The 70,400-nt window shown below is 41.2% G+C and overlaps 5 protein-coding genes across 17 annotated transcripts; 3 read left to right on the top strand and 2 right to left on the bottom strand.

The window, feature by feature from the left end:
* Positions 1–14,490: 14,490 nt before the first annotated feature.
* On the bottom strand, positions 14,491–16,537 carry LOC122014592 (probable polygalacturonase). Its single transcript, XM_042570879.1, has 5 exons — positions 16,208–16,537; positions 15,868–15,988; positions 15,594–15,768; positions 15,408–15,478; positions 14,491–15,238 (listed from the first exon to the last, which is right to left on the bottom strand). Exons 1-5 carry the CDS (start codon positions 16,535–16,537, stop codon positions 14,601–14,603), a joined length of 1,335 nt encoding a protein of 444 aa, XP_042426813.1. The 3' UTR covers positions 14,491–14,600.
* Positions 16,538–16,740: 203 nt separating this feature from the next.
* On the top strand, positions 16,741–34,372 carry LOC122014594. 7 transcript variants are annotated; one of them, XM_042570895.1, is made up of 11 exons: positions 16,741–16,877; positions 18,085–18,163; positions 18,276–18,457; positions 19,809–19,944; positions 20,382–20,519; positions 20,669–20,774; positions 20,925–21,107; positions 21,910–22,075; positions 33,049–33,350; positions 33,921–34,010; positions 34,125–34,372. In XM_042570895.1, the coding sequence occupies exons 4-11, from the start codon at positions 19,930–19,932 to the stop codon at positions 34,190–34,192; spliced, it is 1,068 nt and encodes a 355-aa protein (XP_042426829.1). In that variant the 5' UTR covers positions 16,741–16,877; positions 18,085–18,163; positions 18,276–18,457; positions 19,809–19,929; the 3' UTR covers positions 34,193–34,372. The 7 variants fall into 7 exon arrangements, with proteins under 7 accessions (XP_042426829.1, XP_042426828.1, XP_042426823.1 ...); XM_042570894.1 differs by having other exon boundaries at positions 20,382–20,543; positions 33,052–33,350; XM_042570889.1 differs by having other exon boundaries at positions 20,382–20,543.
* Positions 34,373–35,235: 863 nt separating this feature from the next.
* Positions 35,236–37,804, top strand: LOC122014593 (glucan endo-1,3-beta-glucosidase 11-like). 7 transcript variants are annotated; one of them, XM_042570886.1, is made up of 5 exons: positions 35,237–35,885; positions 35,966–37,002; positions 37,283–37,305; positions 37,425–37,500; positions 37,645–37,804. In XM_042570886.1, exons 1-4 carry the CDS (start codon positions 35,705–35,707, stop codon positions 37,444–37,446), a joined length of 1,263 nt encoding a protein of 420 aa, XP_042426820.1. In that variant the 5' UTR covers positions 35,237–35,704; the 3' UTR covers positions 37,447–37,500; positions 37,645–37,804. The 7 variants fall into 7 exon arrangements, with proteins under 7 accessions (XP_042426815.1, XP_042426820.1, XP_042426819.1 ...); XM_042570885.1 differs by having other exon boundaries at positions 37,283–37,311; XM_042570884.1 differs by having other exon boundaries at positions 37,274–37,305.
* A 115-nt stretch (positions 37,805–37,919) lies between these two features.
* LOC122014591 (inactive TPR repeat-containing thioredoxin TTL3-like) lies at positions 37,920–42,395 on the bottom strand. The gene is made up of 8 exons (XM_042570878.1): positions 42,243–42,395; positions 40,984–42,042; positions 39,830–40,025; positions 39,547–39,731; positions 39,130–39,463; positions 38,827–39,031; positions 38,380–38,486; positions 37,920–38,297 (listed from the first exon to the last, which is right to left on the bottom strand). Exons 2-8 carry the CDS (start codon positions 41,922–41,924, stop codon positions 38,145–38,147), a joined length of 2,121 nt encoding a protein of 706 aa, XP_042426812.1. The 5' UTR covers positions 41,925–42,042; positions 42,243–42,395; the 3' UTR covers positions 37,920–38,144.
* Positions 42,396–43,813: 1,418 nt separating this feature from the next.
* Positions 43,814–45,551, top strand: LOC122013910 (protein trichome birefringence-like 38). Its single transcript, XM_042570124.1, has 5 exons — positions 43,814–44,049; positions 44,168–44,342; positions 44,741–44,916; positions 45,017–45,175; positions 45,260–45,551. Exons 1-5 carry the CDS (start codon positions 43,814–43,816, stop codon positions 45,549–45,551), a joined length of 1,038 nt encoding a protein of 345 aa, XP_042426058.1.
* The last annotated feature ends 24,849 nt before the right edge of the window (positions 45,552–70,400 follow it).

The raw sequence follows: 70,400 nt of genomic DNA, 5'->3' as shown, positions 1-70,400 counted from the left end.
CCTCAAGTGAAAAGATGGGGGTATCGACCTCGGATCGTATCCTCGAGCTCCCAGGTAGCCTCTTCATCCGAATGATGTTGTCATCCGACTTTAACCAGTCAGATAGTCTTGTTCCGCAACTGACGCTCTTTCTGGTCCAGAATCTGTATCGAAACCTCCTCGTAGGTAGCGTCAGGCTGAAGGGGAACTGGGATATCGGACAACACATGTGCTGGGTCAGCTACATATCTCCTCAGCATAGATACATGAAATACGTCGTGCACGCCTGCCAAAGCCGGTGGTAGCGATAAGCTATTGCTTCAATCCTCTCTAAGATCTGAAAAGGGCCAATATATCGTGGAGCTTGCTTACCTCGGAGGCCAAATCTCTTCACCCCCTTCGTGGGTGAAACTCGCAAACACCAGTAGAGAACTTCAGGGGTCTCCGTCTCCGATCAGCATAACTCTTTTGACAGTCCTGCGCCTCTGACATCCTCCGTCTGATAGTAAGATCAACTCTGCCTCCTGCTGAGCATTATGAGGTCCCAACAACTGGGCCTCCCCAACCTCATCCAAGAGGGTGGATGTCCGACAAGGCCTACCATACAACGCCTCAAACGATGCCATCTGGATAGCCGAATGAAAGCTATTGTTGTAGGCGAACTCTACCAATGGCAAATGGTCCTATCAGCTGTCTCCGAAATCCAAAACACAAGACATCAGCAAGTCCTCTAGAGTTTGAATGGTCCGCTCTGACTGTCCATCTGTCTGCGGATAGAAAGCTGCACTGAAATGGAGCTGAGTGCCCAAGGCCTGCTGTAGACTCTGCCAAAACCGGGACGTGAACCGTGGATCTCTATTCGAAATAATACTCAATGGGACACCATGCGATCTGATAATCTCCCGACAATACAGATCTGCCAATCGATACAGGGAATCAGTCTTCCAGATCACTAAGAAGTGCGCGGATTTGGTTAATCGATCAACGATTACCCAAATCGCATCATGACCTCGTCGTGTCCTAGGCAAACCCACCACAAAGTCCATGATAATGTGTTCACATTTCCACTCAGGAATAGGAATCCGCTGAAGTAATCCAGCAGGTCTCTAGTGCTCAGTCTTCACCTGCTGACAGACAAAACATCTAGCTATGAATTCCGCAATATCTTTCTTCATGTCGTTCCACCAGTAGGAACGTCTCAAATCTTGATACATGTAGGTTCCGCCTTGGTGGATAGCAAATCAGGAGTGATGAGCCTCCTGAAGTAACTCCTCCCTGACCGAGTGAGATGGAGGTACGCATAACCTGCCTTGGAAATATATAATACCCTCCTCATCTCGTGTGAACTCGGTCTCCTACCCAGAAGCTATCTGACTGCCAATGAGTTGTAAGTGTTGATCACCGGCCTGGGCCTATCGGATCCTCGTCCTGATCGACGACTGAGCAACCATGGTAATCAACATACCCTGCTCTGTCTGTCCCTGCTCCTCAAGGCCTAACTCTGAGAACCTCTGAATCAAGTCCGTGACCGACGCCCGGTGGCAAGCCAAAGTCCCTTTGGACTTCCTGCTGAGTGCATTAGCAACCACATTAGCTTTCCTCGGATGGTAGCTAATGATACAATTGTAATCCTTCAGGAACTTCATCCATCTCCTTTGTCAGAGATTAAGTTCCTTCTAGATAAAAATATATTTGAGACTCTTATGATTAGTGAGAATCTCAAAGGTAATATCGTACAGATGATGCCGCTAAATCTTCAAAGCAAAGATGATGACAGCTAGCTCCAGATCATGTACTGGGTAGTTCTTCTCATGGTCCTTCAGCTGCCGAGAAGCATAGGAGACTACTCTGCCGTGCTGCATCAGAACAACACCCAAACCCTGAAGAGATGCGTCGATGTAGAGCACAAATCCATCCTCTCCGGAGGCTAAAACCAAAATCGGAGCCGACACTAATCTCCGCTTCAGTTCCTAGAAGCTGGTCTTGCAGGCCTCGGACCACGTTAACTTCACGCCTTTCCTAGTCAGACATGTCACCGACATAGCGATACACGAGAAACCCTCGACGAACCGTCTGTAATATCCAGCCAATCCCAGAAAACTACGGATCTCCTGAACTGATTTCAGCTACTCCCAGCTCGTAACAGCCTCGATCTTCTGAGGGTCTACGGAAATACCTCGTCTAGAGACCACGTGTCCCAGAAAATCGACTGAAGATAGCCAGAATGCACACTTGCTAAACTTCGCGTATAGACGATGTCGTCGAAGAGTCTCCAAGACTATGCGAAGATGTTGTGCATGCTCCTCCTCGGAACACGAGTAGATCAAAATGTCATCGATAAAGACGACAACGAACTAATCTAGATACTCCAAAAAGATGCGATTCATCAAATCCAAAAACACTGCTGGAGCATTGGTAAGCTCAAATGACATTACCAAGAATTCATAGTGTCCGTATCTGGTACGGAATGTTGTCTTCTGAATATCAGATTCTTTAACTCTCAGCTGATGATATCCAGACCGCAGATCAATCTTAGAATATACTGATGTATCTTTGAGCTGATCAAATAAATCCTCGAACCGTGGTAAGGGATACTTATTTCTGACGGTCACTGCATTCAGCTGTCTATAATCTATGCACAACCTCAGAATACCATCCTTTTTCTTGACAAATAATATCGGAGAACCCCACGGAGAAACACTAGGGCGAATAAATCTCCTGTCCAATAACTCCTGGAGTTGGACCTTTAGCTCGTCCAACTCTTTCAACGTCATACGATATGGAGCTTTCGATGCTGGCGCGGTCCCCGGAATTAGCTCAATAGCAAACTCCACTTGCCTTCTGGGAGGCAAGCTTGGTAGCTCCTCTGGAAATACATCCGGATACTCTCGGACTACCGGAAAGTCGGAGAGTTGAGAACTACTGCCGTCTTCAGTATGAATCAAAGATAATAGAAAACCCTAACAGCCATGTGACAACAGCTTCTGAGCCTGAATCGTCGAAATGGTCGATATGTCGTCGTCTCTGATGCCAGTGAAATCCCACAAGGGTTGGTTCGGAGGTCGGAATGTGACCACCCTTATCTGACAATCAACAGTGGCATGATATGCTGATAAACAATTCATGCCAATAATAATATTAAAGTCGACCATTTCCAATACTAAAAGATCTACCATAAGTATCTGGTTGCCAAAGTCTAACGGGCAACCTTTGACCTCCTGGGTGACGTCCAAAGCATCACTGAACGGTAGAAAGACGGTCAGTCGCTGCGGTCTAAGAGTCAGTAGTCTACCTATGCCCCTCATAAAGGCACAGGAAATAAAAGAATGCGAGCTACTAGTATCTATCAGCATATCAACGGATGCATAAAGTAAAACCATACCACGGAAAACAGATCCGTCGGCCCGCTGTGCATCCTCTCTGGTAACCGCGTGAATACGCCCGATCTCTAGCGGTGGTGGAGGTGGTAGTGCTGCCAAAGGCTGCGACGCCTGAGTCTGAGCCTGCCACTGTGACAGTACCGGGTACTGAGCCAGAGACGAATATGTAGGCTGCGACTGATATTGGACCAACGGCTGGGGTTGTGACTGGTATTGGACCAGTGGCTGGGGCTGCAGATACTGGATTAGGGGCTGAGGTTGCGGCTGATACTGAGGTCCCACAACTGAACTTTGTGGTACTATGAGGGCATTGGAGTGCTCCTGTCCATGCATGCCATATGCAGCTGCTGCAGGGGGAGATGTCCTCTGCTGGCTATGAGAAGATTGGGCTCTCTGCCCTCCTCGCCGAGTCCCTGACTGATTGTGTTGTCCCTCATGAACAACAACTCCGGAAGCCATACGCTGAGCCTTCAGCAAACAATCTCGGCTCAGTGCCCAGACTGTTTGTAGTAATAGCAAACTAACTGTCTCAGGCCGCAGGCTGAGGTGACGTGGTCTCTAGACCCACATCTGGTGCAGTGAGTGTCGCTGCCAGACTGTTTCCGGTTCTGCTGAGAAGATTGGGAACGCCCTGATGAAGATCGCCCTGACTTCTGAGACTGCCCAGAAGCCCCAGAAGTACCCTAAACTGGCCGACTGCGACCACTCTGCTGTTGTCCGGTCGCCTGTGACAACTGGATCTATCCTGATATCTAACCCGGCTGCTTCCTTTTCCTGTCCGGAAACGCTCTCTGCTGAGCTGACTCAATCATGAGGGCTCTGTCTAACGTCTCTAAATAGGATGAACTCCTAAAACCGACAAGTTTTGCTTGCAGATATCCATCCAGTCCCTGGATAAACTGAAACATGCGGGATCTGTCCTCAGCAACTAATTCTGGACAAAACCTGACCAACCGATTAAACTCAGCATTGTACTCTGTCACAGTGCGATTGTTCTGCCGAAGGTTCAGAAAATCCTGTCGACGAGTCGTTTGATATACCTGTAAAAGGTACCGGCTCTCAAAAGCCTCTCTGAATCTCGCCCAAGTAATGTTATGCTCGCCTAGGATGGAGCGCTGCATATCCCACCAGATATCAGCCTCATCTAGTAAATAGAAAACAGTCAGCTCTGCTTTCTCCCACTCAAAGCAAGTCATGTAGAAGAAGGTTCGCTCCATAGTCTCTATCCAGGACTGGGCCACACTCGGATCGGTCTCCCCACGGAATAGGGTGAATCGACTCTTCATCGACTCTGCCAAAGCTGGGATCCGAGCTCGTGCTGCAACTATATCAGTGTGATGAGTAGGGACGGCTGCAGGAACTGGCGGAACCACTGGAGCTGGTCCTATGGGTGGTACTGCTGGTACGGGTGTCGAGTATGTAGTAGTCGGCATAGGTATTTGTGGTAACGAGTACGCAGTAGCAGACACGGCTAGAGGGGGTGTCGGGTATGTCGCAGATACTGCTGATGGGGGTGTCGGATATGCCGACGATGGTACCACTGGTGGTACTGTTAAGGTAGGTACCTCTGAAGTCAGAACCGTCGGGGTCTGATAACCTGACATGCTCACAATATCCTGAGGAGTTTGTCCCTGACGGACAGGCTCGACCCCACCAGATCTCTCTGGAGACTCTGTCTCCGGAGAATCTATCGCCCTCTTACGTGGTCGGTCACGTCTCGATACTGGAATACATGTATGTGTCATATCTGTTAAACAATGTTACCCAGATATCACTACAAGTATGAGAACTATAAAATTATCTAATTTACCTATTTGTCGTCTCGAGATGTCTTGTCGCTGCTTAGTGCCCCAAATAAAATCTTATCAAAATATACCTCGGAATTTCAAATCGAAAAATCGACAGAAATCCGTACAATCCGAAAATACTCAGATACGCTCACAAACTCCAGAACATAAAAATCCGAAATTGGAGTCTGGCTCTGATAAGAGTCGTGTGGAACTTTGTGGAGAGGGGCATGATAGTGTCTCAGGGCACGGCCTGCCCATGTGCATTGTTGTGGGAGACACTCGACCATGCCTCTAGGGCACGGCCAGATTGCTAATTTTCTCTATATTTGCTTCAATGAGCATCTTTGATCCATTTTCACTCCAATGCGTTATGTCTATAATAAGCAAAGAGCAAACCTCTGATCAAAAGGAGTAAAAATATGACACTATAATAAAATAAGGTACAATAAACATAGATTATACTGATGAAATATAAATAGATATGCATCAAATAATACCTAAAAATATATATAATCTATGCATATCAAGGAACATGGGTACCTCGGAGGGAATGGGAGATCAGAAACCTGAGCTTTGCTTTGTCATCATGAACTTCAATCCTCAGTATGAGCATCTACGTACAGATCGGTTTGTCTTTATCAAGCCTCTACTTTTTTTTGTTTTCTTTTTTGCTCCCTATATTTTATTGACTTATTTAACTTGAGATCAAAGGAACGCATGCGGAAGTTTGATACTTACCTGAGCAATAAACATGACCAGTTGCTAGCGGAGCTCCTCCAACCTGACACCTTCAAGAAGAAATCTTCTCTGGCCATTGTGGATGGATTCTCAGTGTTGATGACTGAGCAGCAGGTACTCAGGGGGTGTTTGGTTCTTTCCTAGGAATAGGAATCGGAATGGGAATCATTGTATTGTGGAATGGGAATAGGTATGAGCATGAATATCACTCTTAAAAGCAATGTTTGGTTAGTTGTATATCTTCTATCGGAATAAATCAAAGTTTCCTTTTTTACCCTTAAAGGAAAATAAGAGAAAAAAATAGATGTGAGAGAAAGATGAATGTGAGAGAAAAATATGATGAAAGAGAATGATGAGAGAGAAGGTATTATGAGAGAGAATGTGTGATAAGAAAGAATGAAGAGAGAGAAAGTGTGATGAGAGAAAATGAAAAAAGAGAGTGTAATTGGAGAGAGCATGATGAGAGAAAATATGATGTGAAAGAAAGTATGATAAGAGAGGATGAAGAGAGAGAAAATATAGTGAGAAAAAAATGAGGAGAGAGTGTGTCATGAGAGAGATTGAGGAGAGAGAAAGTATGGTGAGAGAAAAAGAGAATAGTGAATATGATGGGAGAGATTGAGGAGAGAGAAAGTATGATGAGAGAGAAAGTGTGTTGAGGAAAAAAGGAGTAAGTGTGATAAGAGAGATTGAGGAGAGAGAAAGTATGATGAGAGAGAAAGTATAATGAGAGAGAAAGTGTGTTGAGGAAAAAAGGAGTAAGTGTGATAAGGGAGATTGAGGAAAGAGAAAGTATGATGAGAGAGACAGTGTGTTGAGGAAAAAAGGAGGAAGTGTGATAAGAGAGATTGAGGAGAGAGAAAGTATGATGAGAGAGAAAGTGTGATGAGAAAAAAGAGTGTGTGATGGGAGAGATTGAGGAGAGAGAAAGCATGATGAGAGAGAAAGTGTGATGAGGGAAAAAAGAAGGAAGAGAATGCGATGGAAGAGATTGAGGAGAGAGAAAGTATGATGAGAGAAAGTGTAATGAGAAAAAAGAGGAAAGAGAGTGTGATAGGAGAGATTAAGGAGAGAGAAAGTGTGTGATAAAATGATGAGAGAGAAACTATGATGAGAGAGAAAATATAATGAGAGAGAATAAGGAGAGATAAGTGATATGAAAGAAAAAATAAATAAATATATTTTGATATTTGATATTAATAGAGAAAATTTTAGTTTTAAGTCAAGGATATTTTTGGAATAAGGGAATATTTTGATTGATGAAAATAGGGTAATGGCTCATTGAAGGGGGGTACATGGGAATGAGTTATTACCCAATTTCAAGGATTCATTCCCTTATTTGTATTCCTATTCCTATAATCCAAATATTAACAATGGGAATCAATGATTCCCATTCTCATTCTCCACTCCTATTACCCTAAACCAAACGCCCTCTCAGTTTCTTATAGTAAATGTTTCATTTCACCCTCTGATACAAAATGTGTTCTCAAGCAGTCACCCATAGATCAGCTGAAGCAGTGACTGTGGCCGAGAAGAACCAAGAGCTTGATTTCTGTAGTGAAAGAGAAAGACCACAAAATTGATTAATCTGGTAAGCTAATGTATGCAATGGGATGGGTGCTAAATCTTGGTGAACTCTGTGCCTTAGTTTGAATAGAAGAATTTTCTTAATTTGTGAGTCTCCAAAAAGTCTAGCATGATTTAGTATCAACAAAGTTTTATAATAAGAAGACTGCAAGCAATCATCATATCACCTTTCTTTTGATACAGAGCAATCATTATATCACCTTTCTTTTGATACAGATTTGAGGAACAATGGACCATATGAACTTGTAGTTGTGCGAAAATGTGATTTGTGAGTTTGAAATGGAGCAGGAGACGTGCAAAAAACACTAGAAGATGAATGACTACAGTCATGGTGCCCTCACTATGGTGGGTTGCATATGGTGTGCAAGCAGTTTTAGGGTCTCATAGTGGGTATCATAAAGCAATTCAGCGTTGCAAGTTGAAAAGAAGAAAATAGATGGGTCCATAGTCTTACTCATAGCAGGCTTCCATAATTTGGACTAAAGCTAGAGATTGCATGCAAACATTCAATTTTCCAATAGATAGTAGCAAATTACTGTCAAATTTCATCATTGAGTTACTATAAGATTATGGAAGCTAAGGCTACATAAGGGTAACGAGGTTATGGAATAAAATGAAAGCGGACGACTCGGAAGATCCGAAATACTGCCCTTATCATCGTGTTGTTAGCCACTTCCAAAAAACTGTTATCCCTTCAAGGACTGGGTGGAAAAATAATATAAATAAAAGAGGAATGATCTTTCGAAGCAAGTATTGATTGATCCGTCGTCATCAATCATCAGCCCACTCTTACAGCCACTCTCCTTAAAAACTGAAGCTCACCAAAGCAAATGAAAGAAACAATATCAGTGAGCAGATGGTGTGTAGAGTGTGATTCCGACTAAAAGATGAAAACTATTGAGTATATTTAAGAAATTTGCATACCGGGTCGGAAGCAGGGATGGATGCCGGCGTCGGAACCACGCGATTTGGGCAGGAAACTGAGCACGAGATGACCCACAGGAAGATATCGCAATAAGATAAAGTACATTGCCGACCATGCTGGCTCCGGGTGGCGTCCGATCTCCGATCCGGCTGAGGAAGGGTAGGGATCGATAGGGCCGGCGGAGGAGTTACTGCAACTTCTGCTTTCGACACTGGACTTATGATATGTTTGGGAGGAGGTGAGGGAAGGGGAAGGAAGGGGAAGGAAAATTTTGAACTCGTTTGGGAAGGAGTGAGAAAAGGAAAGAAAAGAAAAGGTAAGGAAGGGTAAACTTTAACTTTCGTTACCCATAAAAAGAGAGATTTTCTTACACCCCGAATTGAGGTGTAAGGAAGGAGAAGGGAAAACAAAATATTTTTTATTCCAATTCTATCCCTGTTCTTAATAATTTAAGAAATATTTTAATTTCTAATTTTACTATGTTGCCGGAGTTAAATTTCCTCGTCTCTTCACAGCTTGCTTCTACCAGATTATTAGAGGAGGGGATCCGACACGTCTTCTAATTAAATTGAAGAGAAAAATTATTTTTATCATCAAAATTTAAATGGATATCTATTATTTTTTAATTTTTTCCATCAAAATTTAATAAGTGGTTAAAGAATAGGAATTCTCGCCTTATCTTTCAAATTTTTTTATTTAAGATTCCTAAAATTATTATTTTTATTATTTCTTATTTAATTACTTGATTATCGATAATTCATTGTTTTGTTAGGAATAGTATAAAAAATTAATTTTTATTAAATAAATAGTTAATTTAAATGATAATATAAAAAATTAATTTTATTATTAAAAATATCTAATTTATATTTATAAAATAAATATTAATATTATAAAAATTTTCTAATTTAAAAAATAAAAGTATTTTTATAATTTTATTTATTTAATCTTCATTCTCTTTCCTTTCCTCCTAAACAAAATAACACATGTTATATTAATGAAACTTTCATCCCTCCCAAACCAGAAGTTAAATATTTTATTTTCTCTCACTTCCCCTTCCTTCCCCTTCTGTTAATGAACCTTCTCTCACTCCATCCAAACAGAGGGCTAGGCTGGAAACAGGGGAAGAGCGAGTGAATTATGGGTAAAATACATATGGGCTTGCTACTTACACAGGGAAGTTAGAAGCCTATTGGGCCGTTAGGCTTTTTTCGATTTTTACGGGGTAAATACTTAATTGGGTCCTTTAATTAACAAAAACTTCATACGCAAGTTGGTGTTCATCTAAATAAATCAGTAAATTAAACAATTATATTTACCTTATATGTAATTCATTAATATTCGTTGAATAAAACTTATGAACTATATTTATCAATAATTTTTTTTTCAAGTGTATATATAAATCATAGACAAAGAAATTAGTTTTTAAAATAAACAAACACCCTATAAATTTGAATATTTTTCTAGAATAAATTTGGGAATGTATACTCCTTTATTATTTATTTATTTATTTATTTTTAATTAACATTAATTATCTAGTTTAGCTCAATTAATTTTGAAGAGGATCGACCGGCCCCATATAAATGTCTCACCCTCCACAATTTAAAAAGTACAAGGTTGTTGTTGGGTACTAAGAAAATAGCGACGGTATTCATTACCACGAAATTTATTATTTTTAACAAACTGAAAATAATAATTGCTTTCCATTTGCATTTTCTTTACTTTACTTTAAAATCGATGACCCGACTGGTTCAACCCACATGACTACGGATAGGCTCGACCTGCACGAGGCATGTTCTGGAGCAGGCGTGGAGTACGGGTGCTAAAGTAAACGCCTAATCAATAACAATATTATTTTCCTTTTTAATTATTTTATTTTAGTGTTTTCTCTTATTGTTTTCTAACAATTTGTTGCTATATTAATATTGAAAATTAATTAGTAGAGCAATTCCTTTTTTTTTCAAAAAAAAAAATAATACGTTGGTGCCTTGGCTTTCGCTCTTCTCTTAGCTGGCTATTATATTTGCTCCTCTGCATATTTGTAATCCATCACCAATTCGCCACCATGGCCATCGTCAAGATTGCCGTCATCTCTCTCCTGTTTCTCTTTTCCGACGCCGCCCGATTCCCTAACACTGTAGACGATAACATGGTCGTCTCCAGGGACGCACTGGATACGTCAGCTGTCGCCCTCCTCCAGCCGCCAGAGAAGCAGGAGGCCGGGACGGAGCCCAACGAGACCGCAGCGCTGGTCCTCCGGCCAGTGGGTAACAAGGAGAACGAGACAGAGTCTTCTCTCCCGTCGGGCAAGAAGGAAAAGGAGAAGGAGACGTCAGTTTCCCTGCCGGAACACAGTTTCGAAGACCTCCGTCTCTTCCGCCCCTGTCACCCGCGCCGCCACCGCCACCGCTTTCGAGGCGTGGACGTCGTGCCATTAACCTTCGGAGATGACGTGACCTCTTCCCGTAATCTCGGCGAGGAGGTGGGAGATTCGACAGAGGAGGCAGTGAAGCACACGGTGACAGTGACCTCGACGAGAGAGGTGGCGGTGCACGAGGAGATGGTGAATCGAGATGCTGTGGAAGGGGATCAGGATGCTACGAAGGAAAGCAGAGCACAGAAAGTCAAAGAGGTCAAAACCACTCCGACAAAAATCATACTGCCGGAATCGAATAAGGACAGAGAAGACGGTGGAAGAAAGAAGAAGGAGCCGAAGAAAAAGAAGGATCAGCAGGATTCGGATTCGGATTCAGATTCCGACGACGAGATGGAGATGGAGATGGAGAAGGAGATGAAGAAGAGAAAGAGGAAGAAGGAGAAGAAGGGTGGGTGGTGGAAGTGGTTCTGGGGCTTGTGGGACTAAATCTCCACTCAATCCATTTTGTTCGTCTCTGTTTAATTATGGACTACGATCACTTGTCTGTGTTTGCATTATGTGTGCCATTGACACTGTGTGTTTGTTCTCAGCATGTTTATGTCGATCTCAAGTTCTTACAGATGTTCTACCTTCATGTGTTAGTACTGTGCAATTGCATCTTCGAAGTTATCTTCTCTGTTTACTTAAATATAAATGCTATGGTAAAAGGTGATTATGTTGGCACTTTCCCGATTTACATAGATGGTCAACGAAAAATTTTTATGAAGCTGGCCAGTCATTCCAGATTTAAAGTTACCTAATCAGTTAATTTTTTTTTTTATCTATGCCTAATTAATTAGAGGTTGTAGGACAAAGATTAATTAGGAAAAGAAACCTTCTATTCAGTACTGGATTAATAAACTGTAAGATTAATCAGGCCCGGTTCTCTTCTATACGTGTGCCAGATTAACCGTGATTAATGGGCCTAATCCGTTTACAATTACAAGTGACTGGAGCTTGGATTATCTCAATGTTTTAGCAAATAAATGATAAAAGGGAAATCATAATTTTTTTTTGTTCTCAGAAAAAAATTACTAAATATGTTACGTGCACTGCTGTAATCAATGATGTCATCACCCACGAATTATGCATCCATAAAAAATCATTAAAATAATTAGTAGCTCACGAAATAAAATAAAATAAAGATAAACAAATTACGCACGAAATCAAATCAACTGATCCGAGTCATCCGACCTTGTGACTTTGGAGAGTCATCCTCCACAAATCCGAGAATAAGATGAATATTATTGGAAAGAAAGATAGTTTAATTAGCATGGAGTGTTTTATTTATAGAATTACTTAATGCTTAGGCAACCAAACCTTGGTCAAATCCCTCTGCCACAATTTACCAAAAAAATCCCACTACGTCGTTTAGTATCCTTTAATACCGATCCTACGAATAAGAAGGAAGTCTCTTATAATCAATTAAACTATCTTGACCATTACATTAAAAATATCATGTATTCATTATCTACGCCACAATTTAACCAAAACCACTATGTTAAGTTGTTAAATAGCTGTATTTTCAGTAGTTTTATAATTCATATTAGTGTGATTGTGCACACGCATTACGTGTATAATATAATAATATATAAATTATTTGGGTCTTTGAAAATCTGGGTCTTTGAAAATCTGAATTATTTGGATTTTTTAGTATCATCTTTATAAACTAAGAATTAATTATTTGGGTAAGATTCGTCAGACCATACAATAGTGACGCTAGAGAATCCCAGTAACGGGCTCCCCTATGTAAAAAATTATTTTAATTTAATATTATATTTGTCTTAGTAAAAAAAAATTAAAAAAAATATATTTTTTAACATCGTCGGCCTAAAATATTTATAGAAGCTTTTTTGATCATAGTGTTATCAATTTTAAGATATGGGACTAAAGAAAACTATATTTTTTTTATATAAAACAACCAGAGAAAATTAATGATGTGAAAAATTTATAATAATACGCTATAGCTGAGGCTCGAACTCTAGATCACTGATTGTTTCGCTTGTGGAATTACTAATAAATCTTAGAATTATTTTTAATATAAATAGAAAAAAAGACATTAACGTAAATGCATTTTAGACTTTACCAAAATTAATTAATAAAAGGGAAAATTTTTTAATAAAATAATAAGATAGTAAGATGAACAACCTTCTCATGTAAAGGATATTAGGGCAAATGACTTTTGTAATTTTATCTTTCTAGAGGAGGTGACATCTCATCGCTAAGGTGACGATTAATGTTGCTGAAAAAACCCTTGATAATTAGAAATCACCTAATCATGTTATATTAATGACGGTAAATTATTTTTTCAAACCGTCTTGCTCAAACGATGAAGGGTGTTTTGGCAAAATGCTCGAAGGAGGTTTTGTGCAAAATTGCAAGCAACTGCTTTCACTTCGCTGCCTTCTCCGTCTACGTATAGTCGTTTGACCCCAACGCTTCCAGAATAGGTATCAGATCGCCATCATGGCCTCCGCCAATCTCGCCGTCATCCTCTCCGTCATCTCCCTCCTCCTGTTCTCCGCTGCTGCTCGCCTCCCCAACAACGCCGACGACGAGAGCACCGCCGTTGCCCTACCCCTCGGCGCCCCGAAGGATGCCGAAACGACGGAACTTCTCATCCCCGTGGTGGATAAGACGAAGGTAGACCCACCAGCCCTGGTCGATGGTTTCGCCCACGTTGAGCTCTCCCTTGTCCGCCCCTTGCACCGCCACCGCCCTCACTGCCACCACGGCCACCGATTACGGGGCGGAGACGACATGATCTCTGCGCCTAAACACGGCGAATGGAGTTCCTTCTCCAACGCCGCGACGGATGTGGTAGTCCCCGAGGAGGTCAAGAGGGACATGGTGAATAAGGACGAGGAGGACGGCGGCTGGCGTATCAGGAAGAAGGAGCACAGGAAGAAGAAGAGGACGGAGGACGAGGATTCGGATTCCGATTCCGATTCCGATTCCGATTCCGATTCTGACGACGAGGGGTTTGAGATGCGGAAGAAGGAACTCAGGAAGAGGAAGAAGGCAAAGGGTGGATGGTTGAAGTGGTTCTGGGGCTTGTGGATCTAAATTTCCAACCAATTTGACGTATTCCGGCAACATATATATTTATGTATGCTCTTCTGCACTATGTGTATCAGGTAACTCTGCTGTTGTATGTATTGGTATCATGTGTATCCTCGATGTTGCATACTTCTCACAATAAATAATTTCTACTAGAATATAATCAGCATATTTCTGTCAATTTTATGCCCTTGATGTTCTAAAATATGATATTAAATGTTATTTTTTGGTCCATTTGCTGAGGTTTATGAGCAGTATACGCCTTGGATCATTTTTGTTCTCTATATGATGTGGTTGTAGTTGTAGAAATCTTTTCTTATGCTGTCTGATTAAGTGTTTTCATCTTATTTGACTTGTTGCTGCTGCTGCTTCAAGTAGAATTGTTCTTACCTTTTCTCTCTCAAAGCTTTGGTAGATTAATTCAGCTGAAGGTATAATCCATGTGTTCAGGTAAATCAGACTGATTTTACACTGTTTATCAGAATACAACAGTCTTGAATTTGAGAAAATAGCTACGTATAGAATATATTTTAGCATATTGTTTTCTTATTGAATTCTTGTGATATAAGTAGGTAGGATATGATGTGTGTATGAACTAAGAGAAAAAAAAAGAGGGAATCAAACTAAATCATCCATGGGTCATGGGTACTATTTTGAGCTAGTTCATACATCCGAACTCAGGAGAAACCATCAAAATGTCGTACGAGAAAAACTAAAGAATAACACATTCAGAAAGCACTTGAGCAAAACCCTGCAGTAACTGTGTCAGTGAGCTCCGAGCATGGCCATGGCTGAACACCAAGTGCTGCTCCACTTACGTCGGTGCACCTCCATGACTCAGTGTGTGGCCGCACACCCCAAAGTTTGACATTGCAGAGGCATACCCGAGTGAAGGGTGAGCTCCTAATGCCTTCTATCGATCCAGGCTGCTGTATATCCACTCCCAACACATTCTTGATGGTCACTCCGTCGACCGTCGGGACTGCATGCCGGTTGAAGTACTCATCAGGGTGGTCACCGACATCTCCGGCAATTCTGATGGCCTGGCGGACCTTGTTCATGCTTACATTTATCACAGTCACATTCCTTATGTATCCTCCCCTTCCAACATTAGTCTTTATATGGATCCCAAATCCAGTGTTATAGAGGTTTATGTTCTCCACCAAGATATTATGCACCCCACCCGAGGTCTCACTCCCTATTGCAATCCCAGAGAAAGGAGAAGATCCGGTGAGCCTTCGGATTGTGATGCCTGAGCTCGGACGACCATAAGCAATTCCATATTCGTCCCAGCCACTCTTTATGGCCACCAAATCATCTCCTGTTGCGATGTGGGCATCCTCAATGCAGACATTTGAGCTGGAATCTAAGTTTTTTTGAAAATTGAAGTCTTACTAGTGAGGCCTCGAACTGTCATAGATCTGATAAGAAACTAAAGGAAATTCCTACGAGTGCTATAGGTATAGAAATTCTAATATAATGAAGAGCAAAAGAGCAAAATAAATACCATGAAGTATCATCAGGAAGAAGGTTACCTGGATCTATGCCATCGGTATTAGGGGAGTCATATGGAGCCAACACTGTCACGTACTTTATCACCACATTGCTGCACAAATAATACAGAGTTAGAAACATGGAGAAAAAGGTTATGTGTGTGAATCCTCTTTTTCTCAATGCAAAAATTGAAAGGTTAAACAGAGAAGGGAAAGATTTGGAGTCACCTGCAATAAACAGGATGGATACTCCAAAATGGAGAATTTTGAAAGACTGTGTTAGAAATTAAAATATCTCTAGAATTCTTGAACTCTAGGAGGTTTGGCCTTGTGTGGTGCAGAGTTCCCTTTCTCCACATATTCCACCAAACTTCACCTTGGCCATCAATGGTTCCATTCTCGCCTGTTTAAAGAAAAGCAAATATGAGGATCATTAGGCAGATCCCACAAACTATTAAAGCATATCAAATAACATAGCTAGGAGAACTTGGTTGCAGTTTACCTGTTATGATCACATCACTAATGCCATCTCCTTGAATAAAGCTCATGTATCTCTTGCCAGGGAGCTCCCTCCCTCTTCCGTATGATGGCAGAGGATCTACCAAAGGCCAATTCCTTGTAACCTGCACATGTAAAGAGTTCTTTAACCTTTCTTTCTGGCATAATGATTGTTGTGGTAGTTTGTTTAAGGTGTTACACTCTCAACACTAGTTCAAGCTGTACTTGTGCATTTTCCTGCTTTTTTTTTTCAACTTGCATGTAAGCAAGTTGACATCTCTGGAAAACTTTGATTGAATTGCTTAATTGGGGACATTAGCTTAAAATGTTACGAGGAGCATCACCTGTGTGGACTTGATGACCGCACCTCGGGCTAAGTAAAGAGTCATATGACTGGTTAAGCTGAAGCTTCCTGTGAGCCAAACACCAGGAGGGATGTAGAGCAGCGTCCCACCCCTCTTCCTCATGTGCTGAATCCTGTAAATAGCCTTCTTGAAGGGCCAAGTATTAAGCGTCTTCCCATCCCCCACCGCCCCAAAGTCGGTGATCGATATCACCTCCCGCCGCAACTTCAGAGGCACCACATCGGCGCACGACACCTCTGTCACCGCCAAGCTGCATTGAAGCAGGAGAGGGAGCAGCGCCACTCCAATCCACACTTGAAAAGGAACCATCTTTATATATATATATATATATATAGATATACTCCAAGAATAGTTTCCGAGAGGTGGTCGAATAAAAAAGAAGTGTAGTTTTGAGCTTGAAGATTTACAAAGGAGCTAGAGTCAAGAGCTTTGAGGCCAAAACACTACAAAGCAATGATGACTGGAAACAGAGGCGTCCAAGAAGGGGGCTCCAAGGTGAGCTTTTTACGTGCCAATATTTGAGGCTCCAAGAGAAAGAATCCGAGCAGAAGAGAGACGTTATTGATTCCGAGCAGAAAGCTCCGAAGCAAGCAACGCAATGTCTCTGGCGGTGCTATATTATATGTGGCCTCCAACAGCAGCAGAAAAGGTATTTACCGCCACTTAAAAGAATGATTTAGATATTAATCTATTGTCCCTCAGACTTCGTAGGAATCTCCTTTTTCTTTCCACTGTTACTTTATTCATCTTTTGAATTCTATGGTACCACCTAGTTAAGAAATAACAATCGAGCAATTATGAAACCTTGTGTTGTTTAGTGGCACTGGCAGAGCAGAGAAAAGGTTCATCATGAAGATGAATCATTCTGCATGGCTGAGATGAGCTAGTGTCTACTATGTTCTCTGCTATTCTCAAGTTGATTGGAGATGAACTCTGCGTTAACTGCACTGAGAATTATTGGTTGCCCTGGCATCCATAAATAGACATACGACCAACGTCGGCGAATGGTGATAACTCAGCAAACTGGAGGTTCATGTCTAATGCTGAAAGCTGAAACATGGCCGTCAGACTACAAAGTTTATAGCCGGCGGCCAAAATAGCTGTCACAAGAAAACACTAACGCATGCCATGACAAAGAGCTCGTGAACTAATAATGCCACCTCCAAAGCAGTGCTCCACTGAAACCAACCCTTCACATGCTGAGCAAACGGTGCTTCCAAACGCAGGCTCTAAAAAGCACCATCTACTTGTGACCTTCCTTTTGGGGTCACTTGGACCGCTAAGCGGGTCTGGGTCATTATACAGTCGCATGCTCAACACAAAACTCGAGTTAGAACTCGAACTCAAAGTTTATATGCTCGATCAGGTCTATAAAGGAAAAAAGATTCATGTTGGATCTGTAGGATTCTGAACTCATTACTTTTGGCATGGTATAGTAATGGCGTCACCAATTATGCAAGTGTTGGATTCTTCTTCTTTAGCTTTTGATTCCCACTTTGTCCCCATATCTTTAAACTCTGTCAAGTAACATGGGCACGACTCCCACTCTACTTCATTTCACATTCTCTGATTTATGGAATAAAGATGATTAGCTGAGTTTTTTTTTTCTCCCATTAAAACTCGGAATCTTGTGTGGGGACAAAGTAGTATGGTTGTTATGCGCTTTTATAGATTCACAGACATCAGAATTGCCGAAGTGAAAGTGAATAATTTTATTGAATTTCTAATGTAAATTAAACTATCCTCCTGCTTAATTTCCCCATATCAGGTTTTGGCCTTTCGATCCCCTTTCCCATCTACGGTTTAGCAGATTGGCGCAATCAACTTAATCTTTGTTCACTTCTTGATGTTGGCAGGTTTCGCAGAATAAAACAGGCTTTGCAGTTGGAACTATTGCTCGTCTAACCCTGACAAGTCACGTCAGTGCTGGCGCAGGTTCTTTCTTTACCATTATTTATCTATTTATTGTCGATTTGTTTCCATTTTCATGTGGTCCAATCGAAATCCGGACTACAATCTACCGTGTTAATGAGGGTTGTTTCACCAGGTCCATGTGTTCGCCTTCAGTAGTGTCATCCATCAGAGAGTTGTCTGTCACAAGAAACTTAATAGTTCATTCATGTTCCTTTGAGCTCTGGATCGGACAGCCACATGTTGGCCACCAAAGAACTCGTCCATTTCATCAGCTCAAGAGGGAGATAGATTAAGGAGGATCTCTACTTTAACAACGTTGGTGATGTTTCGCTTCCCAAGTTTGAATTTTTCGTTAGCGGTATAAAGGAGTCAGAAGAACAGTAGTGTTGCAAGTTTTCAGTTATTAAGATAAGACGCAATATTGAACCTTTCTTACACAGATTCTATAAATTTCTCAATTCAGAACCGAAGACCATGCGCCAATTAACTTTAAAATGGTTTCTTATAGGATATTCAAATATCTGATAGTTCTCCTCGACTTCCTTTGTTTAATGTTCAGTTTCCTCCATTTCTCATCTTCTTTACTCAACCGTTTTGTTTAATGGTTAGTTTCCTCCATTGCTGTGTTTCCAATATGCGTTCTTGAGCTGCAAATCGGAAATTATTATTTTATGCTTTTTTTTTCCCATCGCATATAGCTGAAAACCATTCGATGAAACGTCGCGTTTCCTACATATTTCGGATGGTGTAGTGTGTTCGAATCCCTTATTTTCTTCTCACCTCTCGCTTCGTACTGTCAACTTTAGTACCATGTTTTAGCTGGATGGGAGCTCAAGGCGCTCCTTTTATGATTTTCGATTAGGAACTGTTAGAAGGCAGCAAAAAAAATCTTATATGTAGTTGAAGATTCATCTTTTTGTTGGTTGTATAGTTAAGCTGTTCATTGATGCCTGAGATGTAAATTATTTGTTTTAAATTTATTTCTTGCAATTTGCATGCGCTTTGGAGCTCAGTTACCAGGTATCGTGTGCACAATGCAGAACTGAAAAAAAAAGAAGTAATCGTTGCTTGACAGTGTATTCTGGAGCTGAAATTGTCCTTCATTGTGCTTGTCGACCTATTGTTTTTAACACGCAATTGTTATTGGGAATAGTTGTATGGTCGTATATTGCTCTAATAATTCTTCTCAAGAGGAAGACTTTTAGGAGATAATGGAGACATGGATAGCCAAATGTTTGTAAACCACATGCTTTTCAGGGATAATAATACCTGATTAAGTAGCTGATTTAAAGGTGTTATCTTTGTAATTTCCTGTTACTGCATCATCATCCTTCTGGATTTGTAATTTCCTACAGTAATCTTGGTACAAACTTTAGTTTGTCGTCATGTGATAATGTCATAATTCATAAAATAATTTCAAGACTTGTCTGTAGCAAAAATTTCTTGTGTTAAGCTGGTTTTCTTGACTTTTTTTTTGGGAGTTCACTATGACAAGAGTCTTTGCAACTGATTTTGGATGTGAACGGTTTGACATTTATGTTTAACATCTTTTTGTAAATTTGATTTGCTTTTTATTTTGGCAGCAGATAGGATCCATGTCCTTTTACCTTCTTGCGTCATCTATTTTGAGCAGCCTTACTGAGATCTTATTCATTTTGCTTCACAGGAAGTAGCTACAGAGCATGGTAAGTACTGAATCTCCAGGGCAGTAACAAATCTCAGTCTATCCTACAGTCCTTGTAAGTCACATGAGTTAAGCTTCATTATCATGCTCAGGCTGAGCTGAAATGCAGACTTCGCAGGTGAAAACTTTGTCATTTCTAATCTTTACAAAATCTCACTAACAATAGCAACACCTCTGCCCAACAAAACAATAATCATTTCTGTAGAAATAAATTAAGTTCATCGCATGAACATGTTAAAAGTGGAATGCTCCGGATTACAATATGGCAGGTGAAAGAAAAGGATAAGACCATAATGGAACCATGGCCGTATTCAAAATTGTTGATATATAAAGCAGCGAGTCTAGTTAGTATTAAGAAATGATCTTACATGTGTGTTTTCTTCAACAAGTCGGTTCTCAACACTATTGCTTAGCCACCTTTGTACCTTGTTCCAGACACTCTGTTTGAGACTAGTTATATAAGATTAAGATCTCTTTCAGATTGTATCCCTGAGGATACCTTGTCATTTTAGCTTATTTTTATCTTTAGAAATTTCTCAAGGGAATTTTCTGCAGGATCGCCATCACGGAGAAGGGCAGCCATCGCCTGAAGCAGCGCATGATTTACTAGGTGACTATCAACATGCTCCACTTGTTGAAGCTCCTATAGAAGATTCTGCTTCAGTTTCCAATGCAAGCAGTAACACTAGCAAGGTTCGTCGTGATGACATTGAACTGGTGAGGCTGCTCGTTGCTGGTTCTATTATTTAGTTTTATCAATTAAGAACATTCTGCAAAGATAGCATGAACACAGTCATTGGCTGTTCATGGCTTATTTCCTATCTCATTCACTTATTTTTCAGGTGCAAAACTTGATTGAACGATGTCTACAACTGTATATGAACAGAGGGGAGGTAGTTCGCATATTGTCTAATCGTGCTAGGATAGAACCTAGTTTCACAACTCTAGGTATGCATTTTAAACCTAAAATCTTAAAATTTGTCATAAATTGATATAACCAATTTGTAATTCTTGGGTTGTGAATAATAATACTCATAACCATATGCCTTGATCGTAGACTACTAATGATATCTTATTATTTACTTTATGTTTTCTCAGTGTGGAAGAAATTGGAAGAAGAAAACTCGGAATTTTTCAGAGCCTATTATATAAGACTAAAATTGAAGAAGCAAATCATTCTGTTCAATCATTTGCTCAAGCACCAGTACCATCTGATGAAGTATCCTGTCCAGTCTAAGATTCCATTGGCTCCTATTCAAAATGCGATTCACCCTATGCCAGGTAATTTATTTGATTGATTCCTTTGAACTCACATTGCGATAATGCTCCAATTGATAGAAGAATGGAGAAACATTATGAGCCAAAGATATAAGTTAAGCATAACTAAAATGTAGTTTGGATAATAAGGAAAAATTGCTATGAGAAATGTTAAAATAAATAAATTCCGAAAAATTTACAAGAGTTTTAGATATCTATTATCAAAAACAAGTCTTTTATTGATGTTAGAAGTCAGATCTAGTATGTCTTTTTCACTCCACACAGATCAAGATCATATGGATGCTTATTCTTTTCTCTTTCCAGGAAGGATATATGCATGGTCTGTAAATGACTAATGGTCGACTAAGATTTATTATTCAACAATAAAGAAATATTAAAGATATAGATAGAGAGATAAAAGGAAAATTTTATAAGGTTGTGTTATAATCTGATGGACTTTACGGATGGGTAGTAGCAGTAATGAAACATATCTAAAATAAAATAAAAAACACTACTATCTAGGAACAGTAGGGTTGCTCCACAATATGATAAAATAAAAGGAAATAAGTTATAATGGTGTAAACAATATGTTTGAAGATGATGGATAGAATTTATAGTTAGACAAGCTGAATGAATAAGAGGTTAAGAGGAAGATCAAATAGAACACTCGTTGGTATGTTCGTATAGCTTTGGATAGAATTCAATAGAAGGATATGATTTTTGTTGCTTTCCCCAAATAATAAGGCTAAGATGAGTTGCTCTTTCTTTCCGTCTGCCATATTGCTTTTGTAGAACACAAAGCTTAATTAACACATTTGCAGCGCAGTCAATTTGCCCATGGGATATCCTATTCTTCCTCAGTACCCAATGCCAATGCCAGTTACAGGTCAGCCCCATGACGCAATGGCTTGTGGAATCTCCAGCTGCCATACAGTCAATGCTATTCCTGCACCTGGAACTTTTCATCCCAGTTACATCAATTCTGGGACCAAGTAAGAAATTATTTTTCCCTATGAATATTTTAAAATAGTGAGATATTGTTTTCCTTTTCGCATAGGAAGATCTGGATCGCCCCCCATTTCTTTTTCTGGTTTATCTATGATGCTGTGATAAAAGGAATCTATCTAGTATGGATCAATTGCCACATAATAGGTTAAAGTTAAGGTGATCTACACCAGAGCTTAAGACTCGGTCGTGTTCGAGCGGGAAGCGGTTCATCGGCCTATCGGAAGGATCATTGTCCGGTCGGCCATCTGAGTGAACCAGTGACTGGTCAACCAAGGCGGCAAGAGAGCAAGTTGAGTGAGCCAGAAGCTCGAGCCGGATGGGCCGATCGGAAGGATCATTGTCCGGTCGACCATCTGAGTGAACTAGTGACTGGTCAACCAGGGCGGCAAAAGAGCAAGTTGAGCGGGCCAAAAGCCCGAACCAGACGGGTCGATCGGAGGATCATTGTCCGGTCGGCCATCTGAGTGAACCAGTGACTAGTCAACCAAGGCGACAAAAGAGCAAGTTAAGCGGGCCAGAAGCCCGAACCTAGCGGGCCACTCGTCCGACTCGAGATAATTAATAGGGGTAGGATAAGACAAAAGAGAACACTCCATCTATCATTAAATAAGAAGCAACCAAGATAAAGATGTCTTCTATCGGCAATTAAATCATTAAATCAGGGAAGATGGTGGATCACCGAGAAAGGTATAAAAGAGTTTGCCAGGTACAAAGAAAGGCAAGATAGATCTCTGTCCCTAATACTTTCACTCTCTTCTTTTCCTATTTCTGACTTGAGCATCGAAGGGCCAACGCCAGGACCCCTTCCTTGGTTTTGGTTTTTGTTTTGCAGAAAGGAGCGAGGTCTTCATCCCGTCAGCGGAACTGCACCTCCCCGACTTTCCAGCTTCGCACTTTCAGATATGATCATTTTGGCGTTGTCTGTGGGAACGTAGCCATCATCCGAACGAGAAGATGGAAGATGTTGGACGATTCATGACGGTAACGCTGATGCAAGAGGAGCTCAACACGCTGATACAAGTCCAGGCGACAAAGATAGTAGAGCAACAACAACAAGAGCTAGCCGATCGTCAAGTGCAAGAACCTGCAGCCTCAATAGTGGGGCGGCCGGCTGCACAACACTCCGCTCGGGAACTGAACAAGATGTCGATCGCCACCTATAGGGAAGCCCTTAATGCACAGGCCCTGTTATGGGCTCCAACAGAGAGGGGTCACGCCGATAAAGATCGGGGATCATCTTTTGATGAGGCACCCGTTCGAAACACAAGAAAAAGAAAACCCAGGGAAGACGACTCGCCCGAATGGGTCAATCAACAATTTTCAGAGGGGATTCTAAATAACCCTCTATCAAAGCACTACACCTTATTGACGATTGGGGAATATAACGGGACGATCGACCTTGACCACCACCTGGCCAAGTTTGACAACGCGGCCACGCTGCACCAATACACAAACGGGGTAAAATGCCGAGTCTTTCTTACCACGTTATCTAGATCGACACAATGTTGGTTCAAACGTTTGCCGAGAAGCTTGATGCATAGTTTCAAAGACTTCTGAGCGGTCTTCCTCCATTACTTTGCTAGCAGTCCCCGCCACCAGAAGACAAGCGTAAATCTATTCTCACTGAAGCAAGGGCCTCGAGAGGCCTTAAGGGCATATATCCAATGCTTCAATCAGGTGGCGATGGGCATCCCGGCAGTCTCCTCGGGCGTTTTGGTAAACGCTTTTACTCAGGGGCTCACTGAAAGAGAATTCTTCCGGTCACTCATCTGGAAGCCGCCAAAGGACTTTGGCCATCTACAGAAAAGGGCCAATGAATACGTCAATGTAGAAGAAACCCAAGCGGTCAGGAAAAAAGAGGCACCCGTCGAACCAGCGGTGGCGTCCAAGCGGCGTCAACCGAGCAACCATCAGCCTCCTAAAGGACCCCGATTAGGAGGAACTCAATTACAACACGATCCTAGGAAGCATATCGTGCAGCACGTTGGGGTTAGACACCCAAAAGCCTCTAGGAGCAAAATATGGACGTCGATGTTTTGCTCTTTCCATCAGTTGATGACTCATAATACCCGGGACTGCTACCTAACTAACAGACCTGCCCCAAGAAGGCAATATCGTCTGTCACCGTCACTCGATCGAAGATTTAGGCGTCGATCATCTAGGCAAAGGGAAGGTGAAAGGATAGAGGTCGAACCACCCCACAATCAATCTCAACAATGGAACAATCCAAGTCCTGTTCGGGAGCAGGCCGAATGGAGACGACCCTCAGCTCGAGAGGAAGAAAATAGGAGCAACACCTCTTGAGGTGAAATAGGAATGATTGTCGGGGGGCTGACCAGAGGTGATTCCAATCGAGCAAGAAAGTTGCACGCTCGACGGCTTGAAATTCACGCGGTCGCCTGCAACAAGGAGAATGCCGAAGGACCTGAGATCAGTTTCGGCTCGAAGGATTTGGAGAGGGTAGAGATCCCCCATGACGACGCCTTGATTATACGAGCGGTAATAGCTAATTATGTTATTCACCGTACCTTTGTTGACACAAGAAGTTTGGTGAACATTATATTCAAGAAGGCGTTCGATTAACTGCAAATTGGCCGAGGCAATTTACTGACCATGACGACTCCACTCTACGAGTTCACTGGCAACGAAGAGTTGCCGATCGGCCAACTCTTTTTGGCTGTCTCGCTCGGGGATAAGCCGCTGAAGAGGACACGGACGACAAATTTCATCGTGGTGGATGCGCCGTCAGCCTACAACGTCATTTTAGGTCGCCCGACATTGAATGAGTTCTGAGCGATGGTATCCACTTTCTGCCAGAAGACCAAGTTCCCGGTAGGGGACGAGGTGGGCGAGGTCAAAGGCGATCAATTGGTCGCTCGGCGTTGCTACGTCGAGATGGTTAGAACGGAAGCACAAACCGTCTGGAAGACACCGCGCTTAGAGGTGAGAGCTAGCATGGAGAAGCCTCCTTCTCTAGTCTACGATGAGAAGGAGGAGGTCCAGATCCATCCAAACCAATCGGAGGTGACAACTTTTATCGTCGCCAATCTAAAGAGCGAGAAAAAAGCAGAGTTGGTTGCTTGCCTCAGACGAAACTATGATGTGTTCACCTGGTCGACGCATGAATTGTCTTGCATTTCTCCAAGCATGGCTCAACACGAGCTACATGTCCGACCGGACTCCTGATCGATTAAACATAAGATAAGAGACTTCAGCCCGGAGCAGAATTTGATCATACAGGCGGAGATAGAAAAATTACTGGAGGCCGACCATATATGGGAAGTCCAATTCCCGAGTTGGCTCGCTAACGTGGTACTAGTCTCCAAGCCAGACAATAAATGACGGGTCTGCATCGACTTCCGTGACTTTAATAAGGCATGCCTGAAGGACTTCTATCCGTTGCCTCAGATAGATCAAATGGTGGATTCCACAGCAGCTGCGAATTAATATGTATGCTCGATGCATACCAAGGCTACCACCAAGTGTCGCTCGCCCGAGAAGATCAATAAAAGGTCAATTTTATTACAGTTGACGTAACCTATTGCTACAACGTTATGTCGTTCGGACTGAAGAACGCCGGAACAACCTACCAAAGGCTAATGAATAAAGTGTTCCATAGGCAGATCGGCCAAAACATGAAGGTCTATGTCGATGACATACTAATAAAATCCCTCCGAGTGGCCGACCTCTGTGCAGACGTCAAGGAGACGTGCCAAACTTTGAGAACCTATAGAATAAAGTTGAATCCCAGCAAGTGCTTGTTCGGTGCGAGGATCGGTCATTTTCTCGGGTATATCGTGATCGAGCGAAGAATCGAGGCAAATCTGAGTAAGGTAAAAGCCCTGCAAGACACACCATCACCCTGCAATTTGAAGGAGGCCCAACAGCTGACCGAACGAATAACCAAGCTTTCAAAGTTCATCTCTAAAACGTCCAAAGAACTCAAGGAGTATCTTAATTCATTATCTGTGCTAGCTAAGCCAAACACCGGAGAGCCTCTTTGGATCTATTTTTCATCCACCGAGCATGCGGTCAAATCGGCATTGGTCAAGTAGAACGACTATGAACAACCTGTATATTTTTTAAGCCATATATTAAAAGATGTTGAATCTCGCTACACTGGTCTGGAAAAGTTAGCTTATGCTCTGGTGCTTGCTACTCAGAGACTCCGTCCATACTTTCTTGCCCACTCGATCATTGTCATGACCAACAGTACCCTGGGAAAAGTCCTCCTCAATCCAGAAACGCCCGAGCGGCTAATCAAATAGACAACTGAACTAAGCGAGTTTGATATCCAATATCAACCCCGAATGACTATCAAAGCTCAGACCTTGACTGATTTTGTTACAGAGGTCCATAACGCCGAGCTGACAACAACTTGGAGAATATATGTCGATGGTTCATGCACTCGACAAGGCAGTGGGGTCAGCATTCTGCTCATTTCACCACAAGAAGACCGGATGCAACTTTTCGTTTGGCTAGATTATCGACCTACCAACAACGAACCTGAGTATGAAGCCTTGATAGCTGACTTACAGGTAGCGCGGCATGTCGGGGCCACAAAAGTCCTCATTCACTCAGATTCTCAGTTGGTCACCCAACAGCTATTAGGAACATTCGAGATTAGTAGCTCCCGACTCAAGTTATATGCATAAATCTTTGAGAAGCTAAAGGTAAATTTTCAAGAAGTCACTATACAGAAGATCCCCTGATCGGACAATCAAGCAGCAGATGAGTTGGCTAAGTTAGCTAGTTCATTATCACCTGTCGTGATCAGCCAGCCAATCGAATAGGTCTCACTGGTTGCGCACATCGACCGGATGGAGGGAGTGGTCTGCTCGAGCGACTGGAGAATGCCACTGATCGAATTCCTCCAATCAGGTATCATGTCGGTCGACCGAGAGGTAGCACGACTATTAAAAAAGAGGGTCGGACAGTTCACCTTGGTCAGAAATCAACTGTATAAAAGAGTCTTTTCCAGACCTTTACTTAAGTGTGTGAGACCAAAGGATGTAGAGTATATATCCTACAAGAAGTGCACCAAGACTCATGCGAAAGTCATCCTAGCGACCATTCGCTAGCTCGAAAGATCCTCCTAGCCAGATATTTTTGTCCAACTCTCCAAAAGGACGCCTCTCGGACAATAGCCACCTGTCTGTCCTGCCAAAGGTATCATAACATCCCACATCGACCAACCGAGGAGATGAAAGCATCCACAGTGTCTTGCCCATTCAACCAATAGGGCATGGACATTGTGGGACCGTTTCCTATGCCAATCGGTCAGCAGAGGTTCCTGCTCGTCATTGTGGACTACTTCTCAAAATGGGTAGAGGTCGGCAAAGATAAGTGAGCAGATTATCATCAAGTTCATTTGGCAAAATATCTTATGTCGGTTCGGCATCCCCCGATGGCTTTTCTCAGACAACGGGAGGCAATTTGTCGATCGGAGGCTCAAGGAATGGTGCGAAGGCTATGGTATCCAGCAGACATTCATCTCGGTGGCTTACCCCCAAAGCAACAGCCAAGCGCACCAATCGGGAGATTCTCAGAGGATTACGAGCTTGGCTCGACCACGTAGGAGGCAGCTGGGTCGATGAACTCCCTAGCGTCCTATGGGCTCTGCGAACGACCTCAAAGGAGGCGACCGGAGTGATGCCATTCCATCTGGTGTACGGTGGTGAAGTATTAGTCCCGATGGAAGTCGGAGTGGAGTCCGATCAGGTGCAACACTATGACGAGGAAAACAGTGAGCGGAGACTGATGGAGCTAAACTTGGTCGACGAAGTATGGGACAAGGCTACCGTTCGGCTGATGGTATACTGGTAGCGGATGAAACAAAACAACAACCGGAGGGTTATCCCGCGGTCCTTCCAGGTCGGCGATCTAGTGTGGAAGAAGATAAAGCCGGTCGGCGACATCACCAAACTCGAAGATCCATGGGTGGGACCCTATAAGGCCATGCAGAAACTCCGCTCAGAAGCATATTATTTGGAAGACGAAGACGGAAGACGGCTCGAGTGGCCATGGAGTGAGAACCACCTCCAACCCTATATGGCCAGGTAATAGGTGTGAATGATTATATTTACTTGTATGTGCGTGCATATCTTCTTAATGCAGGATAAATATGAATAAAATCACAACCATTCCAGACTCATAAGTCGAGCGACGACTATAAACTCATGTCTTCACCAACGGTCGAGTGACGACTTTAAACTCATGTCTTCATTAATGGTCAAGCGGCGACCTTAAACCCATGTCTTCACCAACATTCGAGCGACGACCTTAAACCCATGTCTTCACCAACGGTCGAGCGACGACTTTAAACCCATGTCTTCACCAATGCTCGAGCGGCAACCTTAAACCCATGTCTTCATCAACGGTTGAGCGACGACCTTAAACCCATGTCTTCATCAATGGTCGAGCTGCGACCTTAAACCCATGTCTTCATCAATGGTCCAACGGTGACCTTAAACCCATGTCTTCACCGACGGTCGAGCGACGACCTTAAACTCACGTCTATGCCATGAAAACGGTCAAGTGTCGACCTTAAAATCGGAAAATGTCGATCGGTTAAGAAAACAGATTGGAAGAATACAAGGCCACACTTCGATTTGCGTGACATCTGATCTAAATACAAGTCGAAAATGCTGAATGACCAAAAAGGGGCAAAGAAAAATATTGGTTCGTCAGACGGACTATCATTCATTGATACTTAAAAAAATACAGAAGTAAAACATACACGAGTAGGTTCACTCAAGATAATCTAAAACATCATCGGGCAGCGACTCAGTTAACTTGTCTCGGCTAATGATCTTGCTTGTCAAAGGGGTGGGGAGGTAGCTGCCTTCCTTCAGTTGATCGAGAGTCCCGTTGATAGCAAGGTCTAATAGACGGAGTGCCTGATCAGCAACCTTATCGTTAAAAGCGTCCGAACGGATGTAAGCCTGCTTCATGAGGTCAAACTTGCTTAACTTGGCTCCCTGTAAGTCTCTAAGGCCGCTCGGGAAGCTTTCAGCTCTTCCTCCAACTTGGGCAACTCTTGATCTTTTTTGGCGAGCAGGGTCTTCGCTGCGGTCTGGTCGGCTGATCGTCCATCCCGCTCGGCCTTCAATGAAGCCTCCACCTCCTTTAGATTTTGGGTCAACACCTGGGACTCCTTATTTTTGATCTCCAAGCCTTCGATGGCCCGGAGCTTTCTGGTGTTGGCCAAATTAAGCTTGGACTCGAAGGAGCTAACCTGTTTAACAAGTCGAGCCAATTGATCAGCCTGCTCGGCGCCTTTGCTCTTCTCCGCCTCCAGCTGCTCGGAGCTCTTATTCAGATAGGCTCTTAGTTGAGCCATTTCAGCACTCATCTGCTCTAGTTGCGCTTGGGAAGTAGATGATTGGTCACTCGGGGCTCGTAACTGCTTAACTTCCTGCTCAAAAAATGTTAGCCTTTGGCACATGACCAAGCTCACTACCCAATACTGTGAGGAAATGATAAATTTTTTAGGGCCGAGTGGCGACAAAAAGTAACTCGTAAAATACTTACCCTAGTGGATATTTGGATATGACTATCGGTAAGCGCCCCTGGTGGCATAACCGCTGCACGGACTCGGGCGTCAGCCCATATCTGTGCTACCAGTCCCTGGATGATTATTTGGTGCTCTGGGGCTCGAGATTCAGCGCTGTCAGAATCGTGCCACTCGTCCATGGCAGATGAATGACCGTCGTTATGTGGCGCTGGCCACTCGGGGCAGACGGGACTAAGGTTGCTCTGGCAACCGACCTAGAGGTTGATGCCGGTCGGATGCTGGACTTTCGAGTCTTCGACGGTGGAGGTAGTATGAAAGCGATCGGCGGCGCACAGATTGTCCCTTGCGGTAGTCCGGACAAAGACGACGTCCGATCGGATGAAAGCGAAGTATGTGGGACGACCGTCGCTTGCTCGGGCGCAGGGGTGGAGGTCTCACCCCGCTTGGATGAAAGACGTGGACTAGTCCTGGTTGGAGTTTGTGTCGCGGAGGTAGTAGATCGGGCGGCAATCTTCGCGCGCCGCCTCTTTCGACTTATTGACAGCTCCCCTGAAGAAGCCGATTCCGAGGCCTCAGCGACTAGAATTACTGAAAGATGCTCGGGTAGGGGATGCACTGCGACATTCGCTTCATCACCAACTGTATGGTTGGCCACTCCGTCGATCCCTTGGGCTGGGGCTCCTATGCTCTCTCTGAGCGGATCCTCATGAGAGCCAACTGGCTGCAAACCGCGGCTCTCCAACTCGGCCATGGCTCCAGCATTGATCTCTGCGTCCCCGAGTTTGGATTTTCCAGCCAGGCGTGGGTGCAACATGACTTGAGATGCAAAAGAAAAAGAGAAATCAATTAGATTCAAAAGATATACTAAGAAGGAGTATACCTAGGCTGAACGGAAGCCTTGTGCGGATCGGACTCAAGCCAAATACATAGAGGACACCCTCTAATAGTAGCTTGTGGATATCATATTTCTGACTAGCCAAGCTGGAAGCCGCCTGAAGGTAGTCTAATCGGCCCTTGTACCTGCCGAGCGACGGTGGATTCACAACCTCTAGCTTTCAGCCGGTAGGAAAATCGGGCCGATCGGGGAATTTGACAAAAAAATAGTATTCCTTCTAATGTTTATTGGAGGGCAACATCTTATCGAAAAAGACCAAGCCCACTCGAGCTTGGAATATGAAAGTCCCCGACTTGGACAGTTTTGAATAATAGAAGTAGTGGAAGAGCTAGGCGGACAAAGGAATGTCGTGCAGACAAAAAAGGACTACAACGTCACACATCAATCGAAAAGAGTTGGGCACTAGCTGATCGAGAGAAATACGAAAGTATTTGCAAACTATAGAGAAGAAGGGGTGGATAGGGAACCGCAAACCGGCGATAAATTGGTCCCTAAAGAAACATACAAAGCCCGGAGGTGGCTCATGGGGCCGATCGGACGAAGAAGGAAGGACAATTTCATTGTCCACAGGAATTTCATATGCAGAGTTTAGGCTCTCGTGTCACCCCCTTCGAATCTAGATTTGACGGAGGTGTACCAGAGGCCAGGAACAGGGACAGGAAGTTGAGAGGAACTCGCCATTAGACACAAAAGATCGACAAGGACAGAACAAGTTCGATTGAAAAAGAGAAAGAGGGCGCTAAGAAACAACCAAATGAGCCGAATGAGAAGGAAGACTTACGAGAAAGAGGAAACATCGCCGAAGAAGAGAGCGCAGCGGCAAATTCATTGGAGAAGAGCCTGCAGCAACAAAATCTGAAGACAAAAGAGCGAAGTAGACAACGACGGCACACGCGAGGCTTATAAAGCTTGCGGCCGATCGACGGCAACCGTCTGATCCAGGGTACACAAACCTAGAAACAAATTCAGTCACTGAATTTGAAAATATGACACGTCACGTCAGGCGGATGTCCGCCCATCACATCAGACATGCGGCGGTAGTATAGGACACGTGTCCTTTAGTCAAAAGGTTGCATTTAAAGCCCTTAATTAAAAGGTATGGCCGCGTGCTCAGTTATAATCTTCGAGGATTTACGCAAATTTCGAGAAATTAGAATGATGTCAGCCAAAATCACACTCGCCTGAAGGGATACCATGAGGGTTAAAAATTTCAAGAAGGATTGCTGACCATCTTCCCGATCGGTACACAATCTTCCCGATCGGCCAAGGCAAAGTAAAGTCAAGTGGCGTTAGTTCAGGGGTCTCTCAGCGCATAGTCTGATCGGGTATTAAGGCACCAACTATCCAGTTAGTCGGATTTGCAGCCTCTTTCGATTAGACTTGAAGGGGAGGCTTGTGATGCGACGATAAGGGAGAGCCTACCTAGCATAGATCAATTGCCACGTGATAGGTTAAAGTTAAGGCGGTCCACACCAGGGTCGCTTGAGTAGGAAGCGATTCATCGACTGATCGGAAGGATCATTGTCCGGTCGGCTATTTGAGTGAACCAGTGATTAGTCAACCAGAGCGGCTAGAGAGCAAGTTGAGCAAGCCAGAAGCTCAACCCGGACGAGCCAATTGGAAGGATCATTGTCCGATTAACCATCTAAGTGAACTAGTGACTGGTCAACCAGGGCAGCAAAAGAGCAAGTTGAGCGGGCCAGAAGCCCGAACCGGACGGGCCGATCGGAAGGATCATTGTTCGGTTGGCCATCTGAGTGAACCAGTGACTGGTCAACCAGGGCGGCAAAAGAGCAAGTTGAGCGGGCCAGAAGCCCGAACCGGACGGGACGATCGGAAGGATCATTGTTCGGTTGGCCATCTGAGTGAACCAGTGACTGGTCAACTAGGGTGGCAAAAGAGCAAGTTGAGCGGGCCAGAAGCCTGAACCGAGCGGGCCACCCGTCCGGCTTGAGATAATTAATAGGGGAAGGAGAAGACAAAATAAAACACTGCATCTATCATTAAATAAGAAGCAGCCAAGATAAAGATGTCTTTCGTTGACAATTAATATCATTAAATCAGGGAAGATAGAGGGTCACCGAGAAAGGTATAAAAGAGTATGTTAGGTACAAAGAAAGGCAAGATAGATCTTTGTCCCTAATACTTTCACTCTCTTCTTTTTCTATTTCTAACTTGAGCGTCGGAGGACCAACGCCAAGGACTCCTTCCCTAGTTTTGTTTTTTGTTTTACAGAATGGAGCGAGGTCTTCATCCCGTGAGCAGAACTGCCATCTCCCTGACTTTTCAGCTTCGCGTCTTCGGACAGGATGAGTCTCTATCATTTTTTTTATACAATGTAGGGAGACGTTCTGTCTGTGAAGGACTTTTTTTTCCTGGTTGGTCCAGAATGAGACTTGTTATGAACACACCTCTATGATTTCCAGCTTATCTTTCTCTGTAGTAGTTTAACTGACATTAATCAGAACATCGTGTTTAAATTCAATTCATCCTTTTGCTTGTTCTTTGTTTGATGAAACATTGTCTATTTAATCATTTATGATTAGCAGTGGCACAGCTGAAGTGGCTCATGCGACCCCTCCAAGTTATGTCATTTCTTCCATGTCTGAGATGGCTATGAGCCCTGCACCAGCAACATCAAGCGCTCATTTTCCTTTCACTCCTGAGATATCTGGAACAGGCATAAATGCCTCAGCACTCGATTCAACCTTTCTATCTGATGTGGCAAATGCAGGACTGCAACTAAGTTCAGATGGTGTGGAGCAGTCAAGAGATACAATGCGATCGTTAGGACAGTTTTGGAATTTCAGTCTGTCTGAATTGACCATGGACTTGACAAATATAGCAGGTGATTTTGCTCTTAGACTTTCAGATATATGATTATATCTTTGGCAAAAAAAAATTAATCGTTGATTTGCTAGGCATGACGGATGAACAGCATGTTTTCAGTAGGAAGCAAACACAAATGAAATCCTAGAACACAATGCCCATATTCTTGTTTGCTTGCTAACTGAGGCATATATACGCTACAAAAAATTGTAACTTAGAAATAATTATTCTTATGGTGATGCTAGATCAATGCCAAAGAGATGAGGATTATACCCTAAAAACCGGAGGGACTACTGATTAGTAATAGAAGTCGAAATTGTTCATCAATCATCAACACCTATAGTTTAGAAGATCAACTAGAATTGAAGATGTCCTGTGCGAGAGACCAAAGAAAACTCTAGTTAATGCAATTATAAAAGTATAGGAGAAGGATATATTAATAGTTCAATCAAAGATAAAGAGTCATGTAATTGACTGCAAACACTTGAAACCAGCACGAGTATCACAAGTGCTTACTGGATAGTTCTTTTCACAAATGATCCTTTACTAAATGTTCATTAACACAATAATCTGGTTTGGTCCATACAAGATCTTGGAGATCTAGGAGACTATGATGGTTCTCCGTTCTTGCCATCGGATTCAGACATCTTGCTGGACTCCCCAGAACAGGAAGATATAGGTAATTAACTTCATCACCTTTTCCCAAAATTTCTTCACTTTATGCGCTGCAAAGATTAATAACTCGTTGCGAGTGTTTAATGATCCTCCTCGAGTATTTGTGTTTCTTTTTCAGTCGAAGAATACTTAGCTGATGTTGCGAATGGACTCTGCTCACACCAATCAGACGAAGAGAAATCTTAGGACAAGTTTGAACTTTCTTTTCGCACCTTCTCTGTAATTTTTGTCCAAGCTCGATCATTAACAATATTGATCAATTAACGGTTAACTTCACGTAATTAAGCAGCAGATTCTAAGTAGTGAAAATTAGTTAATACAGTAATTACTAGTAAAATAAAAGACGGTTCTTTTCTTCTTCTTCTTTTTTTTTTTTCAAATATTTCTATATAACACCTCTTAAGTACTTACTGCTCGATCGGGCACTGGGATATTTGAATCTCAAGGAGAACGCTCGGTGGCGCCAGGAGGCCACCGACCAAGGTGAGAATCATAGATAAACTAATTAAGGCGGCCGCTGGAGTCCAGGGAGAAGTAGTGCAGGATGGAGAGAAGCGATTTATCTTTTTTATGATGGCCTTAGGACGGATACGGCGGAAGCACTAGGGGCGAACTTTTAGCCTTTTGCCACAAAAGGGATGGAGAGAAGCGCCAAGGAGTACCGGACGACGTATTCGTCGATAGGAAAAAAAATTAAGACGCTACGAGATTAATTTGGGCGTAATTTTCTCTGATAAATTATTGTTTGAATTATCACTCGACCAAATCGGACCGGAGCGGCCGAGTCGGGCCCGGTCTTAAAAGCCACTGCTTTGTCCGCCTCGCCACGTCCTCAACGCGTCACCTTTCCCTGCCTTTTGACCCCTTCCACGTCATCTGATACGAGAATATAATGGCGATTAGATTCTAATTTTAGTGCACCAAAAAAGAATTCAAATTCTCGATCATGGACTTAACGTTAATGGATGCTGATAAAAGAACGATTCTAGTGATTAAGAATGCACGCACTCGTCGATCTTTTGCAGAATGCTTCATGATTGCTTATGGAAATTAAATCTAGCTATAAACTAAAATGGCGACACGCGTGCCAACTAGAATATATCTATCAATCCATCATTTCAGCTCAAATCGAATTGCTATAATGATAACATAATCCGACACACGTAGACATGCGTATCTTAGCTTAGCTGACCATGCTGATCTATCGTTAATTTGACAAAGCTGCTCTCGCCGCCGGCATGTCGAGTTTCGACCCAGTCCAGTTGCACGTCAAACTGTGAAAAGGAGCTCAGGTATATATACTCAAAACGTATGACAATCCAAAACTAATGAAATAATTTCAGAGGATTAAGATGATAAAACATGAAATGGTGAAAAAGTAGGGAAACAGTATTCTTGTCTTGGAGGCCATGTAATGTTCATCTCGACGAAGAAACCTCAAGATCAATGTTTTTCCTGATTTCTTTGTTGCAAAGTAATCAGGGCGGGGGCCAAATCTTATTCTGCCAAGAACAAGACAGGACACAATATGGCGTCGTTGTAAAGATACTAAAAAGTAGCCCTACACAAGTCCAGCACTAATGAAAAACCCCCAATTAGATTCCATATAAAACCCTCTTCGATCAACTTGTGCAAGGCAAGGCAAGGCAACGCTGAGCGAATCCTCGAGCTCAATCGATTACTCTCTTCTGAAATCTCATGATGCAAGCAAAGAAAGGAATTGGAAACGGATTAGTCCCGATCTTACTCTCTTTTAAGCCCGCCTCTTCTTCTTCGTCCTCTCCCTTTTCTTCCCTTTCTGTCTCCATGGCCGTCTTCAGTTTCCAGCTCAACTCGAAGATAATTATAATGCTCCTTCTGTTCAATCTTTTGTGTTCAGGTTCGCATCACTCTACCTCCATTTCTCTCAAAATCTGATCTTGATATCGATGGATCAAGAAAGTTTGTGTCTTGGTGCAGATTTTTCCCATTTACAGCTTTGCTCGGCTCTCGGCATCAACTACGGCCAAGTCGCCGACAACCTCCCCTCGCCGGAGCAAGTCCGCGCCCTGCTTACCTCGCTCAGGATCAGCAAAATTAGGATTTACGACGCGAACCCCCGCGTCCTCGCCGCCTTCGTCGGCACTGGCATCGAGCTCATCGTCACCGTCCCCAACGACGCCGTCGCGCTGCTCGCCGACCCGCGGCAGGCTCTCCAGTGGCTGACCACCAACGTGCGCCCCTTCGTACCCACCACCAGAATCACCGGCATCGCAGTCGGAAACGAGGTATTCACCGGCGACGACCCGGCTCTGATGTCCAACCTCGTCCCCGCCATGCTCGCCCTCCACGCCGCCCTCGCCGAGCTCGGTCTCGACGCCTCCATCCACGTCTCGACCGCGAACTCCCTCGCGGTGCTCGCCACCTCGTACCCTCCGTCGATGGGCGCGTTCAAACCGGAGCTATCCGGGCTAATGCTGCCGTTCCTGCAGTTCCTGGAGGCGACGGGGGCGCCGTTTTGGGTCAACGCCTACCCGTACTTCGCCTACAAGGACGACCCGGCGGCAGTGTCGTTGGACTACGTGCTGGCCAACCCCAACGCCGGCACGGTCGACCCCTACACTGGTCTACGCTACGACAACATGCTGTACGCGCAGGTGGACGCCGTGGCGATGGCGGCGGCGCGAATGGGATGCGGCGGGGTGGACGTGCGGGTCTCGGAGACGGGGTGGCCGTCGAAGGGTGACGCCGACGAGGTCGGCGCGACTGTGGAGAACGCGAGGGCGTACAACAGGAACCTGCTCGGCCAGCAGATGAGGGGGGAGGGGACGCCGCTGCGGCCGGAGCAGAGGTTGGAGGTGTACCTCTTCGCCCTCTTCAACGAGGACATGAAGCCCGGCCCAACATCCGAACGAAATTATGGGCTTTTTGAGCCCAATTGCAGCATGGTTTACAATGTGGGCCTTGTCGGGCCGAAATCATCTGCCTCCATTTCCCTCACTTCTTCTGCATCAAAGGTATAAATAAATATAAATTCTTAATTCACTTTTAATTTTTTTTTAAAATAAAGCTAGAATCTCCTTAAATTTTCATTATTTACAAAATGCCTTTCCACTTTCATGCTCATCTATTTTTATTAATAGAAGGACGAAAAAATGTCAGGGCATTTTGACACTAACAGAATAATAGAGGGGTATCTTTTTTTTAAAAAAAATATTAAATGGCGGTATGATTTAATATATTGCATATTTTGTTTTACAAAAATATAATTTTTAATATTTTTTTTAGGTTTTGCAGGGAAAGGGAAAGGAAGAGGGGAGGTTGTGGTACTGGATAATTATTATTCTCATATTCTCATTGACCTTGCAAGATTTTATTTCATGAGAATGCGAATCTAATAAAAAGGAATTGAATGGTTTTTTATATATATTTTTTCAAGGAAAAATATGGGGAGACCATGAGCCACTTACCACTTCACTAGTCACTTCCTGTCTTCAATGAGCCAACTGCGGGAGGTATAATCATTAATATATATATAATAGAATTTAAGGAAATTTATTAGAATATTTGAATTTGCAAAATATTTTTTTTTTTTAAAAAATGTTATATAGATTTGGATTTCACAAGATCAAAATTCATTGAAGTTTTAACTGCTTCAGGAATTGCAACTCGCAAGCACTCAAAAGGCAACGCCACTTTGCGACGTGTATCGCATCCCACTTTTAGTCTTTTTATTTGCTCGGTTTGTAATTAAAGTGTCTCTATATATAAACTACACAAAGAAGAGCTAATCACATAGTTAATGCCTTAATGGGAATCTGTTCCTTCTCCTATTCAATTAACTCTACACTCTCTGCCCAGCGGTACTGCACATCATCAAAGTCTCAGTATATGTTGAATGAAATAGAAACAAAAAAAAATGTTTTGGTAAATGTTGAATTGCAACCTCGGCGAGGGGAAAAAATATTAATGGAAATGAGGAACGAATAACATAGTATGGACAAAGAAAAGAAAAAAAAAAAAGGACAGAAAATGATTGGATTCTTGCTGCAGCCTATTCATGTTTGCTTCTCTCTCGCATGCTGTTCCAACATGATTGATTGATGTCGGCACTTTCTGAGACTTCTCATCGTGTTTGGGAAGCAATTTGCTTCGTCAGCTATGAACTGTACTGCCTTACGGAGTACTCCAATACCTGGTGACTGGGGCAGATCATCTCCTTCACTTTTGTGCCGCTCTTGTAGATCTTGAACGTAGGGAAAGTCCTCACGTTCTCAGCCTTGACAATGACCGGCACTGTGCTCGCATCAACCTAAGACCGAGCACAAGTTTATTTATGTAGCCAAAAATCGAGTGTGCACCCAGAGAAGTTGAAGGTAAAACTGGTTGGTTACCTTCAGAAAGTTTACATACGGAAATCTTCTACACAATGTATCGACGAATGGGGTGATCTGGTTGCAGTTGTGGTTGAGCCCCACCATGAAGTAGACGACAGAAACTCCTAAACAGATTCAGTTTTGTGTCAATACAATCAGTGAGTGTGACGAAACATAGAGAAGCCAATAAAGAATTAATATGAAGTTTGAAGTTCAAATTTTAGGAGGAAGAGATTCATGCGATAGCTTAAGAGGAAGAGGGAGCAAAAAGCTCGAAACATTTTATATATATGGCTGAGGTTATAACTTTCTTTCCAACTCTATTACTGCATCCATGAGGAAATCAAAAGCAGCCTAGCAGTTCTCCTCGAGATGGCTCTTAAGATATGCCAAGTTAATAATAGAACTCGAGTACAAGAAATGGCAGAAAGTTTAATAAAGTAGTAGATGGAAGTATGATCTCACCAGGCAAACTGATGGCTTGCTGGAAATGCTCAAATCCTATAATTTCCTCAACCTCCCCGCCAAATTTCATATTTGAGATTTCCTCCCCTCGAGAGGTTTTTAGCCCGACTTGAGCATGAAAAAGGGCTTCTGCAACCTCAATATCACCAGGAAGCTGCTCCCTGAGAGCCTCATAGTCTCTAACAGCTTCACTCCATCTCTCAAGCTAACCACCACAAAGAAAGACAAAAACTTCAATAGGACTTGGAGGTCATATAATATATTGTTCGACATCAGGATATAAATAGAAGGGAATCATATCACCTCTGAATAAGAGGCAGCCCGTCTAAGAAGGGCTTTTGTGTAGTTGGCTTGAATACTGAGAACTTTGTTGCAATCCTCAACAGCCTTTTCCCATTGTCCAAGTTTGGAACGGCAAGCAGCTCGGTTGCAGTAAAGAACAGGGTTTGCAGGGTCATACTTGAGTCCTTCCCCATAAGCTAAGCTCGCTTCCGCAAATTTTCCCGAGTTAAAGAGTTCATTGCCTAATGTTCGTGCTCGAGATACAGCTCTCGTGTTGTTCAATAATGTATATATCTCCACGTTTCTGGGATCAACCTGCCTTGCTTTTTGAGCAGCAGTAATGGCATTTTCAAACCTGAAAATTATTCATTACACATTTCAATGAACATAAAAATATTGGAAACTACCTTGATATTCAGTATAACACTTTGAGTTCACCTTCCTCGAGCCATGTCCACTTGGGCACTGACGACATACAAATATGAATTTGCCAGCATACCAAAAAACTTAGTATTTGAGGATGGTGAATATACACTATCAAGTTTGAATACATTGGATATGACCATATCAGCTTCCTCAAGTTGATGAAGTCGAAGATGTGCTTCAGCTTTTGAAGCCATTACCTGCAATTGTGGGTGTTATAAGAATACATTATTGTATTCTTTTATAATAATTAACAAGACATCCAAACTAATGAAATTAAGTGCTAGTATGAATTTACCAATGAAGAAGCATTTGCTCCTTCAGTGAAGGCAGCATCACTCTCCTTAAGTGCACTCTTCCAATCTCCAACCTTCCGGGCCTCTGCACACATGTCCAAATGCCTTTCCACTGCTTGAAGCTTCCTAAATTCAACAGGATCAGACTGTGGGCCAGCCAACAAGAGATGTTTCCTAGCGTTCTCAACTTGTCCTAAGCTGTCGACCAAAATAAGCAGTTTATTTAGAAGAATGCATATTCCAGTATCTCTCAAGCCTAATTTATCTGAAGCTACTTGCTATCATTAAAGATTTACTCATCATAGTTACTAGAAATCTGGATGGCACATCATTTATCAGGATGAGTCAAAAGAAAGAATAATGAAATTTAAAAGCTAAAAGAAAATGAGCACAAAAACACTGCAAGTTCTTTTTCTTCTCAAGTTCTTGAGTTCATATAACATGATAACGAAGTTCAAGTGCAATTCTCTATTTCTGATAACAACATTTGTTGCAGTGTAATCTACTAATCATGGTAAACAAAAAGACAGTTGACTGTATGTCTGGAATTCAATTAATCATAAGTGCATCAGGCAGCAACATTCATATATGGCAATAACAATGTTTTTTTTTCTTTTCTTATTGAGCAACACAAGGATATGGTTTAATGACTGCAATTAATGACACTCCAAGGCTATCTACCAATATTGTGAGTTAAAACAGAAGAATGTAAGACAAATATATGGGTAGTAATTTGTTTGAAGCTGTTCAATGCTGACAATTCTACAAAATGATCTCTTTTGCAATTCAGAATTGTGATCAACCAAGACAATTGCAGTACGGACCAGGGATTGATGTTGCAACTCTGAAAACAAATATAAACAGCCCAAAAATCATAAGACAACTCTAGCATAAAAAAAAGATGCAACCTCATTAATCAGAATAGAATTCGATAAAATTGAAATAGTTCTTCAATGATAACTACTATTATGTAATAGAAGCATTCATAAACAAATTACTAGTCATAGTTAATAACAATAATGGGTGAATAGCTCCAAAGAAATTAATCATCTACAATTCAGCAAATACCAATATCTCATCATAACACTATGGATTAGTAGCAATCAATTTGCAAACTTGTATTGGAAAGAATGAAACATTTTTAAAGTGTTCAAACCTTATAAGCAACGTTGCCAGCCTCTGGTGTGCCCGCCCGAATGCAGGATCCAAAACCAATGCCTCTTCACACTCCTTTACAGCCTCCCCTAACCTCCGGAGGCCCGTCAGCGCTGCAGCACGGTTGCTCCGGCTGACTGCGCTATCCGGGCACAATGCAATTGCCCGATCATAGAGTTTCAAAGCCTCTGCAAAGTTCCCTTTGCGATACTGTTCATTGCCCACGCATTTGACCTCCTCAGGATCACTGCTTATCATCGCCCTTCTCACTGCCGGATCCACGCCATTGCAAACTGCCGCTTCCATCGGCTTCCCACTGCTCGCAGCACTGGTACCACCCCTCACTATATTCCCATGGCCATAATTCCCAATTCCAGACCCTAGAGTGTCGGTCCTCGCCCCACTCCGGTTCATCGTAGTCGTCTTGCCAATCTTCCCAGATGGGTATATGTTCCCTGCTGGTAGGATATTAGCGATCGGAGAGCTCGCGGAGGAAGTACTGGATCCAAAACCGGTGCTGAAGCTAGGTGAGAAGCTTCCACCGGAGTAGATAAGTGGAACAGAGCCGGAACGACGGTGCCCGGGCTTGGAACTCTTGGTATTCGTGGCACCAGGAATTGGGTCATTGGGCCCTAAGACGAGCTCACCGGAGTGAGAACGTCTGCCATCTAGGCTAAGATCGGATTTTTTTGAGTCTGCGAGAGGCGAGGGCTTCCCCGACACCGAGATAGAGGAGCCAGAGCTGCTGCTACTGCTCGTAGTGTTGCCGCTGGCTGTGGGACGCGTCGGGTGGTACGAAGCATGGGAGCTAAGGACGGGGAAGTCCTTGAAATCTGGCTTGTTAGCCTCCATGCTTAGAGCTGAGTGGAATCGGTCCGAAATGGAGTCCAATGACTGCAGCTTCTGAGTGCCGACGACGGAGGCGCCGACGTGGTCGGACATTTTCGCTACAATTCTCTTCCAGAGAGACCCAAAGATTGCAACTTTTGCAGATAAGATGATACTACAAGGCGGCGGCCTGGTCGGTGCCGAGAGGAGAAGGCAGCAGGGACGTTTGGATCTGGGGAGATGAAAGGGGATAAGTGGACGAAGACATGGAAGAACAGGAAAAGGTCAAATTTTCCCAGCTTTTCGTGAAAACAAAGAATTAAATGTGAAGATGGGAATTCAGTGATGCAAAGGAAAGAATCAAATGGAAGAAATGAGAGCAAGATCTCGAGATCTAAACGACGAAAAAAGAAGAACAACTCTCCTTCTTACCTCTTTAATGTCCCCGACTCACTCCACCTGATGCATCACGAGAAATCCCCGTCGCTTGTCTCTCTACTCGTCGCAAAGAAGTAGGAGAAGAAGCAGTAACCCAAGTCGAAGGTAAGTTCACCTCCGGTGACCACTCATTATTGATTCATTCGCCGTTAGCTTAATGCGATCGCCACACACTATGACATGCCGAAAATATCCTCTTTATAATATCGATCCTAAAAAGAAAAGAAAAAGGAAAATATGCAAGCCGTTTAGGAAAAGTCGATGGGTATTTTAGTAAAATTAAGCGGCCCGTGATCGTCGCAGCTGGCCATGTGACCGGTAGCTTGCCAACTAAGCCCATTTAAGTGGAAGCGAAGCTCGCCAGCTAAGTAGCGACGCCGCATAACCGGTCATCGCACCGCGAATAACTACACCCCCAAAACGTCCAATTTTCTATTATTTTATTGCAATTTTAAATGTCATTAAAGACAGAAATTTCTACATTTAGTATTTGTTTTGTTAATATATATAAAAAAAAGAAATTCCTTTGTGTACTAATTCAATCATATTTAATTGCAGGGCTCAATTAGCATCCTCATAAAACACACATTCCAATTAGTATTTATATTTGAATAACATGCCACAAAACTTATTAGTAATACAGTAGAACCATTTCATTTCAGAAGTTGTTTGTGACCTGAATGCATATCTCATCTCATATGGTGAGATTATTTATTATTTTATTACTAAATTTGTGTATTTCTAAATATCATTTTCTGAATTACCATCCAAATAAAATAGATATAGAATTTAGATCCAAAATTGTCCAAACAAGTAAGTAAAATATGAGCAACTTGAAAAGGCGATATGAGTGAGTGGTTAAAGTAAACAATAATAATTATATGTGGAATCGATTGGATGACTTGATGCTTTTAATTCCCTTCTTTACAAAAGCTGCCGCAATTATTTCACACCAAACACCTTTTCTTTATTTTTTAAATTAAAAAAAAAATAAACTTTTCTTTCCTTTTATTGTAAATAGAAATAATAATTTGTTTCCGAAAGTGTCACGTAGGTGACGTCATGCACCTCGTGCTGGATGCGATGGTTTCAATTGAACCGCAAATTTGGGCTTGGGACAAAACTTTGAGGAGAAGGATTTCTTGCCCTTTTTGCCCCATTTTGGCAGTGTATTATTATTATTATTATTATTATTATTATTTTAGTTTTTTTAGTAGCTCTAAATTTGGACACTTATTATCTATAAAAAATCAATGCACATTTAATATCAAATTGAGTCATTACACGAAATCAAATTGATTTGAAATTGCTAAAGCAGGACTCAGTTCGGATAAATTAATCTATATATAAACATATAATTGATTAATTGATGTCGATTCCGCAAGTTAAAAATTTATCGGTTTTTTTTGTGGCGTGTAAATTCGAAAATATGGAAAGATATTTAAAAACAATTAAGACTTTTCCGAAACAAGCCCTCCATATCTCCCTTTTTATAATCCTCTCCCTCCCTCTTCCAAAATCATCCCATAACCTGCATATCATCTTCGTCGACGGGACTCAGAGCCATGGCGATGACTGCGGCGATCACAGTCCTGGCGGCGTTATCGTGTTCTTTTTGGGCCGTCTCGGCCCAACAGTGCGACATCTACAATGGCAGCTGGGTTCGCGACGATTCCTACCCGCTCTACGACTCGGCGAGTTGCCCCTTCATTCGCCGGGAGTTCGACTGCCAGCGCTACGGCCGACCCGACCACGACTACCTCAAGTTCCGGTGGCAACCGGCCGACTGCGATCTCCCGAAGTCAGCCATTCATCACCATTAATCCAAATCTCTCTCTTTAATTCTCAGCGCGAATAAAAGTAATAATATTCCTGATATATCGTCGATGATGTATGTATATATGTATATATAAATATAGGTTTGACGGTGAGAATCTGTTGAGGAGATGGGCAGGGAAGAAAGTGATGCTCGTCGGTGACTCTCTGACGCTGAATCAGTACATATCGTTGCTGTGCATGGTGCATGCGGCGGTGCCCAACGCCGTGTACAACTACACCAGAGGTAGCGATGGTACCTACACGGCGACATTTCAGGTAGTGATTGATTAATTTATATAGATTCTTCCTAAGCGTCCTAAAATAAATTAAGCTGTTAAAAAAATTTATTTGAATTTTACTTGATTTATTTATTTTTATTAGTTTACGTTTGGTTATGGTGTCGGGTTTCAATTCAAGTTTAACTTGAACTTAGTTAATTTAGATGTCATCAAACTCTCAATTTAAACTTGTTTATTGTTTAAAATTTTTACTTATTTAATTAATTATTGAATTTGATAATTTAAATATATTTATTTATTTTTAAAGTTTTTATTTATTTATTTAATATATTGATAATAATTTTATTAATGAACATGATTCACGAGAATTATTTATGAATATTATGATTTAATTAATCTTATGTATATTAAACGAATATAAACACAACCCTATAGGAATACAATGCGACGGTGGTCTATTTCTTGTCTCACTACTTGGTCGACATAGTAAGAGAGGAGATGGGGCGCGTGCTAAAACTGAACTCCATGAGCAGTGGCGCCGTTTGGCTCACGGCTGACTTCCTCGTCTTCAACACCGGTCATTGGTGGTATACCAAGGGGGCCTCTCAATCGTGAGTGCTTTGATCGCTAAACAATAAAAGAAATTCTGAGAATAATTTGGAAAATTAAATAGAGGCTCAGTTGACGTTCGTAGTACGTTGATGCAAACAGATGGGATTACATTCAAGATGGGCAACAGATAGTGAAAGACATGGACAGGACTGAGGCCTTCTCCCATGCAATGCAAACCTGGGCCAACTGGGTCGACTCGGCAGTCGATCCTGCTACCAAACGCCTCTTCTTCACAGGCCTCTCTCCTAGCCATTACAAGTATGAATAGCTTAATTTTTTAATTAGCATCATCGATCGAGCATTTTTAATGCAATTGATATATATATGATCTATATCGACCAGTGGATCAGAGTGGGGAGAACCAGGGAGGACTTGCGCCGGACAAACTGAGCCAACGAGTCCGTCGAGCTTCACCGGAGGTTCGATTCCGCAACAGGTCATAGTGAACGAGTTGCTGAAGGTGAAGGCGAAGCAGGTGAAGTTGTTGGACATTAGTTATCTCTCTCAGCTGAGGAAGGATGCTCATTCTTCCAAGTACAATGGCGCCAATTTCTCTAACGACTGCAGTCACTGGTGTGTGGCGGGGCTTCCGGATACTTGGAACCAGCTCTTCTACGCAGCACTCATCGCGTAATGAAACTGTGCGAATTTGATATGAAGATGAGACTCATCCATATCGATCAATTAATAAGATTACTCTACTCGAGCATATTGAAAAGTTATGAACGATGCTCTACCGCTGACTTCTAAGACTAGCATGCTCTTTGCTCTTCTGTAAATGAATTGAATTGAAGGAGTGGGGAGGTCCTCTGTTTCGAACAAGAGCATAAATAAATCCAAAAACCTTAATTAAATTGGCTTAGAATTGGTTCCTTGTAATATGCCATGCTTCAAAAGGAGTCTTATTTTTAAGAGAATAATTGAGAATAAGCACAGTAGTATTTAGAGTTTCAATCCGAAATTTATTGAGAAGCACTTTGACTTTGCCTTTCGACATGCTTTGACCATTTATATAATTGTTTTGTTTTTTCTTTCAACAGCACTATTCTGCTGTGGCAGTGGCATGTGTCTAATTATAAACGGTCTTTGAAAAATGATTGGTAAATGAACTCTCCTCGTCTTAAAGACGCAACCACTCTGCCTTTAACAAAGTGTAAAAAGTTAAAAACTTGATGAAAGCTTCAAATTTGAATATAAATCCAAATCATTCTAGTGAAGTCATCAAAGAAAGCTCAAGAGGAACTTGAGTTCCCAACTATTTTTTTAAGGAAATGGAAGCCAATGCATTTTCTCATAAATGCAACCTTCACAAGTTTTAATTTTTAGAAGTCCAACAATCATATTCAAATGCCAAAGAGGAGATTTATCAACACTCACTCCTAAAGTCAGTATTTTGAAATGATTTCATGTTGAGGGGAGAAAGATTATTCGAAATTAGAATCATGAAAATAATTTGTTCTCCAGATTTCTTATCAAAAATTTTATATCTATCATTATCAAAAACTAACTTGTAACTTTTATTTCATAATCTGTTCCATACTCAAGATACTGTGAAATATTAGAAGAATAATACACGCCATGAATAAACTTTTTGTTACCTCCACTTATATAAACTGCAATAATTCTTTTTCTTACAATCTTCACATGCTTTTCATCACAATCTTTGACATGAGAAGAATAATATTTATCCGGTGATTTCCAATTAAATGACGGTTATAACCACTATCTAAATATCATATTTCTCATCATCCATAGTAGAAAAGAATAATTTTTTTATCACCTTCTATTGAAAAATTAATTTATCTTTTTCCCTGTGTGATTTTCTCCCCTTTATGCATTTTAAATAATAATTCTTGAACTCATGATCAACTTTTCTAAAAATGAAACCATAAGAATTTGAGTTATCAGGTTTTTGTTGCCAGAGTCTTTTGATCCTCCTCTTCCTCTGTTTGCCAATATATCAAAGAAATGAGTCCCCTCTACCTTTTTTTTATTTTGCTTTGAATTTTTATAGTTGTTCTCCTTTATTTGAAAAGAATGCATGCTTCATAGATTGATTGATATATCTGCTTATTTTTTTTTCTGATATGCTTCTAAAGATCCCATAAGTTTATATTGACATCATATTTCTATTTTATGATGATTGATGTGCGCAGATTATATATATTTTTATATATTTTTTAACACACATCTATTTATATTTCATGAATATAATTTATATTTATTACACCCTATTCCATTATTATATCATACTTCCATCCTATTTTGTTTGGAGATTTGCTTCTTACATGTTTTGATTGACAAGATGTCACTTGGAGCAAAAATGGAACAAAAGCACACATTGAAGCAACTTGAAAAAAATCAGCAATCTGGCCATGCCTTAGAGGCACGGTCGTATGTCAGCCCAAGGGAAAGTCTTGCCCTAGCACTAGCAAAGAAGAAGGGGTAGATTGTGCCTAAAGGCACGACTATGCCTCCCACAAACAGCCAACAAGGGGTAGTTGTGTGAATCCACACGGTCGTGCCCCCCTTCTAGAGCCAAACTGTGTTTTGACCATGCCAAATGGCACGACCGTGCCATATTTCCAAAACTACTTTAGAGGTTGGCGGTGCCAAATGGCACGATGGTGCCTCTCCACCCATGGCCGTTCACGCCACGGATGCGCCTCCAAGCACGGCTATGTGGCGCAGAATATGAGGGGACACTACCCCTATCTATAAAAGGGGATGTTCTCCCCTTTTACATGATCGAGGGCTTGGGGCTCTACCCCTTTCCTTGGAGAAGGGTTCCCCTCACTTGGGGGAACTCTGGAGCTTCTATCTTCTCTGTTTTTCATGATTCATCCACCTCTGGAGCAAAGGAGCGCCTCCAAAGACGCCGAGCTTTAAAGATAAACACTCCTCTCTCTCTATTTTTATATATTGAGTTGTAGTTTGCTACTTTCATTGTCTTTAGATTGTATTCTCTTGCAATGGAGTAGATCCTCCAATTCTTAGAATATAGTGAGTAATTGTAATGTGAGATGGATGTGAACTATATGGATTTTTCAATTTTCCTTCTAATAACATGTTTATGCCTTGTATCAATTTGATTAAATGTGTGTGTTATATGTTTCTGCTAATTTTCATGTTTAGTTGATTAGATGTAAAGATTACTTACCCTACAGAGGGGATGCTTCTGATCGTATTCCCGGATACCTGGTGACAGGGGGTAATTGGACTTTCAGGGCATCACCCTTGAAAGGGAGGGTAGTCTCTATATGAAAGGACTTAATTAGACTTAATGGGTTATTTCTTGTTCTATGTTAATAGGTTTATTGTATAATTCAGGATTGTGTGACCGAGCATCCCTACGTCATAAAGGGGCATCTTTTAATTGGACATCCAGGGTTATCTCTACTATCTAGAGGCATCAAGTAATCAAGAGGGCAATACTCCGACACAACCATTACAAGGGAGTATCGGGATTTAGTTAGATTTTCTACATTGCTTAAGGATAGAGGATTGGAGATGAATAATCCATAACACATTGATTAATGTTACAATGAAACTGAACCCCTGGAATTATTCCCCAGTCACTTTCCTTTTGTCTCTCTTCTCTCAATCTCCCTCTTTCAAACAATTTTGAACCAATCTTCGATTGTCTAGATAATTCAATCTGCAAAGTTAATTAGTGGTTAATCAATAGTCCCTATGGGATCAATATTTTTATTACTGACGACGTAACCATGTACTTGTAGCTTCGTAATAATGATACGACGAATAATGTGGACCCCCAAAGTCAGGGTAAAAGTAAAAGAAAATTAACTAACATAGTGGTCAAAGTCAAGGAGGGGTCAACACTCAGGGCTATCACAATCATATGTCTCGCCGAGTGGTCTAGCTGATTGGACCTCTGGTACGATCAAATCCTGAGTCCCTCATGATTGATGGAACCCTAAGCTGTATTAGTGCTGATGTGCGTAGAGTATATACATTTTTATGCATATTTTAATGCACATTCACGTACTTTATTTGCACTTGATATATGCACTTTTACACCTCTTATCATAATTTTCAATATAATTAATCTTCTTTGTCAAAGATCTACTCTTTGTGTGTATTCTTGTTGATAGAATATGCTTTTGGAGCGAAAATGATGCTTGTAGATGACTCGAAGAACAAACGAAGAACAAGGGCCTGACCGTGTGGAATCCACACGGCCATGTCACATTCTAGAGGAGGAGAAGGGCCTGATTCACAACACCTTGGCCAGCTACCAAGTATGCCTAGTTTCCCTTCCGATTGACATGGACGAGGCCCTCACTTTCCCCCACCTCCACCACCATATCGATTTCATCGGGACGATGAAAAGTTTAAGGGGGGGTGTACATAGTCTGAGTTCCTTTTTTTTCCTTTCTTTGCATTTCATTTTTGTTTTTGCATTTTCAGCACGCTTGTTTTCATGTCATTTCTTGTTTTGATTTCAAATTTTCATTTTTGATTGTTGCTTTGACTATCTTTTTAGTTATTTTGTGGCATATCAAGAACATCAATCCTCATATTTCTGTTGACTTGTTCAATAGTGATCCTGTCTGAAAGCGTAACGCGACGAAGAGCTGGGGGCGACGAGCGAAGATTTCAGGGAGCAAGTAGATGATGGTTCCGGGGAAGAGGAATCACAGTGGATATGAGAAAACCAAAGCAGATCCCGAAGAAATATAACCAAAAAATACCTCCCAGCAAAAAAAATAGCACGTCAAAGCTAGATCAGAGAAACCCAAAGTCGATCTAGGGAAGACTCCGACGAATTAGAACACTGTGACGAAGAAAACTCAGCTCACGGTTCCGACGGATGCTACTGTATCCTGCACACCACGTAGTCAATCAACCAGACGTCGGTGACTTAAGACCGGGGTGGGAATCCCTGGCTAGGCCCTCCGACGCTCAAGTTATCTCTCCTTGTTTTAGGTGGGAAGAAGAAGAAGTACAATGAATTCAAATGGAGCTTAGGGTTTCAGTGGTGGAGCTGTGCGTGAGCGTACCTGACCAATGGAGAGGATTCCCCCTTTTATACCACTCCATATAACTTCTGTAGTCATGAAGTAGACCCCGATTTGTTAGAGTTTGTTATGAGATGATGTAATCATCTGCAATAATAGTTTAAGGAATCTTTTTCGTACCTCAGATGTACCTTCTTTGTCGTCTAGCATATTTATAGAAGTTTCTAGAAGTCGTTTCCCGCCAAACTGTCATATGATTGTATATTATTCATACATCACCTATATTCGGTTGTAATACTTCTTACTAGCTATGTTAATGGGATTTAATGAATGTGAGTGTTTTTATGTCCTCCCAGATTTTGTCAGATTTTGCCGGGATTACATTACCGAGGGAGTTATGTATATGCTAATCCGGGTTTATTCTACCGACCGCGTTAAGCCGAGTTCCTTATGGTGATTTAGGTTCGCATACCTGCTCGGTCGCCTGAGATTACATTATCTAGCAAGTTATGTATATGCTCGTCCGATTTATTCTACCGACTGCGTTAAGCCGAGTTCCTTATGGCGATTTAGGTTCGTACTCCTGCTCGATCGCCCGAGATTACATTACCGAGCGAGTTATGTATATGCTCGTCTGAGTTTATTCTACCGACCACGTTAAGCCAAGTTCCTTATGACGATTTAGGTTCGTACACCTGCTCGGTCGTCCGAGATTACATTACCAAGCGAGTTATATATATGCTCGTCCGGGTTTATTCTACCGATCGCATTAAGTTGAGTTCCTTATGGCGATTTAGGTTTGTACACCTGTTCGGTCGCTCGAGATTACATTACCGAGTGAGTTATGTATATGCTCATCCGAAATTATATCACTAGGCGAAATATGTTTGCATTGTGTTAGTGCTTGCGTGGGTTTTGCCCATCGAGTCTCATTGGGCTTTATGACAGGCGATCGATCTTTGCTAGACCGATTACAGAGATTGCTTACGGATGCGTGTCTTTAAACTCGACGGAGCGTTGCTTGCCAAGTGCTCTTAGGTTTATTACCCCTCTGTTATTTTAACTTGGTCGATATTTTATGCTTGGTCATCCTTCTACTGCCGAGTGTATCAGCGTGGGCTACTCCTTCGTTCGTGGTAACTCGACCTGGATTATACTATCGGCCAGACCTACATTCTCGGTTGTGTTATTTTAACTTGGTCGATATTTTATGCTTGGTCATCCTTCTACTGCCGAGTGTATCAGCGTGGGCTACTCCTTCGTTCGTGGTAACTCGACCTGGATTATACTATCGACCAGACCTATATTCTCGGTTGATATTTCCTACTCGATCAAGACTCCCTTGTTGGGTGTAGACGCGCCCATTAGTACTTCACCCACTTGGGTTTGTTCGATCTCACCTACCTATTTATATTATGTGCTCTGTTATTTTTATCTCGGCCTGTCTAAAGTGGACGACCAAGATTTTCTTATCGAGCGCATTAGTCTCGACCGAGCCTCCTTACTTCCTCTTTCTTTTCCTTATATCTCCTTTCACACTATTACACGGACTCCACTCCTTATAACCCATATCACTAGCCTCCCTTTCAAGTCTAGTCGAAGGAGGTATATCCGACTGACTAGACCTGAGTGTGGTAGTGATCTCGTGACTCCTGCTACAATGCTCCCGTGACTCCTGACATCCTGATCCCGTGACCCCTGCTACAATGGTCCCGTGATACTTCCAGCTATTTAAATAAGTGTACGATCCTTCCTTCTAAAACATCCAGCTTTGCTTTCTCTTGTTCTACTTTCTCCTTAAAGATCTTATTCGAAGTCATGGCTTCAGATCCTCCTCCTTGGGATCAATTGCTGTGCGAGAAGGAAAAATTTTTAAACGAGGTCGTGCAAGTCCTAGATCTACATTGTTCACCCCAACAGGAATTGGAAGTGCGTCTGCTATCAGCTCAGTCACAGGTCCAGTCCGAAGTGGCTTTGAGGAATAAAGTCTATTCAGAGTTGAAGCAAAAAACTAAGGAGCTAGATAATCTAAGAGCCCAACATACCTCAGAGGTAGCCACTCTAAACAAAAAAGCTCGTGCAGATGATTTACTAATATCTCAACAGCAACGAGGTTTGGATCGACAGAAGGCTAAGGTGAATCTTCTGCAAGCCGAGTTGGCTCATATTAGGTTGGAGAGGACCTTTTAGTCACATGTTTGTGAGGGGGAACCTCACAAGCGCTAGAGGATAGGACTAGCCTCTTCCCTCTATCCGGGTTACCACTCCACCACATGGTCGTGACCTTCCTCCCCTCTAGAATGTTGGCACGGGCACGACCGTGTGTTGCTTGGCTTCTAGTCACAGGGGCACGACCGTGCAGGTTTGCACGACCAATTATGGTTCTCCTTCAGTTTTGGCCGCACAGCCGTGCAAGAGTTGCACGGTCGTGCACTGTCTCCCTTCTGTTCTGCCACACGGTCATGCGAGGTTGCACAGCTCAAGCTCCTGTGTGCGTTTTAGCTCCATTTTTGCTCCAAATAGCGTTTGTCAACAAGAAAATACACAACGAGCAGATCTCCAAACAAAAGAATATTTATGATGAGTATGCACTAAAGGAGACGATTATGCAAAGAATATGTATACATAAAGCAAGTGAATATGCGCTAAAACATGCATGAATGATCATAATATTTGTGCACATCAAATATCCTATTAATTCAAAATTATTAGTTCTAAGATAACAGATACCTACATTTGTTGTTCCTTTAAGGTATCTAAAGATTCTTTTGACTTGAGTCAAATAAGATTCTTTAGCACAAGTTTAGTATCTAGCACACATACTAACTGCAAATAAAATATCGGGTCGACTTGTAGTTAAGTACAGTAGGCTACCTATGATACTCCTATAGTATTTTAAGTCAACTGATTTTCCATTGGCGTCGTCATCTAGGATTGTGTTTACTACCATAGGTATTTTTATTTCTTTAGTATATTCCATTCCAAATTTTTTAAGTAATTCTTTAGTATATTTTTGTTGATAAATATAATTACCTTCGTTTGTTTGTTTAATTTGTAATCCTAAAAAGTAAGTTAATTTGCCTACTAGACTCATTTCAAATTCTTGTTCCATTAGATTTGTAAATTCATCTAAAAATTCTGAATTAGTTGAACCAAAAATTATATCATCTACATAAATTTGGAATATAAATATGTCCTCTTTTATTAATTTAACGAATAGGGTTGGGTCAATTTGACCTTGGTTGAATCCTTTGGATATTAGGTAAGAAGTTAGCCTTTCATACCATGCCCTAGGTGCTTGCTTAAGTCCATATAAGACTTTATTTAATTTAAATACATAGTCAGGATGTTCTAGACTTTCAAAGCCAGGTGGTTGCCCTACATAGACTTCTTCTTTTATTAATCCATTTAGAAATGTTGATTTGACGTCCATTTGATATAGTCTAAACCCCTTGTGGGCTGCATAACTGAGTAACATTCTAATGGACTCTAGTCTAGCTACTGGGGCATAAGTTTCATCATAGTCAAGTCCTTCAACTTGACTAAACCCCTTAGCGACTAGCCTAGCCTTATTTCTAGTAATTTTCCCAGTTTCACTTAGTTTATTTCTAAATACCCATTTAGTTTCTATTACTTTTTTATTTTTAGGTGGTGGTACTAAGTCCCAAACATCATTTCGCTCAAATTGAGCTAGTTCCTCCTGCATAGCTATGACCCAGTCTAGGTCAAATAAGGATTTAGCTACGGTTTTAAGTTCAATTTTTGAAATTAAAGAAATTTGACTTAGGTTTCTAAAGGATGGCCTAGTCTGAACCCTTAGGTCTGGATCACCAATTATCTGGTCAATTGGATGATTTGGGTTGACTCTTATGGTTCTAAAAGGTTGATTTTCTTGAGTTCTTTCTTCCTCTTCATGATTTAAGTCTTGATTGGTTTTTTCTTGATTACCATTGCTTTGAATGAACTCAATTGGCTGAAATTGGGTTTGATCTAAGTTTGGTTTGGATTCCTCAAATTTTACATTGGTGGTTTCTTCAATTCTTAATGTAACCTTATTATATATTATGTATCCTCTACTATTGAGTGAATATCCCACAAAAATGTCATTTTCTACTTTAGAAGTAAATTTTCCTAAATGTTCCCTAGTGTTCAAGATGAAAGCTGGACACCCAAATACTTTAAAATATTTTATATTGGGTTGTTTATTATAATAAACTTCGAAAAAGGTTTTATTGTGTACTTTATTTAAGGTTGTTCTATTTTGCACGTAGCAGGCTGTACTAACAGCTTTTACCCAAAAACATTTGGGAAGATTATATTCATTTAACATAGTTCTAGAGGCTTCAAGTAAAGTTGTATTTTTCTTTCTACAACCCCATTTTGTTGAGGAGTTTTAGGGCATGAAAATTTGTGATGATATCCATTTTCAAGACAGAATTTATTAAAATTATGGTTTTTAAATTCTCCCCCATTATCACTTCTAATTCTCTTAATTTTAAGATCTTTTTTGTTTTCAACTTGTTTACAAAAGTTTATAAAAGTTTCATCCTTATTTTTTAAGAATTTTATCCAAGTGAACCTAGAGTAGTCATCTATTATTACTAGACAATATAGACTACCGTTTATTGATTTGACCCCATGGGAGTCAAATAAGTCTAGATGTAAAAGTTCTAGTATTGAATTAGTTTGAGATTGATTAATTGGTTTGTGGGTAGATTTTGTTTGTTTGCCTTGTTGACAAGCATTACATATGGTTGAATCTAAGTTAGGTAATTTTGGTAAGCCTCTAACTAATCCATTTAATTTGCTTATATTTCTAAAATTTGTGTGTGACATTCTTCTATGTCATAACCACGTTTCTTCTTTTTATGTTAAATAACACTTAATTGAAGAAGTGGTTAAGTTAATTGCATAGATGTTGTCTTTTCTAAACCCTTTAAGACTTATTTTAGGGTTATCTAGGTGCTTGATTAGATATTCTGAAGATAAGATCTAACCTTATACCTAGTGTCACACAATTGACTGATACTTAGGAGATTATACTTGAAATTTTCAACAAGTAAGACATTTGTGATAATGAAGTCAAATTTTAGCTCAATGTTACCTATACCAATTACCTTGAGTTTGCCATTGTTTCCAAAGGCAACTGCCCCTAAGCTTTTGTAAGTAAGTTGGGTGAATTTGGTGTGATCTCTAGTCATATGTTTGGAGCAATCACTGTCCAAAATCCACTTGATTTCCTACAAAAGGTAGGAACTAGAATTAGTCTAAGTTCAGGCTGATAAAATTTTAAGGTTAGTTTTAACATAAACCTTAAGTTAATTAAAAATTTTAAGTTAAAATGAATTTTGAGTTAATTAATTTTAAGTTAATTTTTAAAGTTTTAAAAAGAATTTTTAAAGTTTTTAAAAGAATTTTAAAAATTCTTTTAAAAACTATTAAAAGAATTTTTAAAATAATTTTTAAAGTTTTTAAAAGAATTTTTAAAGTTTTTTAAAAGAATTTTTAAAGTTTTAAAAATAATTTTTAAAAATAATTTTTAAAGGTTTTAAAAGAATTTTAAAAATAATTTTTTAAAGTTTTTTTAAAGAATTTTTTAATTTAATTTAATTTTAATTGAGTGCTTAGTCATCTCACCCGATCTACGTTTTCAATCAGGGAATCCTATAATTTTGTGAGATGAATTGGGTTCAGTTTTAGGGTTTGGTTTAACTTTGTGTTAAATTCAGGTTTAGTTTTGAGCTCAACAAATAGATATTCTTTGGATAAACTTTTGGGCTATGGTGAGTCACTTGGACATCATTAGAGTAACCATGCCTTCGAGGTTTTCCAAATAGTCATATCCACTGAACTTAATACAAAACCTTAGTTTAACTGGTTAGAATCCATAAAGGGTAGCTTCGGTCAGTTCCACTTAGCCAAATGCACCAGGTCGAAGCCATATCTTCCTAGACATGCATAGACTAAGCTTCCCTAACGTAATATCATCCAAAACTTCACCAGTACCATAGGTCAAGTTAAACTTCGTCCCTTTTCTAATTAGTCCTAGTTACCCTGTCGGGTAGGTTAGTTTGGGTTATCCTGTTGGATAGGTTAGTTTTGAAGGTGCCAGCTATTCTGGAGCCTCCCACTGAATTTTTTGCCTTTATTTTTTATTTTTAGTTCTTGGTTTATGTCTATTCTTTTTATAGTTGTAATTTACTTGATGATATTCTAAGTCTTGGTGGGGTTTAAAATATTTGGATTTTGAATTTGTTGGTCTAGGTTTGTATTTTGATTTTTGAGTTGATTTATTTGATTTTACATAATATATTTTTTCTTTGGGTATATAGTATTGCTTAAGTCCTACTTGCATGGTTAAGCACGCTTTTGGAACCCAAGCTTTACTTGATTGTTTGTGTTGAGTTATTAACGATTTAAATGTTTTATTATAACTTGATTTGTAGCCAAGCCCGGTTTTGTTGTAGATTGTTTTTGGATTATTTAATATTAGATCTAAATTCTTAGATCTAGTTGTAAATTTTTCTAACATTTCTTTTAATTTGTTAATTTCTATTTTTAATGATAAATTCTCCTACTCAAGTGTTAGATCTTGAGTTGGATTTGATTTTGTGCTTTGTTCCTTGAGGTTTTGATTCTCCTCAAGGAGCAATTTATTTTCTTTTTCCAATTTAACTAATTTATTATTTAGACATGCAATAATTTTAAAGAATTTTTTATTTAAATTAAAATTTACCTCGTCGGGACCTTCGGAAACGAGTACGGACTCGTGGCTCGATTCGGGTTCGGACCCGTCTTCCGATTCTTCGTCCGATTCTTCTTCGAGAGCCATCAGCGCGAGGTGGCTCTGGTGCTTCTGATCTTCGGCATCTGATTCGTCCGAGGAGGAGTCGTCCCAAGTCACTTTGAGAGCCTTCTTCTTGGATGCCTTTGTCTTGTCGCTCTTCAGTTTCGGGCACTCGTTCTTGTAGTGACCCTTTTTGTTGCATCCAAAGCACGTTACGTTCTTTGGTTCGGGGGAGTTGATTTTCTATAGGTCCTTCTTGCTGAAATTGTTCTTTCTCTTGGTGAACATCTTCCTTACCAGGTTCACTAGGTACTCTTCATCTTCAGTCTCCTGATCAAACTCTTCTTTGGGTTCAGGCTTGTTTTTAGATCTCTCCTTGGAAGAACCTGCAAATAAGGCAATACCTTTTTCGGATCCAGCGTTAGTCTGCTCATGTAACTCTAACTCACATAAAAGCTCGTCTAATTTTAATTTTGATAAATTTTTAGAGATTTTGTAGGCATCCACGATAGACGCCCACAAATTATTGCGTGGAAAATCGTTCAAGGCATACCTTATTAAGTCTCGGTTCTCTATTTGATGTCCTATTGTGTGGAGTCTATTGAGGATGTCCTTGATCCTCGCATGAAGCTGACTTGCCGATTCTCCTTCCTGCATTTTAATGTTAAATAGCTTATTTAATAACAAGTCATGTTTCGTTACCTTGGCGTCGCTTGTTCCTTCGTGTAGCTCGATCAACTTGTCCCAAAGTTCTTTCGCATTCTGGTGAGGTCCTACCCGGTTCAGTTCTTCCTTCGTCAGCCCGCATTGCAGCGTGTTGAGGGCCTTGAACTCTGTTGAAGCTTTCTTCTTCATGTTTGGAGTCCACTGATCCGGTTCCAGTGGAATTCCAGAGTTGTCGACCGGCGCCTTGTAGCCTCTGGTGACGCTGAACCATTGGTCGAAGTCCGTCTTCAGATATACTTCCATCCACTTCTTCCAATATGGAAAATCATCCCCGTTGAACAAGGGATGACGTACTGTGCTGAAACCTTCAATTTGAGACATGATTAATCTGTACACACAAAAACAATTGACAAAGAAAGTCTCAAGACCTGGTCTTGGATTAGTAGTGCAGGAGAAGAAGAAGTAAACTGAAAAAAACTGATTTGGTGTTGCGCCAAATCAGATTAATAGCAATGAAAAGAATTTCCAAAAAAGTAATAATACCAGTTTGGAATAAAGACGAAAAATTGAAAATCGACAAAGAAAAGGAAAGAAAATTACACCCCCTGTCTGATTGGTTGTTGCACCAAATCAGAGTGATACCTGCTCTGATACCACTTGTTGGATCGTAGCGTTCGATAGAAGGGGGGAGGGTGAATATCGAAAAAAATTCATAGAGTAAGCACAGCAGAAAAGTAAACAAGCCAAAGAGAACACAAGGATTTACTTGGTTCGGAGCCTTTGGTGATTCTTACTCCAAGGCCCGCACACAAGGGTGTTTTCGATGGCCAATCACTACTAATTCGAAAACTTATTACACACTAAGTACAGGAATTATGTAGTAAAAGAAAAACCGATAATTATGAAAATAAGATAGGAAAGAGAAAAACTTTGTCGGAGATCTTTTCGCAGCGTCGCAGGAGCACAAAAGAGTAAACTCTGAGTTGTTGTTGGAGCTTCAGCCTTGACCCTCCTTATATAGGAGGTTCGGGGCCCCTGGAACCTTCAGGGCGCCTTGATTATGACGTAGCCGAGCCAACCAGGGACCTCCACGCGACGAAATGACGTTGAGGATAATTTTTCAGCTCCGGGCGCCCAGATCCCTCCCGGGCTCCCGGACCCTTAGTTTTCAACAGATTCCTTCCTGCACAAAAACGTTAGTCCAGAAGCAAATATAAGATATATCTTGCAACACAAAGTATTAGCACAGTTCAAAATTAAGAAGAATATTACTTAGATTCCGTCTCTCCGATACGGGAATCTAGTCAAGATCTCGAATTAGAATTCTGGAATAGTTCTAAGTCGGATCGGCGCCTAAGTTCCCTTCCCGAGAAGACGTCCTCACAGTCACTCCCTTCCGGTGACTTACCTTTACTTACCTGCCAGACGTCCAGTCAGCCATTCGACACGTCTGGGCTTCGCGCCAACTATCCGGTCAGCCCGTCGACCTAGCTGGACTTCGTGTCAAACGTCCAGTCAGCCCGTCGACCCGTTTGGACTTTATGCCAGCTATCCAGTCGACCCGTCAACCTAGCTGGGCTTCGTGCCAGACATCAGGTCAGCCCGTCGACCTGTCTGGACTTCTCCTGCACACTCGGTCAGAGTGTTAGATAATAACGAAACTAACTTAACCTATTTTGTCATTCATCAAAACTTGAGTTAGACCGTTAGTGCTAACTGCACCAACAGGTTTGACCCTATGAGGGGGTTGCTACACGTATGACAGACAGAGATCGATCGAACTTAATAAACCGCCCGAACATATTGTTGGTGCAACCTTAGGTCAAGGTTGACCTGGTTGACCAGACTCGAGTTGACTTAACTCGAGTTGTGTTTTGATGTTTGACGTGAACAGAAAAGTTGTATCTTGATGTTTTACAAGGATACAAGCTTGGGAGATTGTGGGTGCAACTCGTGGTCAAGGTTGACCTGGTTGACCCGAGGTGAGTTGACCTGACTCGGAAAAGTCCAAGCAGAGAGCTTGGCACGGGAAAAGTCCAAGCAGGGAGCTTGGCATGGGAAAAGTCCAAGCAGGGAGTTTGGCATGGTGAAAAGTCCAAGCAGGGAGCTTGGCACGGGAAAAGTCCAAGTATGGAGACTTGGCACGAAGAAGTCCAAGTATGGAAACTTGGTGTTGGAGTGTATACTGAGAGCCTAAGCTTTGTAAACATTCATTATGAATAAAGAATCACATTTGGTCTAATTATCTACATTTGTTTGTAGTTGTTCATTTAATTTATATTGTAGATAACATAGTATGTGGTGTCACATACAGAAGATGATGTTATCAGTACCTTATAAATTATAAACAGTAGCTCACGACCAGAATGGAAAGGAACAAACCATTAGAAAGTCGTAGTGTAATTAGGTATTAGTTTATCTTGACTATATAATTACACTAGTACACTCAGAGTGTATTGAGTAGGACCATTTGAGGTCGTTCCTTTTATACTGACTTTATAAAGGAACAAAGACCTCAGTTATTATGGAAGTGTGTGCTCTTAATCCTAATATAATAACAAGCACATATGTTTGATATTTATTTCTTTAATTTATCAATGGGTGAGATTTAGTTCGATGAATCAATAAACCCGATAAATTGGGAAATGGTATCACTCATAGTGTGTGTTGTTGATTATAGAAGGAAACTGTGTCCTAGTGATACTAGGTTGATAATGTCCTCAAGAGGAGCTCATAAAGATTGTCATGTTAAACCCTGCGGTGGACTTAGTCCGACATGATAATAAGGTTGAGTGGTACTACTCTTGGACTTAGATATTAATTAAATGAGTTGTCAGTAACTCACTTAATTAGTGGACATTCGATATCTTAAACACAGGAGACTAACACACTCATAATAAGAAGGAGCCCAAAATGTAATTTGGGATTGGTGCGGTAATTCAATGATAGTTCTCTAGTGGAATGAATTATCATTGATAAAATTAAGTTGTGTGTTCAGGCGAACACGGGATGCTTAATTTTATCGGGAGACCAAAACCAATTCCTCCTCTCGGTCCCTATCGTAGCCTCTTATTTATAGAGTACTATACCCACATATACCCACCTTTTATACCCACCTAAAGGGGCCGGCCAAGCTAGCTTGGGAACCAAGGGGCCGGCCTAAGCTTGAGTTTAAGGTGGCAGGCCTAGCTTGAACCCAAGCTAGTAGGGCCGGCCATAATTAAATAAAAAGAAATTTAATTTTAGATTTTATTATTATGTGGAAGATATATTTTAAAGAGAATTAAAATTAAAATATCTCTCTTGTAAAAGTTTTACAAAAGATTAAAGAAAGAGATTAGATCTCTTTCCTTATTTGTAGATTGGAGAGTTTTATTTTCTCTTTAAAATTATTCACATGTTAATAAAATTAAAATTATAGATATTTCCTTTTATTAACCATGAAGAGATTTTAAAGAGAAATTTTATTTTTAAAATTTCTGAAACAAATAAGGAAAGTTTTAATTGTTGATTAAAACTTGTCCAATTTGTTTCCTCTTGATGTGGCCGCCATCATTGTTTAATTGGGAAATATTATTTTATTTTTCTCAATTAAATCATGTCAAGGAAATTAAGGAAAATTTGTTGTAATTAAATTTCCTAATTTACCTAGGCCAAGGAATATAAAAGAAGGGGTGAGGTAGCCTTCACAAGACACAACATCTATTATTCCTCTCCCTCTTTTGCTCCTTGGTGTGGCCGGCCATCATCTCCTTCTCTTCCTCTTGTGGTGGCCGAACCTCTCCCTCTCCCTTGGAGTTCTTGTGGTGGTCGGATACTACTCGGAGAAGAAGAAGAAGAAGGAGAGAAAGCTAGCATCTCTTGGAGCTTGGTTAGTATTTTGTTTTCCTCCTTGGTGAAGTTTCCTTTGTGGCCGAACCTTGCTTGAGGAGAAGAAGGTGGTTGGTGGTTTCTCATCTTGGAAGATCGTTGCCCACACAACGTCCGAGGTTAGAAGAGGAATACGTAGAAGATCAAGAGGTTTTTCTACAAGGTATAACTAGTAATTTCTATTTCCGCATCATGCTAGTTATTTATGGAAATAATACCAAATACAAGAGGCTTACGTTCTAGTATTTCGAATATGGTTTTCGAAGTTGTGTTCTTTTGTTTCTTTCTTTTCCTTGTGATTTGATTGTTCTCTTTGGTTAACCTAAAGTTATTTTAGGAAATTAAATATTAGCTTTCTATTAAAGGTTTTGTCTAGTCGGTGGTGGTTGCTCCCATATCCAAGAAGGCCATGTGCCTCGCCACGTCAGTACTGGGAACCTTTTATGGAAATTGATATTTAATGGAATTAATAACTTAAGGAGACTTGGGTCGAACGTGTTAAGTTCCGCAGGAGATCCAAGTCAAAACCTAAAAGAACAAATAGATTAAGTTTTGGATCAAACGTGTTAAGTTCCGCAGGAGATCCAAAATTTAATTTAAAAGAACACATGGTAGCTAGGAAAAGGTTCAGACCTTTGTACAAAATTTTTGTACAATGGAACCTATAGGCTTTCCGAGTAGCAACCAACAATTGGTATCAGAGCTAGGGTTTTGCCTCTGCGTATTTGGTATTTAGTTTAATTATGCACATGTCATACATAATTTAGGCAGGTTAATAGTAGGATGTGCTAACTCTATGGATGCAGGATCCAACTATTATGGCTTTTAGTTAATTATGTGTGTGATTGGACCCTTGGACATGTCAAGGGCAATTTATATGTGTGTGCATGATTGTATTAAAATACAGCAGGAGCTGTATTTAGTTTTATTAGGATTTTATTTTTGATCTAGATACATGTACATTCCTTTTATGGAATATAGGATCAAAATGTAAAATTCTATTTATGTCGTGGATCGAATCTTGCAAAGCGTGGAACCTTCTAAGGACCAGAGGCGCAGCGGAACTTGGAGCAAGATGGATGCGACAGTTAGACCCGGTGGCGGTGGCCAAATATGGCAGCAGCTTCGGATGACAACACACGGAGGACAATTAAAGATAAAAGCCATAATAGTTGAAAATTAGATTTTCTATTTATTGCTTTTATATTGTCTTGTGTGCATGTTAGTTTACAAGTTTAGTAGGCTAGCATAGTTAAAATTCCTCATTTATAAATAACTAAGTGGGAGAGGATTTTTAAGTAAATCCCATGGTCTCCATTACTGGTTTGTAAGTGATGCAAACGAGCGTTGGCTCTGAGTGCCTTCCTCCATAACGGATGAGCTTGTTTGCGGATCACTAGAACAGACTTCCATTTATGGATGACTATAGGAAGTTAATTAAGAGCGTGTGATCTTCCCCAACCGGAAGGGGCATAATCTTATTAATGGACTTAGTGTCAAGTAATGGTGTACACTTAGACACATCTAATAGTATCCTCCCAATCGGAGTCACCGCTATTATTTGTGTGACCAAATAATACCAACTATTAATTTTATTTGTCAAAAGTTAGGTTGACAAGATAATAAAATTAATGGGTTAAAACCCTCCTTTTACAAATGTTGAATTTGTATCGTCCACACTAACGTGGCATACAAAATTCACGGTGGTTTAAGGTGTTGGTTAATTTAAAATAGTATTGTTTGAGGAATCAATATTATTCTAAATTTAGAGTTCGACCAAAAGTTATTTGTGATTCTTAGGATGACTTTCAACCCAATGTCCATCATACTTCAACAAAATAGACTTCCTGGACCAAATTACATAGATTGGAAAAGAAACACGGATATTGTTCTTACAAGCTATAAATTTGTCCTGATTGAGCATTGCCCTGATGCACCCATCGGTGAATCTACCCAAGAGGAGATTGAATATCATAGGAAATGGGTAAAAGCGATGAGATGGCGCGGTGTTACATTTTGGCTTCAATGTCAAATGTATTGCAACATCGACATAAAGATTTACCAACAACTTATGATATTATGAACAATCTCAAGGAACTCTTTGGTCATCGGGATAGGGCTTCTAGACAAGAAGCTATGAGAAAGATAATGACAACCACCATGCAAGAGGGTACTCTGTAAGGGATCATATCCTAAACATGATGGCTTATCCGAACGAAATACAGATACTTGGAGGAGAAATTGATGGGAAACCCGGATCGATATGATCCTCCAAACCCTACCTGGAAGTTTTGAGCAGTTCCGCCTAAACTATAATATAAATAAAAGGATTTATTCATTAGGGGAACTACTGACAGAACTTCAAGCAGCAGAAGGGTTATTTCGTCACAATGCTCAAATTCACTATGCTGAAAATGGTTCTACTAAACCGAAAGGTAAGAAGAAGAAGAAACAAACTGGTTCAGAAAGAAAGTGAATAAATCTCAGAGTACGGATTTAAAGTGGAATGAAGAAGCCGAAGGGCAAGTGCTTCATCTGCAAGCAGGCAGGACATTGGAAGGCGGACTGTACTCGTAAGACCCCAAACAAAGGTATATCTCATACTCTAGTTGTTGAAACATGTTTAGCGGTGTTATCTACCAGCACCTGGTGTGTAGATACGGGAGCCACTGATCATGTCTGCAATTCCTTGCAGGGTTCCAGGAAAACGACTATCTGAAGGGGAGATTATCGTCTACATGGGCAATGCTACTAAGGTGGCAGTTGTTGCAGTGGGAGACGTCTACTTATCTTTTAGTAGAAATAGAAATTTGGTTTTAAGAAATTGTCTTTATGTACCCAGTTTTAGAAAGAATTTAATTTCAGTTTCTAAACTATTTTTAGATGGATATTCAGTTTCTTTCAGTAACGATGTAGTTATTAAAAGAAATAAAGTGATTATCTGTTCTGGTGCATTAGTTGGCAATTTGTATATTCTTCCACAAAGCAAAACATGGAAATTTATAATTCATCTTCTAATTCTAATAAGAGAAAAGAACCTTCAGAAATGAACCAAGCATATCTTTGGCATCTAAGGCTTGGTCATATTAACTTAAGTAGGATTCAGAGGCTTATAGCCGATGGACTTTTAAGTTCATTAGAGTTGGAAAATTTTCCAACTTGTGAATCTTGCTTAGAAGGTAAAATGACCAAGAGGCCGTTCAAGGCCAAGGGGTATAGAGCCAAAGAAGTGTTAGAGTTGGTTCACTCTGATTTATGTGGTCCTATGTCTGTCCAGGCAAGAGGAGGTTTTGAATATTTTGTCTCTTTCATAGACGATTATTCAAGATATGGATACATTTACCTAATGCGCCGCAAGTCCGAGTGCTTTGATAAGTTCAAAGAATACAAGGTCGATGTGGAGAAACGACTAGGTAAAGTATCAAGACACTACTACGATCGTGGTGGCGAATACCTCTTAGGAGAGTTTAGGAATTACTTATCGAAGGCGATTCAATCCCAATTGTCTGCACCGAGAACACCCCAACAGAATGGTGTGGCGAGCGAAGGAATAGGACTCTTATGGAGATGGTTAGATCAATGATGAGTTATTCAGAATTACAAATTTTGGGATATGCTCTGGAAACAGCAGTGTACGTTCCGAACTTAGTACCTTCTAAATCAGTTTTCTACTCCCATAGAATTGTGGAATGGGCGAAAACCCGTCTAAGACATATTCGGATATGGGGTAGTCCAACACATGTCAAACCAGATCTTGATAAGTTAGAATCTCGTACAGAAGTTCGCGTGTTTGTAGGATATCCCAAAGGAACGAAAGGTGGTTTATTTTATAGTCCTAAGACCGTAAGGTCATTGTTAGCACCAATGCCCGCTTTTAGAAGAAGACTATATAATGGATCACAAGCCCAGAGTAAAGTTGTTTTAGAAGAACTTAGAGAGGACATGTCTACTTCAGTACCAACAAGACAAGATGAAGTACCACAAGAGACCGCAACACGTGTCGCACATGATACACAACCACAGACAGTCTGTAGTGGGAGGGTTGTAATGCACCTGAAAGATTCATGTTTTGGGAGAGTCTTGGACTTGATCCCGGTAAACATGAACCTGATCCCCATTATATGATGAAGCACTCCAAGATATAGATGCAAAGATCTTGGCAAAAGGCAATGAATTCAAATAGAGTCCATGTACTCTAATAAGGTCCGGAGCTTGTAGAACCACCGATGGTGTAAAAGCCGTTGGATGCAAGTGGATTTACAAAAGGAAAAGAGGGATGACGGAAGGTAGAAACCTTCAAAGCTAGGCTTGTTGCGAAAGGACACTCGGAAAGAGGGAATTGATTATGAGGAAACTTTCAGTAGCTATGCTTAAGTCTATCCGGATACTCTTATCCATTGCGCTCATATTATGAGATTTGGCAAATGGATGTCAAGACAGCTTTTCCTTAATGGAAGTCTTGAAGAGAACATCCATATGAAGCAACCAAGGATTTATTGAAAAGGCAAAGAGCATCTAGTATGCAAGCTCAATCGGTCCATTTATGGATGAAGCAAGCTTCAAGGTCTTGGAACATCCGTTTAATGAAGTAATCCAATATGGATTTATTCAAAGTCCGGATGAGTCTTGTGTATATAAGAAGTGTAACGAAACGTGGTGGTATTTCTTGTACTATACGTAGATGATATTTTGTTAATTGGCAACAATGTCAAGGTATTATCGACGTAAGGGTATGGTTGTCCAAACAATTTGATATGAAGGACTTAGGAGAATGTGCACACATTCTTGGGATCAAAGTTATAAGGGATCGCAAGAAAAGAATGTTGTGTCTATCCCAAGCTTCATATATAGATACAAGCCTTGCGCGTTTTAGCATGCAAGACTCCAAGAAAGGTTTCTTACCTTTAGACATGGAGTAGCTCTATCTAAAGAGATGTCTCCAAAGACATCAAAAGAGATAGAGGACATGAAAGCAGTTCCTTATGCTTGGTGGGAAGCCTAATGTATGCAATGCTATGTACGAGACCGATATCCGTTTTACGTAGGCATGGTCACAGATATCGAGTAACCTCGACAAGGACATTGATCGTAAAGCATATATTAAAGTACCCGAGAAGGACTAGGGATTATATGCTAGTTTACCAAGCAGATGATTTGCTTCCCGTGGGTTACACGGATTGATTTCCAATCGATAGGGATATAAGTCTACACATCGGCTATGTGTTTACTTTAGGAGGTGGAGCAATTTCATGGAGGAGTGTTAAACGATTTGAGACTCAACCATGGAAGTCGAGTATGTAGCACCTCTGAGGCGCCTAGAAGCGGTATGGCTCGGGAACTTTCTAATGGACTTAGATGTGATTCTGGTTTGCCCAAAATCATCACAATTTATTGTGATAACAGTGGTGCAAACTCGAAGGAACCACGAGCCCATAAGGCAAGTAAACATATAGAGCGCAAGTACCACTTGATAAGAGATATCGTGAAGCGAGGAGAAGTTGTCATCGCCAAGATTGCATCAGCGGATAACCCGGCGGATCCTTTCACTAAGGCCCTTCCCATAAACAGGAAACCATATGAGGAAAGGGAAAATGTATGGTGACAAGGGGACTAGTAATTGGAGATTGTTGGAGTGTATACTGAGAGCCTAAGCTTTGTAAACATTCATTATGAATAAAGAATCACATTTGTCTAATTATCTACATTTGTTTGTAGTTGTTCATTTAATTTATATTAGATAACATAGTATGTGGTGTCACATACGGAAGATGATGTTATCAGTACTTTATAAATTATAAACAAGAGCTCACGACCGAATGGAAAGGAACAAACCATTAGAAAGTCGAGTGTAATTAGGTATTAGTTTATCTTGACTATATAATTACACTAGTACACCTGTGAGTGTATTGAGTAGGACCATTTGAGGTCGCCCTTTTATCTCGACTTTATAAAGGAACAAAGACCCCTATTATGGAAGTGTGTTCTTAATCCTAATATAATAACAAGCACATATGTTTGATATTTATTTCTTTAATTTATCAATGGGTGAGATTTAGTTCGATGAATCAATAAACCCGATAAATTGGGAAATGGTATCACTCATAGTGTGTGTTGTTGATTATAGAAGGAAACTGTGTCCTAGTGATACTAGGTTGATAATGTCCTCAAGAGGAGCTCATAAAGATTGTCATGTTAAACCCTGCAGGTGGACTTAGTCCGACATGATAATAAGGTTGAGTGGTACTACTCTTGGACTTAGATATTAATTAAATGAGTTGTCAGTAACTCACTTAATTAGTGGACATTCGATATCTTAAACACAGGGAGACTAACACACTCATAATAAGAAGGAGCCCAAAAATGTAATTTGGGATTGGTGCGGTAATTCAATGATAGTTCTCTAGTGGAATGAATTATCATTGATAAAATTAAGTTGTGTGTTCGGGGCGAACACGGGATGCTTAATTTTATCGGGAGACCAAAACCAATTCCTCCTCTCGGTCCCTATCGTAGCCTCTTATTTATAGAGTACTATACCCACATATACCCACCTTTTATACCCACCTAAAGGGGGCCGGCCAAGCTAGCTTGGGAACCAAGCTAGGGCCGGCCTAAGCTTGGGTTTAAGGTGGCCGGCCCTAGCTTGAACCCAAGCTAGTAGGGCCGGCCATAATTAAATAAAAAAGAAATTTAATTTTAGATTTTATTATTATGTGGAAGATATATTTTAAAGAGAATTAAAATTAAAATATCTCTCTTGTAAAAGTTTTACAAAAGATTAAAGAAAGAGATTAGATCTCTTTCCTTATTTGTAGATTGGAGAGTTTTTTATTTTCTTTAAAATTATTCACATGTTAATAAAATTAAAATTATAGATATTTCCTTTTATTAACCATGAAGAGATTTTTAAAGAGAAATTTTATTTTTTAAAATTTCTGGAAACAAATAAGGAAAGTTTTAATTGTTGATTAAAACTTGTCCAATTTGTTTCCTCTTGATGTGGCCGGCCATCATTGTTTAATTGGGAAATATTATTTTATTTTTCTCAATTAAATCATGTCAAGGAAATTAAGGAAAATTTGTTGTAATTAAATTTCCTAATTTACCTAGGCCAAGGAATATAAAAGAAGGGTGAGGTGCCTTCACAAGACACAACATCTATTATTCCTCTCCTTTTGCTCCTTGGTGTGGCCGCCATCATCTCCTTCTCTTCCTCTTGTGGTGGCCGAACCTCTCCCTCCTTGGAGTTCTTGTGGTGGTCGGATACTACTGGAGAAGAAGAAGAAGAAGGAGAGAAAGCTAGCATCTCTTGGAGCTTGGTTAGTATTTTGTTTTTCCTCCTTGGTGAAGTTTCCTTTGTGGCCGAACCTTGCTTGGAGGAGAAGAAGGTGGTTGGTGGTTTCTCATCTTGGAAGATCGTTGCCCACACAACGTCCGAGGTTAGAAGAGGAATACGGTAGAAGATCAAGAGGTTTTTCTACAAGGTATAACTAGTAATTTCTATTTCCGCATCATGCTAGTTATTTATGGAAATAATACCAAATACAAGAGGCTTACGTTCTAGTATTTCGAATATGGTTTTTCGACGTTGTGTTCTTTTGTTTCTTTCTTTTCCTTGTGATTTGATTGTTCTCTTTGGTTAACCTAAAGTTATTTTAGGAAATTAAATATTAGCTTTCTATTAAAGGTTTTGTCTAGTCGGTGGTGGTTGCTCCCATATCCAAGAAGGCCATGTGCCTCGCCACGTCAGTACTGGGAACCTTTTATGGAAATTGATATTTAATGGAATTAATAACTTAAGGAGACTTGGGTCGAACGTGTTAAGTTCCGCAGGAGATCCAAGTCAAAACCTAAAAGAACAAATAGATTAAGTTTTGGATCAAACGTGTTAAGTTCCGCAGGAGATCCAAAATTTAATTTAAAAGAACACATGGTAGCTAGGAAAAGGTTCAGACCTTTGTACAAAATTTTTGTACAATGGAACCTATAGGCTTTCCGAGTAGCAACCAACACTTGGCACATGGGAAGTCGGAGAGGGCTCGGTAGCTCGTTCTCCGGACTGTGGTCAGAGAGGGCTCGGGAGCTCGTTCTCTGGACCGGATGGAAGTCGAAGAGGGCTCGGTAGCTCGTTCTCCGAACTGTGGACAGAGAGGGCTCGGTAGCTCGTTCTCTGGACCGGATGTGGAAAGTCCTGGTGAGTGAAGCCAGGCAGACGGATAAGTCCTGGTGAGTGAGGCCAGGCAGTGGGAAAGTCCTGGTGAGTGAAGGCAGGCAGTTGGAAAGTCCTAGTGAGTGAAGCCGGGCAGATTGGAATCCAGGAAGCCGTGAAAACCCTAGTGAGTGAAGCTAGGTGAAAGTCCTGGTGAGTGAAGCCGGGCAAGGGAAAATCCAGATGGATCAAGGGTGATCGGACATCTGGTGTTGAGAAGGTCAAGTAGGTCAAGGGAGTGACCGGATACTTGACACGAAGAGAAAAGTCCAAGTGGGTCAAAGGGATTGACCGGACACTTGGTGGGGAGTCTTAGCTGTTGGTGCAATCGACCTAGGTTTTGATATGTGTGTCAAAGAGTTTAAGTTAGGCTTTCATATGTATTTGATATGTGTTTGAGTCTTGCAGGACTTTGTGGAACACATGAGAACTTGGTGCGGCCAAGTGTGGGAAGCTCATCCAAGGGCTCGGATCGTTGAGTCGGTGAAGGGTGGTGTGGAAGACATCCGAAGGACCGCAAGACGAGGAGTAATGGAGTGGAGCCGAGGGAAGTGGACTTCAAGGCAGCGTGAAGGATGGCACGGAGAGGAGCCGCGGGCTCGGGTGCATCTGAGGGACGAAGGCCGAGGAAGAGGACTTCAAAGGCGACTCCGGAAAGGATGAGAGGAGTGAATGTACTGGGACCAGTCGACTGGTCATGGGACCAGTCGACTGATCCAGCTTCACAGAATGCACAGAAGCAGAAAACGGGCTCTAAAGAGAGCCGTTGGCGTTGCCTAACGGCTAGCACCAATCGACTGGTGCATGGACCAGTCGACTGGTGTCAGGGTTTGAGTTGATTGGTGATCAACTCTTTCCTCTTATTTAAGGGGAGCTTTGGGGCATTGAAGGGACTACTGATACTCATTGTAAACCTTCTGAATCTTGCCCAAAGCTTCCAAGCCAACTCTCTTCCTTCTAACCCTAAGT

Source organism: Zingiber officinale, chromosome 8B (assembly GCF_018446385.1).
Source record: "Zingiber officinale cultivar Zhangliang chromosome 8B, Zo_v1.1, whole genome shotgun sequence".
Classification (NCBI taxonomy): domain Eukaryota; kingdom Viridiplantae; phylum Streptophyta; class Magnoliopsida; order Zingiberales; family Zingiberaceae; genus Zingiber; species Zingiber officinale.
This window is presented reverse-complemented; position numbering and strand designations above follow the sequence as displayed.

What these genes read in the sequence shown, in the direction of transcription:
- LOC122014593 (XM_042570880.1), top strand. Translation starts at nt 35,705, where the DNA reads ATGATGCAAGCAAAGAAAGGAATTGGAAACGGATTAGTCCCGATCTTA. An exon ending in GTTCAATCTTTTGTGTTCAG is followed by an intron (nt 35,886 to 35,965) that starts GTTCGCATCACT and finishes GTCTTGGTGCAG; the next exon opens with ATTTTTCCCATTTACAGCTT. An exon ending in TCACTTCTTCTGCATCAAAG is followed by an intron (nt 37,003 to 37,273) that starts GTATAAATAAAT and finishes TATTTTTTTTAG; the next exon opens with GTTTTGCAGGGAAAGGGAAA.
- LOC122014591 (XM_042570878.1), bottom strand. Translation starts at nt 41,924, where the DNA reads ATGTCCGACCACGTCGGCGCCTCCGTCGTCGGCACTCAGAAGCTGCAG. An exon ending in GTGGACATGGCTCGAGGAAG is followed by an intron (nt 39,464 to 39,546) that starts GTGAACTCAAAG and finishes AATAATTTTCAG; the next exon opens with GTTTGAAAATGCCATTACTG. An exon ending in GGGCTGCCTCTTATTCAGAG is followed by an intron (nt 39,032 to 39,129) that starts GTGATATGATTC and finishes TGTGGTGGTTAG; the next exon opens with CTTGAGAGATGGAGTGAAGC.
- LOC122014592 (XM_042570879.1), bottom strand. Translation starts at nt 16,537, where the DNA reads ATGGTTCCTTTTCAAGTGTGGATTGGAGTGGCGCTGCTCCCTCTCCTG. An exon ending in CGGTCATCAAGTCCACACAG is followed by an intron (nt 15,989 to 16,207) that starts GTGATGCTCCTC and finishes TTACATGTGCAG; the next exon opens with GTTACAAGGAATTGGCCTTT. An exon ending in TACCGATGGCATAGATCCAG is followed by an intron (nt 15,239 to 15,407) that starts GTAACCTTCTTC and finishes AAAAAAACTTAG; the next exon opens with ATTCCAGCTCAAATGTCTGC.
- LOC122013910 (XM_042570124.1), top strand. Translation starts at nt 43,814, where the DNA reads ATGGCGATGACTGCGGCGATCACAGTCCTGGCGGCGTTATCGTGTTCT. An exon ending in ACCAAGGGGGCCTCTCAATC is followed by an intron (nt 44,917 to 45,016) that starts GTGAGTGCTTTG and finishes TGATGCAAACAG; the next exon opens with ATGGGATTACATTCAAGATG. An exon ending in CTCTCTCCTAGCCATTACAA is followed by an intron (nt 45,176 to 45,259) that starts GTATGAATAGCT and finishes TATATCGACCAG; the next exon opens with TGGATCAGAGTGGGGAGAAC.
- LOC122014594 (XM_042570889.1), top strand. An exon ending in ACCTAGTTTCACAACTCTAG is followed by an intron (nt 20,775 to 20,924) that starts GTATGCATTTTA and finishes ATGTTTTCTCAG; the next exon opens with TGTGGAAGAAATTGGAAGAA. An exon ending in TACATCAATTCTGGGACCAA is followed by an intron (nt 22,076 to 33,048) that starts GTAAGAAATTAT and finishes ATTTATGATTAG; the next exon opens with CAGTGGCACAGCTGAAGTGG.